We start from the raw sequence: 72089 nt of genomic DNA on the forward strand, positions 1-72089 counted from the left end.
GAACTGCAGTTAAAAAGTAACACAGGGCATTAAAATTTCCAGGTTTTAACAACGCTTTGTGGAAATCTCAAAATGTGGAGTAAAATTGAGTTCAATTTTCGTACGAGGTAGTTCATTCTTCCTATAAAATAGTTCACTTTTTTTGGTGTAGTAAGTTAATTTAATTTTTTTTTTTAATTTAATTTAATTCGTTATACTTTTATTATTGAAATCCATAGTTGTGCATGTTAATTTTCTGTTTTTTTTTTTTTATGAAATAAATATTTTTGTGTTATTTTTAACCAAAAAATATGTTTTATTTTAAATGCAAGTGCCGATTATGACGATTTTTTCTGAAAAAACTGAAAATTTTTCTTGAAATTTTATTGGCAGCCCTGATTATGGCTATATAATATTATGGGCTATATAATATTATGGTGGAGGGTATAAAAAATTTAAGCACCACATTTCAAACAAAATATTTTTTTAATAACTCAAGGGACATAGCATTACAGAACGAACGTGTTAAAGTGCTGGAAACCGCACGGAAACAATATACCATGTACCATGCCATCACCTGCCCATTACACAAGTGGAGTATAACAATGTACCGACAAAAAAAAATGTTGGAAACTTTTTGAGAAAAAATCATCCCCATTCGAGAGGAAAGTGTAGAAAGTACCGGCAAAAGTGCTCATTAGTGGAACACCCCGAGAGACAAGTAAATTACTCGAAAAATGTTGGCAAATTGCAGAGGTCACTAATAAGCATCCAACAAGCCAAACAAGTCATTCAATCCATGTACGGCCATGGTGCCACCATCCGACCGTATCTCTTCTGGTGAAGCTCAAAAAACCACATATTAACCACTCAAAGACAAGAGCCACCTATGAGATGGTGTTTCGTGGTGTGGAGAATGTAAAGTCGAAGGAAAAAGACAAAAGAGAAATTGAAATCCTTGAGGGCATCACGTAATGTGAAATCCCATAAACACCTCCACCTTTGGAGTTAGATTTAAAGCCAAAGGTATTTACTGTCATTTAGTGGCAATCATTTTGTATCCTCTTCATTTCATTGTAGGAGAACATTATGTGAAGCCTCCTCTACCAAGGGGGGAAAACAATAGAACGCTTTTATGGTTAAATTGTGAATGAAAAAAAAACTAGACGCCTCTCCCATGAATAAAGTTACTGTTTCTCTTTTCCTCTATAGAACAGCTTCCGTTGTAATGGACACTGAAGGAGTGTCTATTTCTCAAGAGCAACGTATGAAGACTTTATATACCCTAAATATTATTGGCCGTAATTGAAAAGTTCTCGAATCAAATCCATATGATTGGTTATCTCAAGCTCTATGGAAATGGATCAACCCGAAGACAGGTATAAGACTAGTCGTTTGTGTGCATGAACCTGTTGGAGTTCTGACCAAAACGTATGGAAGAAATCGGTCAAATACAGTACAGTATACGTCTGAACAGTCGCCTAAATTTTGACCACATTTGAGAAGTGTCCAGTTATGAGAGGTTAATTTTAATGTGATAAAATAACAAACGTCCCCAGACAACTGTCCTCTATTCAGAGTGTCCAAGTTTGAGATCGGATCGGAAGAAATTTTCTCCTTCAAGAAGCTCCGGTGGTCAAAACTGGATATCGGTTTATATGGATGCTATATATAATTGTGGACCGATATGGATCATTTTTATACCCTCCACCATAGGATGGGGGTATATTAACCTTGGCATTCCGTTTGTAACACATCGAAATATTGCTCTAAGACCCCATAAAGTATATATATTCTGGGTCGTGGTGAAATTCTGAGTCGATCTGAGCATGTCCGTCCGTCTGTTGAAATCACGCTAACTTCCGAACGAAATAAGCTAACGACTTGAAACTTGGCACAAGTAGTTGTTATTGATATAGGTCGGATAGTATTGCAAATGGGCCATATCGGACCACTTTTACGTATAGCCCCCATATAAACCGACGCTCAGATTTGGATTGCGGAGCCTCTTGGAGGAGCAAAATTCATACGATCCGGTTGAAATTGGTACATGGTGTTAGTATATGGTTTCTAACAACCACGCAAAAATTAGTCCATATCGGTCCATAATTACATATAGCCCCCATATAAATCGATCCTCCGATTTGGCTTGCAAAGCCTCTAAGAGATGCAAATTTCATCCGATCCGGCTGAAATTTGGTACATGGTGTTAGTATATGGTCTCTAATAACCACGCAGAAATTGGTCCACATCGGTCCATAATTATATAGCCCCCATATAAACCGATCCCCAGATTTGACCTCCGTAGCCTCATGGATGAGCAAAATTCATCCGATTCGTTTGAAATTTGGTACGTGGTGTTAGTTTATGGTCTCTAACAACCATGAAGGAATTGGTCCATATCGGTCCATAATTATATGTAGCCCCCATATAAACCGATCCCAAGATTTGACCTCCGAAGCCCCTTGGAAGAGCAAAATTCACCTGATCCGGTTGAAATTTGGTACGTGGTGTATATGGTCACTAACAACCATGCAAAAATTGGTCCATACCGGTCTTAATTATATATAACCCCCATTGAAACCGATCGCCAGATTTGACCTCCGTAGCTCTTGGAGGAGCAAAATTCATCCGATCCGGTTGAAATTTGGTACGTGGTGAAATTTGGTACATTGCGTTAGTATATGGCCGCTAACAACCATGCCAAAATTGGTCCATATCGGTCTATAGTTATATATAGCCGATCCCCAAAAATAATCTACCAAAATTTTATTTCTATAGAAAATTTTGTCAACATTTTATTACTATACCAAATTTTTTCAAGATTTTATTTCTATAGAAAATTTTGTCAAAATGTTATTTCAATAGAAAATTTTGTCAAAATTTTATTTCTATAGAAAATTTTGTCAAAATTTTATTTCTATAGAAAATTTTGTCAAAATGTTATTTCTATAGAAAATTTTGTCAAAAAGTTATTTCTGTAGAAAATTTTGTCAAAATTTTATTGATATAGAAAATTTTGTTAAAATTTTTATTCTATCGAAAATTTTGTCAAAATTTTATTTCTATAGAAAATTTTTTCAAATTTTTATATCTATAGAAAATTTTGTCAAAATTTTATTTCTATAGAAAATTTTGTCAAAATTTTATTTCTATAGAAAATTTTGTCAAAATTGTATTTCTATAGAAAATTTTGTCAAAATTTTATTTCTATAGAAAATTTTGTCAAAATGTTATTTCTATAGAAAATTTTGTCAAAAAGTTATTTCTATAGAAAATTTTGTCAAAATTTTATTGATATAGAAAATTTTGTTAAAATTTTTATTCTATCGAAAATTTTGTCAAAATTTTATTTCTATAGAAAATTTTTTCAAAATTTTATTTCTATAGAAAATTTTGTCAAAATTTTATTGATATAGAAAATTTTGTTAAAATTTTATTGATATAGAAAATTTTGTTAAAATTTTATTTCTATCGAAAATTTTGTCAAAATTTTATTTCTATAGAAAATTTTTTCAAAATTTTATTTCTATAGAAAATTTTGAATTATATTCGTACTTAATCGGCCTTTTTTTGAGAAGACGGTGTTAGGAAGTTTTAAGATACCTTGCCATCGGCAAGTGTTACCGCATCCCAAGTAATTCGATTGTGGATGACAGCCTGTAGTACAAGTTTCTATGCAATCCATGGTGGAGGGTACATAAGATTCGGCCTGGCCGAACTTACGGCCGTATGTACTTGTTTGTATTTGTTAAATGGCACCACGTTCCCGTTTAGATGAAATTTGATCGCCCAGGAAGCTCCGTAAGTCAAATCTGGGGGTCTTACATATGGGGGCTCAAAAAAACGTGAACCCTCTATTTCACTAAAGCAAATTTTACTTTATTTAAGTTCATGGAATTATTATGTTTGGAGAAAGTTTCCTTTACTCTAATAATATTTCGCGTACGTTCGTTAAATGAACTAAAAGTCGGGAAAAAATTATACACAAATGAAGCATAATGATTTACTAAATTCGTATCTCCCACATAAAAAATTGTTCAGACTTTCTTCAAATTTGTAAATTTTACTTAAAATGTGCCCATTTTAAACTTCGTATGGCACTAGAGATATTCATGTAATTTTTAACTCCAATTTTTTCCTTCAAAGTACAAAATTTTCTTTAAGAAATGAAAAAAATTAATTATGTCTAAAAAATTTTCTTGAATTTGTCTAAAGATATTTACTTATTTTTGTGATATTTTAGTACTGCTTAGTTAAAATTTTCTAAAAATAATATAAATTTTCAAAAATTCTTCCTGGTGGGTTCACTGTTTTTTCAGTGTAATTATGGACCTACATACCCAGCAAAAAAAGCGTCGTCAAAAAAGTAGTGAAAATTTCCTTTTTGGGATCCAGAAGTGGTGCCAAATTGACGCAGAAGCGATGAATTTAACATGCGCTTGTCATAGGACGGACGTCCACCATTTCAACAGCCGCTGCACGGAATTTGCATCACTTCTTAAGGTGTGAGGCGATCAACTTTGGGAGAGCATTTTTGGAAGTTATTTTAAAGTTGTGCCTTGAGAAGATCCAATGTTTTTTTGCTGGGTACATATATGGACCAATTTTTGCATGATTGTTAGAAAGCAGAGACTAAGATCGCGTACCAATTTGCAACCGTATCGGATGAAATTTGCTCTTGCCCGAGCCTCAATATGTTAAGTGTGGGAGTTGGTTTATATGCACGCAAAGAAAAAAAACGTTTGGAAAACGTGTACCGAAAACGTTTTTCTTTTGTTAGAGTTTTTTGAATTGCTTCGAAAATTTTAAACTTTTATCACCAAAAAAAATCGTTTGTTACAAAGTTTTTATTTTTTCAATAAAAAAAGTTATTTTTGAAACAACAACAGAGTCCATTTCGTTTATATGAAACACTGTTCTTTTCTGACTTTTGGTCTTTAATAAAACACATTTTACAGTTCAAAATTTAATATAGTACAATGTAATGTTGAACATTTTGTCGGAATCTTCCGAACATATGTGGAATGTATGTAAAAAAAAAAAAAAACACTTTGGTCGAAGCAGGAATCGAACCCACGACCCTTGGCATGAGAGTCAGACGTAGCAACCACTGCTCCACGGTGCCAAACTAAATGTTTGTTTCTGTTAAATAAACTTTGTTTATTCGGTTCGTGGGCGCCGCAAGCTATGCTATATAAATATAACTTATATGGATAATTATCTATTGATGACCATAACAGGTACATAGCTCAGTGGTTAGTGTGTTGGCTTACAAAGTGCGTGGTCCGCGGTTCGATTCTCCGTCCAGGCGAAAGGTAAAAAAAATTTAAAAATTTATAAATTCGTATAATTTCTTCTACATCGTTGGTATTACAGGAAAAGGTGTTAAGAACTAAAAAACTCGTGGATGTGAGAAAGATGTGAGGGAAAATGCAATTAGCAAGAAAAAAAATTTTTTTAGTTAGTCTTTATGAAATTGTTGTTACATCCTGGAAAAGAATAAACGTTTATCACAAAAAGTATATACTTTTCTTCCAAATACACTTCCTTACAGCGAAAAGCAAATAAGAAACGAACTTTGTTTGTCTAAAATTTCGTTTGGGAGGAAAGAATTATTTTTTTGCGTGTGGGGATTATACTTAAAAGTGGTCCGATATGACCCATTTACCTTATGTCCTCTGATACCAATATTTCCATGTGTTACAAACGGAATGACAAAGTTTGTATACCCCCATCAGAGATGGTCTGTATCAAACTTTTTTAGGTTGGCGATTGTCGCAAAGTTGTAAACGTCACACACGCGTCGTAAATGTTAAAAAGTAACAAAAGTCGCAAACTGAAAATACTTTAGTCGCGTCAGCTAGGCAGCGAATTCGAGGATATCCAAGACGATGGTATGTGCGAAGAAGTTTCAATTCTTAGGAATGTTCACAATTTTCGGTTCTAGTCCCCACATTTTCCCTAATGCACAGGTTACCGTGGATTTTCTCGTCCTTTCTTAGCTTTAGGTTCAGTCTCCTGTCCAATATAACCCCAAGGTATTTTGCACACTCACCAACGGGAATTTCGATACCACCTAGGAAAATAGGCTTGACCATGGGAAAACTTTCACAAATTTCTGCAGAAACTCACAGCGAATGCTGTCAAACTAAATTAAAAAATGTTGAGGTTTACGACTTTTGCGACACACGTATTATACCGTCGCAAATGTATGTCGCAAAAGTCACAGTTTGTGACAGGCCAACCCTGACGCCCATCGTATGGTGGAGAGTATTATTCGTGAAATATAGCACTTTACTTTGTTGCATTACATATTGGACACTCTGTATTTGTACGTTATGGGATCGCAAATCGATATGTCTATGTGTTACAAACGGAACGGATGTGTCACAAGTGGTAAGGCAAATTTATTACACCCACCCCAGTACTATGGGTCGTCGGTGGCCATCTTCATGGTGCTTCATCTGTTCCATCTTTCTATTCATATGGATCCTTTCATTTACAACGAGAGACTTAAAAAAATTATTTTTATCTAAATAGAATCGCAAGTGTTTTTTTTCTCGTTCTCTATTCATTTTTATTTTGACCCAAAAATATTTCATGAAATGAATAATGAATAATTAAAGTCGTTTAATTCCCAATATCCTGGGGCGTTTTTAATTTGTTTCTCTCCTTGGAACAAGAAATTTGAATATGAATTCATGGTGAGTGGATGACAGCTTAAGACCGCGGGTAGCCAATTTGTTGTATTTTACAATTAAAATAATTTCTCTTCTGTTTATTTGTCCTATGTACCACAGAAGCAGCAGCTCAGTGCCCTATTGTATGGATGAGGATTTGAGTGTTGACGTTGAAATAGGATGAATAAAAAGCAAATGACATCATTGTCCTAAGCATTAATGGATTTTTTATTAATTGTGACAATGGAAATATTAGCAAACATAGTAAGCTTTGTGGAAAACAAGTGGGTATGGGATTAGGGATTTGACTTGAATTCAAATTTTTTGATCATTGTTGAAGGATTTTCATATTATTTGGAACTCGATTTTTTTAACACTATATTTTTAAGTGCAAGCATATAATGTTCATAAATTAGCATAACATGTTTGGGACATATATGTTAATATGTTAGAACATATTATGTTTGAGACATAAAATGTTTGTAAATATAATATGTTTGGATGCAAACATATATTAATTTAGAAATAGCCTGTGTTTAGAAAGAGAAACCTAGAGAGTATGCTGCAAAGTAAATGGAAGTAACCAATTGGCGCCTTAAATATATATATACACAAAGAAAATTTGATTCAAATTTTTTCTACCAGTGCACAGTGGGTAAAATGACAGGTTTTTTGACGCATTAAATCAACGGAAGCACCTAGAGCTCTGAAATTTTGTACATTTACTACTGAGGATGCAAATAAAGTATGATAAACATTTTGGACCGATCCGCCCACTTTCAAATGATAGGCCTATTTCAACCCAAAGGAAGCGCCTAGAGCTCTGAAATTTTGTACATGTACCACTGGGGATGAGAATAAAGTATGATCAACATTTCGGACCGACTGCCACGCCCACTTTCTAATGGAGGATGTATTTCAACCACTTTTATCATACACCAAATTAAATGTATCAATATGTAGTAACATTGGAAACTGAAAATGGAGATTACAACCAGGGATCCGGAGCGGTCCATTTTTTTCGCTCCGCTCCGCTCCCGCTCCGGAGAAAAAAAAATCGCTCCGCTCCACGCTCCGCTCCGAGAAAAAAAAATCGCTCCGCTCCTCTTGGAGAAAATTATAGTACAAACATTGTATTATTTGTTCAATTGAGTTTTATTTTACGAAAACAAAAAAACTTACTTCAATAGTTGTATTATAAAAGAAAAACAAAAAAAAGCAAAAAGTATTTCTTGCAATACATAACAAATAGTAGTAAAAATTAATTATTTAGATTTTGCGTTTAGATTAATTAAAAGTATGTTTCCGTTAGGCGGCAGCGTAAGTGATTATATATATGTTTAAGAGCAGAAAAATTCCGCTCTACACTCACTTGTGTAGCTGGAACACCTAGAACTACACATGCCAGCTCATACAGAGGGTGTGCTCGACGTTCATCCCAAAATTGCAGAACACTGCTCTGTGCCGAAATGCGAGCTTGATAAAAGAAGTAATTTATTTTATTTATCTTTAATGTCATCATCATCTAAATTTGATCCGATTTCTTCCAAATTCAATAGCGTTCGTCCCTGTGCCCAAAAAACTCGCTGTACCAAATTTCATCAAAATCGGTTAATAATTGCGACCGGAATCCTGTGAACAACAAATACATGGACAGACGGACGGACGGACACCAAGCGCTAGATCGACTCAGGAGGTTATTCTGAGTCGATCGGTATATATTTTATGGGGTCTAAAATCAATATTTCTGGTAGGCACATTTTTGGCAGATCAAACTTATTTTACCCTAACCACTATGTGGTTTATGGTATAATGACTTTAAAACAATGTGTTGAAACATTTTATTAATTCTGAAGATTTTTTCAGAAATATTAAATCCATTTTGACTTCATTAAAACGAAATTTTCACTCATGTTAGGATACACATTTTTATGTCGAATCACTTAGCTATAAGGACAAACAGACTTCATTGAAAAGTTTAGAGACTTTTAGACAAGGAAAAAACTTTATTTCAGAGAAATACGTCTTCTATTCTAAGCAAAATTCGTATTAGTATTTTAAGCATGTGAAATATTTGGCCTCCCGACAATATTCTTTGCGGTGCACCATCTACTATTTAATATGTGATAGAAACCAAATTTATGAAAATGGACCAAAATGGACCAAATTATGTTTGGTCTGACAATCGGACCAAATTTAAAAATTAGAAATCTTTTGGACCAATTTTGGTCCGATCGGACCAAAACGGCAGCGCTGATTGGAATTGAAAGTCTATACACAGAGTAGAAGTAACAACTCTCCGAAAGTTTTTTTTTTTGTTTTGCAACAGACGTACACTGAAAAAAATATTGTCGTGAAGTCAAAGATTTCATGTATTTAAAATACGAATACAAATTTTGTTTAGCATAGAAGACGAATTTTTCTAAAATAAAGTTATTTTCCTTGTCGAAAAGTCGATAAACTTTTCAATGAAGTCGTATTGTCCTTATAATTAAGTGATTTGACTTAAAAATGGGTATCTTAACATGAAAGAAAAAATTTATAGGCTAAGGTCAACCTGACTTTAATAATTCAGAAAAATTCTTTAAATTTAATGAAATTGTCTTTAAATTTGTTGTCTTTTTGCATCTTGACTACAAACCAAAAAATCGTTCAAATATAGGACATGTTTTTCAAAACTTTATTTTAAACAAGTTTTTTACTTCAAACATAGCATAATTTCTACTGGAAGTCGAGTCCTAATTTGGAAAATAAAGTTGCCGTTAACTCGTTTTTAAAGGACTTTGATAGCATATGAAGAAAAAAGCTGAGAAAGCGAAAAATTAAAATTTGCTTCCTAGAAGCAAGTACACAAAACCTAAATTTAAAGGAGAGTTGTGTCTTAAAAGTATCCTAACTTGTATTCTCAGCTTCTTTGGCTCGGAATCAATACCAATTTTTTTAAAGTAAAGACAAAATCTTTGGAACCGAGTATGCTTTTTTTTCAGTGTAGAGAAGAGGTTTTGTTATATTTGTAATGTGTGTGTGTATGTTTATGTTTGCAACAACCTCCATCGAAATCAGTCCGTGGTATACCTACGAATATTCTTACTTAGATCTACTGTTTTTCGCTTTTTTCTCCTTTATTGTAAAAATACATTTTCGAACAGCGTTTTTAAGAAATGTTCGTTCTCAAAAAAAAGTAGATAACATGCAATAATACAAATCAAGTCATTAGCTTTCAATGTGAGAAAAAATTAAAATAAATGTATATGCTCACATTTTTCAACCAAAATTTAAACTATCCATAATTTTAATTAAATTTTCGAGAACTAATATCAGAAATAAGAGAATGCTAGGATATAGTACAATAGTAAAGCAAATATGAATGTCCTTACACTGAAAAAAAGCATGCCCGGTTCCAAAGATTTTGTCTTTACCTTAACAGTTTGGGTATTAATTCCGAGCCAAAGAAGCGGAGAATACAAGTAAGGATATTTTAAAAACGCAATTCTCTTTTAAATTTGGGGGTTATGTACTAGCTTCTAGGAAGCAAATGTTAATTTTTCATTTTTTTAAATTTTTTTCGCCATTTGTTATCAAAATCCTTTAAAAACGAGTTAATGACAATGTTATTTTCCATATTAAGACTCGACTTCCAGTAGAAATTATGCTATGTTTCAAGTAAAAAGCGTCTTTAAAATAAAGTGTTGAAAAACAAGTCTTATTTTTTAACGATTTTTTGCTTTGTAGGCAAGATGCAAAAAGGAAACAAATTTAAAGACAATTTTATTAATTTTAAAGAATTTTTCTTAATTATTAAAGTCACGTTGACCTTACCTCAAAAATTTTATCTTTCATGTTATGATACACATTTTTAAGTAAAATCACTTAATTATAAGGACATTACAACTTCATTCAAAAGTTTATTGACTTTTGGACAAGGAAAAAAACTTTATTTTAGAGAAATGCGTCTTCCATGTTAAGCAAAATTTGCATTCTTATTCTAAGGACATGAAATCTTTGACTTCACGACAATATTTTTTTCAGTGTAGAAAACTAAAAAATTAAATATAAATAAGACCGTTTAATTGCATTTATTTGACGTTCATTATAAACATCTTTGTAGTAATACGGGATGAAATTGATCGAAAGTACTGTTGTTACTTTTATAACACGTACTAGAGATATATTTTGACATTTGCCGTTTTTGAAAACAATTACCAAAAAAAAACACGTTGTGTTTTCCCCAATGTACGTACGTACAAAAATACATATCGTACATTTTAAACGTTTACTCACACTGCGCTAAGTACTAGCTATATTTGAAATTACCTACACAGTGTAATTTCAAAGTTACACGTTTCATTCAAGTAATATTTTATTCGGAGCGGAGCGGTTTTTCATTTGGAAACCGCTCCGCTCCCGCTCCGCTCCGGATTTTAGAAATGCCGCTCCCGCTCCGGCAAAAAAAGGGCTTGCTCCGCTCCGCTCCACGCTCCGCTCCGCTCCGCTCCTGATCCCTGATTACAACTGATGCTCACTGTTACTCCGTCTTGATCACTACCCAGCAAAAAAATTTTGAAGTTCTTCCAAAGGCACAACTTTAAAAGCACTTCCAGAAGATGCACTCCCAATGATGTTCTTTATTTTAACTACCCAGGAAGTTCTTCTAATCAATTTTTTTATAACTTGGTTTTTTCATACTTTTAATGGGTAATTTTAACTTTTTTTGGTTTCAAAGAGGTTAAAAACAGAGTAAGAATTCATAAAATGGTACAAATCATTTAAATTTTGTCGAAAACTATGCTAAATCCAATCTGTGAAAATTATGAATTTTTGAAAATATTTGAGGTCTAACGTTTCCCACAAGCGTTAGAATCTATTAAAAATTATAAAAAATTATAAAAATTATTTATTTGACAAAAAAAACATTGAATTCGGATCACACCTAAAGAAGTGATGCAAATTCAGTGCATCGGCTGTTGAAATGGAGGACTTCCGTCCTATGACAAGCCCATGTTAAATTCATCGCTTCTGCATCAATTTTGCACTACTTCCGGATCCAAAAAGAACATTTTCATTACTTTTTTGGCGACGCTTTTTTTGATGGGTACCTTAGAGTGTATATGATTTCAGCAATTTTAGTTCAGTTCAATCTCTTACACTCTCATTATACCCTGCGCCACACTGTGGACCAGGGTATTATAAGTTAGTGCATATGTTTGTAACACCCAGAAGGAGACGAGATAGACACATGGTGTCTTTGGCAATAATGCTCGAGGTGGTTCCCTAAGTCGATATAACCTTGTCCGTCTATCCGTCTGTCCGTCCGTCCGTCCGTACGTCTGTCTGTGAACACATTTTTGTGATCAAAGTCTAGGTCGCAGTTTAAGTCCAATCGACTTCAAATTTGGCACATGTTCCTGTTTTGGGTCAGAATAGAACCCTATTGATTTTGGAAGAAATCGGTTCAGATTTAGATATAGCTTCCATATATATCTTTCGCCCGATATGCACTTATATGGATCCAGAAGCCAGAGTTTTATCCCGATTTGCTTTAAATTTTGTACAAACATAACACTTAGTCGTATAGTCAAGTGTGCAAAATTTGATTGACATCGGTTCAGATTTGGATATAGCTCCCATATATATCTTTCGCCCGATATGGGCTTATATGGCCCCAGAAGCCAGATTTTTGGCCGAATTTGGTTGACATTTTGCACTAGGAGTACAATTAGTAGTATAGTCAAGTGTGCAAAATTTGATTGAAATCGGTTGAGATTTAGATATAGCTCCCATATGTATCTTTCGCCCGATATGGACTAATATGGTCCTAAAAGCCAGAGTTTTGGCCCAATTTGGTTGACATTTTGCACAGGGAGTAAAATTAGCATTGCAGCTATGCGTGCAAATTTGGTTGAAATCGATTCAGGTTTAGATATAGCTTACATATATATTTTTCGCCCGATATGCACTTATATGGACCCAGAGGTTTATCCCGATTAGCTTGAAATTATGCACAAGGAGTACAATTGGTAGTATAGTCATGTATGCCAAATTTAATTGAAATCGGTTCAGATTTAGATATAGCTTCCATATATAACTTTCGCCCGATATGGACTTATATTGCCCCAGAAGCCAGAGTTTTGGCCCAATTTGGTTGAAATTTTGCACTAGGAGTACAATTAGTAATATATTCATGTGTGCCAAATTTGATTGAAATCGGTTCAGATTTAGATATAGCTCCCATATATAACTTTCGCCCGATATGGACTTATATGGTCCTAGAAGCCAGAGTTTTGGCCCAATTTGGTTGAAATTTTGGACTAGGAGTACAATTAGTAGTGTAACCAAGTGTGCTACATTTTATTGAAATCGGTTCAAATTTAGATATAGCTCCCATATATATCTTTCGCCTGATATTGACTTATATGGCCCCAGAAGCCAGAATTTTGGGCCAATTTGGTTGAAATTTTGCACTAAGAGTACAACTAGTAGTGTAGTCAAGTGTACCAAGTTTGAAATCAGTTCAGATTTAGATATAGTTCGTCCGATTTATATATCGTTCGTCCGATTTACACTCAAATGACAAAAGTGACAAATCTTTTAAACCGATTTACTTGAAATTTTGCACAGGAAGTAGAATTAACATTCCAACTGTCTGTACCAAATTTGGTTGCAAATACCAACGTTTTCCTTGTAAAATCGCCTAAAAATTTTGCCCAGATCGGAAAATGTGGATCTACAAGGTGGTGCAGGGTATAATATAGTCGGTCCCGGCCGACTTTAGACTTTCCTTAGATTTGTAGATTTTGTAAATGTATGTATTTGGGACAAACCTTTATATATAGCACCCAACACATTTGACGGATGTGATATGGTATCGAAAATTTAGATCTACAAAGTGGTGCAGGTTATAATATAGTCGGCCTCGGAAAAAATTTTCTATAGAAATAACATTTGGATAAAATTTTATATAGAAATAAAATTTTGACAAAATTTTCTATAGAAATAAAATTTTGACAAAATGTTCTATAGAAATAAAATTTTGACAAAATTTTCTATAGAAATAAAATTTTGAAAAAATTTTCTATAGAAATAAAATTTTGAAAAAATTTTCTATAGAAATAAAATTTTGACAATGTTTTCTATAAAAATAAAATTTTGGTAGATTTTTTTTGGCTCGAGTGGCAACCATGATTATGAACCAATAAGGACCAATTTTTGTGTGATTAGGGATCGCCTATATATAACTATAGACCGAAAATCTGGGGATCGATTTGTATGGGGGCTATATATAATTATGGACCGATATGGACCAATTCTTGCATGGTTGTTAGAAACCATATACTAACACCACGTACCCAATTTCAACCGGATCGGATGAATTTTGCTCCTCTAAGAGGCTCCAGAGGTCAAATCTGGGGATCGGCTTATATGGGGGCTATATATAATTATGGACCGATATGGACCAATTTTGGCATGGTTGTTAGAGACAGTATACCAACACCATGTACCAAATTTCAGCCGGATCGGATGAAATTTGCTTCTCTTAGAGGCTCCGCAAGCCAAATCGGGGGATCGGTTTATATGGGGGCTATATATAATTATGGACCGATGTGAACCAATTTTTGCATGGTTGTTAGAGACCATATACTAACACCATGTACCAAATTTCAGCCGGATCGAATGAAATTTGCTTCTCTTAGAGCAATCGCAAGCCAAATTCCGGGGGTCCGTTTTATGGGGGCTATACGTAAAAATGGACCGATATGGCTCATTTTCAATACCGTCCGACCTACATCAAAAGCAACTACTTGTGCCAAGTTTCAAGTCGATAGCTTGTTTCGTTCGGAAATTAGCGTGATTTCAACAGACGGACGGACGGACATGCTCAGATCGACTCAGAATTTCACCACGACCCAGAATATATATACTTTATGGGGTCTTAGAGCAATATTTCGATTTGTTACAAACGGAATGACAAAGTTAATATACCCCCATCCTATGGTGGAGGGTATAAAAACATTTTTGCGTTCCCAGTCCAAAAATAACATTTTGTTCTTGTAAGGCGTTTAATGTGATCATATTACTTCTGTACGTGTCACTACTTTGACACTCTGCTATATAAGATATAATTGTATTTTTAAATATTAGCTTTATGATTTAGCAAATTTTGTAACGGAACCTGTGTCGATGAATCAGTTACAGTAAGACACCCAGGACGACATTTTATTTTATATATCTGTTATTAATGATATGGTAGATATTGCAGATTTACCCAAATTTTCGCATTCGTTACCATTGTTTTGTCCAGATGTTTCTACTAAGCAATGCTACTTCATTCTATTTCCCTGCACAATTATTTTATTTTTTCTTCAAGTTGTCATGATAGACTTCCCTTTTTTTAATGTTTTTGAATTATTCTTACAGCACTGGGAATTTTTTTTTCTATCCAATATTAATTAAATTCTGCGTTTTGATTGTAACAACATAATTATAATGGGGTACCTTCATTAGCACTTATAAGCAGACAAATTTATGTTTGCCAGAAAGCCAACATCTCAACCTTTATAACGCAGTATAGATCTCTACCAATACGTTCCAAGTTAGTAATTTCTATTCGCGACAACATGGGATATACATTAAATTAAGAAAAGAAACAAGTATATACGGCCGTAAGTTCGGTCAGGCCGAAGCTTATGTACCCTCCATCATGGATTGCGTAAAAACTTCATCTGCCATCCACAATCGAATTACTTAAGTTGCGGTAACGCTTGCCGATGGCAAGGTATCTTAAAACCTCCTAACACCATCTTCTAAATTGTATGTAAGTCCATACGTGGTATATATTAAATCAAAAAAGATCGATCCAATACGTATATAATTCAGTTTGACAAAGTAGACATAAAATTTTGACAAAATTTTCTACAGAAATAAAATGTTAACAAAATTTTCTATAGAAATAAACTTTTGACAAAATTTTCTATAGAAATAAAATCTTGGTAGATTATTTTTGGCTCGAGTGGCAACCATGATTATGAACCGAATAAAATTTGAACAAAATTTTCTATAGAAATAAAATTTTGACAATGATGAAAATTTTATTATGAACCGAATAAATTTTTAACAAAATTTTCTCTAGAAATAAAATAAAATTTTGGTAGATTATTTTTGGCCCTAGTGGCAACCATGATTATGAACCGATATGGACCAATTTTTGTGTGATTGGACCAATTTTGGTATGGTTGTTAGCGACCATATACTAACACCACGTGCCTAATTTGAACCGGATCGGATGAATTTTGCTCCTCCAAGAGGCTCCGGAGGTCAAATCTGGAGAATGTTTTATATGGGGGTTATATATAATTATGGACCGATATGGACCAATTCTGGCACGGTTGTTAAAGATCATATACTAACACCATGTTCAAATTACAACCGGATTGGATGAAATTTGCTTCTCTTGGAGACTTCGCAAGCCAAATCTGGGGTTCGGTTTATATGGGGGCTATATATAATTATGAACCGATGTGGACCAATTTTTGCATGGCTGTTAGAGACCATATACCAATATCATGTACCAAATTTCAGGCGGATCGGATGAAATTTGCTTCTCTTTGAGGCTCCGCAAGCCAAATCTGGGGATCGGTTTATATGGGGGCTATATATAATTATGGACCGATGTGGACTAATTTTTGCATGATTGTTAGAGACCATATAGTAACACCATGTACAAAATTTCAGCCGGATCGGATGAAATATGCTTCTCTTCGAGGCTCCACAAGCCAAATCTGGGGATCGGTTTATATGGGGGCTATATATAATTATGGACCGATATGGACCAATTTTTGCATGGTTGTTAGAGACCATATACCAACACCATGTACCAAATTTCAGCCGGATCGGATGAAATTTGCTCCTCTTTTAGGCTCCGCAAGCCAAATCTGGACCAAATTTCAGGCGGATCGGATGAAATTTGCTTCTCTTTGAGGCTCCGCAAGCCAAATCTGGGGATCGGTTTATATGGGGGCTATATATAATTATGGACCGATGTGGACTAATTTTTGCATGATTGTTAGAGACCATATACCAACACCATGTACAAAATTTCAGCCGGATCGGATGAAATATGCTTCTCTTCAAGGCTCCACAAGCCAAATCTGGGGATCGGTTTATATGGGGGCTATATATAATTAAGGACCGATATGGACCAATTTTTGCATGGTTGTTAGAGACCATATACCAACACCATGTACCAAATTTCAGCCGGATCGGATGAAATTTGCTCCTCTTTTAGGCTCCGCAAGCCAAATCTGGGGATCGGTTTATATGGGGGCTATATATAATTATGGACCGATGTGGGCCAATTTTTGCATGGTTGTTAGAGACCATATACCAACACCATATACCAAATTTCAGCCGGATCGGATGAAATATGCTTCTCTTAGGGGCTCCACAAGCCAAATCTGAGATCCCTTTATATGGTGGCTATACGTAAAAGTGGACCGATATGGCCCATTTTCAATACCATCCGACCTATATCGATAACAACTACTTGTGCCAAGTTTCAAGTCGATAGCTTGTTTAGCGTGATTTCAACAGACGGACGGACGGACATGCTTAGATCGACTCAGAATTTCACCACGACCCAGAATATATATACTTTATGGGGTCTTAGAGCAATATTTCGATGTGTTACAAACGGAATGACAAAGTTAATATACCCCCATCCTATGATGGAGGGTATAAAAAGAAATTTAATTTGATTTTTTAAATAATCCACTTTTACGTATAGCCCCCATATAAACGGACCCCCGTTTATATGGGTGTCTTACTGTAACTGATTCATCGACACAGGTTCCGTTACAAAATTTGCTAAATCATAAAGCTAATATTTAAAAAAAATACAATTATATCTTATATAGCAGAGTGTCAAAGTAGTGACACGTACAGAAGTAATATGATCACATTAAACGCCTTACAAGAACAAAATGTTATTTTTGGACTGGGAACGCAAAAATGTTTTTATACCCTCCACCATAGGATGGGGGTATATTAACTTTGTCATTCCGTTTGTAACAAATCGAAATATTGCTCTAAGACCCCATAAAGTGTATATATTCTGGGTCGTGGTGAAATTCTGAGTCGATCTGAGCATGTCCGTCCGTCCGTCTGTTGAAATCACGCTAATTTCCGAACGAAACAAGCTATTGAAACAAGTATTGAAACAAGTATTGAAAATGAGCCATATCGGTCCACTTTTACGTATAGCCCCCATAAAACGGACCCCCGGAATTTGGCTTGCGATTGCTCTAAGAGAAGCAAATTTCATCCGATCCGGCTGAAATTTGGTACATGGTGTTAGTATATGGTCTCTAACAACCATGCAAAAATTGGTCCACATCGGTCCATAATTATATATAGCCCCCATATAAACCGATCCCCCGATTTGGCTTGCGGAGCCTCTAAGAGAAGCAAATTTCATCCGATCCGGCTGAAATTTGGTACATGGTGTTAGTATGTGGTCTCTAACAACCATGCAAAAATTGATCCACATCGGCCCGTAATTATATATAGCCCCCATATAAACCGATCACCAGATTTGACCTCTAGAGCCTCTTGGAAGACCAAAATTCATCTGATTCAGTTGAAATTTGGTACGTGGTGTTAATATATGGCCTCAAACTCCCATGCAATAATTGGTCGAAATCGGTCCATAATTATATATAGCCCTCATATAAACCGATCACCGGATTTGACCTCCGGAGCCCCTTGGAAGAGCAAAATTCATCCGATTCGGTTGACATTTGGTACGTGATGTTAGTATATGGTATCCATAGCAGTTGGTTCATAGCAGTCCATAATTATATATAGCACCCATATAAACCGATCCCCAGATTTGACCTCTGGTGCATTTTGGAGAAGCAAAATTCATCCGATCTGGTTGAAATTTTGTACGTGGTGGTAGTATATGATATTTAACAACCATGCCAAAAGTGGTCCATATCAGTCCATAATCATATATAGCCCCCATATAAACCGATCCCGAGATTTGGTTTTGGAGCCTCTTGGAGGAGCAAATTTCATCCGTTAACAACCATGCCTAACTAGGTCCATATCGGTCTATAGTTATATATAGCCCTCAGATAAATCGATCCCCAATCACACAAAAATTTGTCTATATCAATAATTGTATATAGCCCCCATATATGCGACCCCCATATTTCAATTCTGGCTCCCTACGTTCCGTGCAAAAGTCCATATCGATTCGTAATTATTTGTAGACTTACCTACACATACGTTTTTTTTGTCTAATGTATACCACGTATGGACTAACTCACAATTTAGAAAACGATTTAAGATACCACAACCCAAGTAATTCGATTGTCTTTCGTAGAAGTTTCTACGCAATCCATGGTGGAGGGTACATAAGATTCGGCCTGGCCGAACTTACGGCCGTTTTTACTTGTTCAAGTTCAATTAGTATAAAATTCAGGAAAAATATTCAGTTAGGCTTTCGCTTTTCCAAATCCGAATTGCCGGGCCTCACGCTTGACACCTGCCATCAGATTTTGTACAGCCACCTTGTCCACCTTCTTCGCCGCAGAAAGCCAGTTTGCCTTGAACTGCTGCTCGTCCTTAGCAGTTTTTTTTTTGGTCTTCTTTAGGTTCCGCTTGACAATAGTCCAGTATTTCTCAATTGGGCGGAGCTCTGGCGTGTTGGGAGGGTTCTTGTCCTTGGGAACCACCTGCACGTTGTTGGCGGCGTACCACTCCATGGCCTTTTTACCGTAATGGCAAGATGCCAAATCCGGCCAAAACAGTACGGAACAACCGTGTTTCTTCAGGAAAGGCAGCAGACGTTTATTCAAACACTCTTTCACGTAAATTTCTTGGTTGACAGTCCCGGAAGCTATGAAAATGCTGCTTTTAAGCCACAGGTACAGATAGCTTGCCAAACCAGATATTTCTTTGCGAACTTTGACAGTCTTATGTGCTTGAAAATATCTGCTACCTTTCCCCTTCCTTTTGCCGTATAAAACTCCTGTCCCGGAAGCTGCTTGTAGTCGGCTTTGACGTAGGTCTCGTCGTCCATTACCACGCAGTCAAACTTTGTCAGCATCGTCGTGTACAGCCTCCGGGATCGCGCTTTGGCCATCGTATTTTGTTTATCATCGCGATTTGGAGTCACTAACTTCTTGTAAGTCGATAGTCCGGCTCGTTTTTTGGCTCGATGCACGGTTGTAGACGATACACCCAGCTTATTTGCGGCATCTCGGAGAGAGAGGTTACGGATTCGCTTGAAACTACCGGCAACTCTCTTTATCGTCTCAGCGGCTTCCGGTTTTCGATTTCCCCCCGATCCAGACTTCCTGGCTGTCGACAAACGTTCTCCAAACACATTAATTACATTTGTAATGGTTGATTTGGCAACTTTTAGCGATTTTGCCAGCTTTGCGTGCGAGTAGCTCGGATTTTCGCGATGCGCGAGCAAAATTTTGATACGCTGCTCTTCTTGCTTGGACGGCATTTTGACAACTGAAGAGTGAATTCCAAAATCAAAGAAGGAGCAACATTCTACACACACACACCTTCAAAATAAGGGGTGTTCAGGTTTTTTAAATGCAAAATTGAAAGAAATACGTCAAGTTTATGTTGACCAAATTTTGACCGTATCACCCTTTAAGTATAGGGTCTCTAGCAACCTTGCAAAAATTGGTCCATATCGGTCCATATTATATATAGGCCCCATATAAACCGATCCCTAGATTTGGTTTGCGGATCCTCTAAGAGAGCAAATTTCATCCGCTCCGGGTGAAATTTGGAACATGGTATTAGTATATTGTCTCTAACAACCATGCAAAAATTGGTCCATAGAGGTCATTATTTATAAATAGCCCCATATAAACCGATCCCCAGTTTTGACCTCCGGAGCCTCTTTGAGGAGCACAATTCATCCGATGCGGTTGAAATTTGGAACGTGGTGTAAGTATGTGGTCTCTAGCAACCGTGCAAAAATTTGTCTATATCGGTCCATAATTATATATAGCCCCCATATATACCGTTTCCCAGATTTGATCTCCGGAGCCTCTTGGAGGAGCAAAATTCATCGGATCCGGTTGAAATTTGGAAAGTGATGTTAGTATATGGCCGCTTATAACCATGCCAAAATTGCACCATATCGGTCTATAGTTATATATAGCCGATCCCCAATCACACAAAAATTGGTCCATATCGGTTCATAATCATGGTTGCCACTCGAGCCAAAAATAATCTACCAAAATTTTATTTTTATAGAAAACATTGTCAAAATGTTATTTCTATAGAAAATGTTGTCAAAATTTTATTTCTATAGAAAATTTTTTCCAAATTTTATTTCTATAGAAAATTTTGTCAAAATTTTACTTCTATAGAAAATGTTGTCAAAATTTTATTTTGTCAAAATTTTATTTCTATAGAAACTTTAAACTTAATTATATACGTAATTAATCGGCCTTTTTATACCCTTCACCACTACTGAGGTACAGGGTATAATAAGTTTGTGCATTTGTATGTAACGCCAAGAAGGAAAAGTCTGAGACCCATCGTTTAGTATACCGATCGTCTTAGAATTAAATTCTGAGTCGATTTAGCGATGTCCGTCTGTCTGTCTGTCTGTCTGTCCGTCTGTCTGTCCGTCTGTCTGTCTGTTGATGTATTTTTGTGTGCAAAGTATAGCTCGCAGTTTTAGTCCGATTGTCCTAAAATTTGGTATAGGGTCCTGTTTCGGCTCAAAGAGGGTCCCTATTGATTTTGGAAAAAATCGGTTCAGATTTAGATATAAGTGCCATATATATTTTTCACCGATCTGGTCATAATTGGCGTGTATATCAACCGATCTTCCTAAAACTCCGTACATCCGAATATTTTATGAGTCTCGAAAAACTTGCAAAATATCAGCCAAATCGGTTCAGATTTAGATATAGCTACCATATATAGCTTTCGCCCGATTTACACTCCTTTGTCCACAGAGGCCAATTTTTTGCTCCGATTTAGTTGAAATTTTGCACAGGGAGTAGAATTAGCATGCGTGTCAAATTTGGTGGAAATCGGTTCAGATTTAGATATAGCCGGATGTACACTCATATGACCACAGAGGCCAATCTTTTACTCCGATTTAATTGAAATTTTGCACAGGGAATAGAATGAGCATTGTAGTTTAAATCGGTTGGTTTAAATCGGTTCAGATTTAGATATAGCTCCCATATATAGCTTTCGCCAGATTTACACTCATATGACCACAGAGGCCAATTTTTTACTGCGATTTAGTTAAAATTTTGTACAGGGAGTATAATAAACATTATTGCTATGCGTGCCAAATTTGGTTGAAATCGTTTCAGATTGAGGTATAGCTCTCATGTATATGTTTTTCTGATTTCGACAAAAATGGTCAAAATACGAACATTTCCCTTTTAAAATCGCCTCTGTTTAGTCGAAAAGTTGTAAAAATTACTCTAATTTTCCTCTACTTCTAATACATATATATCGAGCGATAAATCATAAATAAAAGTTTGTGAAGTTTCCTTAAAATTGCTTCAGATTTAAATGTGTCCCATATTTATTTTTTACTAAAATTGTGTTCCACCCTAGTGCATTAGCCAACTTAAATTTTGAGTCTATAGACTTTGTAAAAGTCTATCAAATTCTGTCTAAATCGAGTGATATTTAAATGTATGTATTTGGGACAAACCTTATATATAGCCCCCAATATATTTGACGGATGTGATATGGTATCGAAAATTTTGATCTACAAAGTGGTGCAGGGTATAATATAGTCGGCTCCGCCCGACTTTAGACTTTCCTTACTTGTTTAGTTTAATATATACCACGTATGGACTATGTGGTATATATTATGGTGTTAGGAAGTTTTAAGATACCTTGCCATCAGCTTCATTAGAAGTTTCTACGCAATCCATGGTGGAGGGTACATAAGCTTCGGCCTGGCCGAACTTACGGCCATATATACTTGTTTTAATTAGAAGTTTTTTTTCTATGTTGTACAACACAAAGTTTGGCATTATTTTGTTTTATGCTAAAATTTTCCTAGTAGTTTGTGGGGTGTCGGTTTCAGAATACCATTGCATTATCGAATGCAGGAATAAAAAAGTTTTTATACACAGATGTTTTGCGGCGTTTTTGGCACTTTGCAATTGTCGTCCTTCCGAAAAGTTATGCCTTTCCTCTTCAGAATAAGCAAATGAATGGCTTGCAAGTCAGCGACACTTGTATTTAGGCATTCCTCGCAAATGTCACATTAATTGTTGTCATCTCATTTTATTTTTACTTGGTTAAGTGAATTTCAAACTACAATTCGGAAACAAATTTTGAGTTCATTTAAAAGTTTCTCTGCTTCTTAGAAAACAATTGACAAATCTGTAAATAGGATTACATGGTACATACACAAAAAAAGTAAGTAAAGTCTAGAGACGGGCGGGGCCGACTATTTTATACCCTTCACCACATCCTAGATCAACATTTTTGGTACCATCTCAAATCAAATTTATTGGGAAATATATAAAACTGTAAATTGGAATACACATGTATTTAAATCTGAAGCGATTTGGAAACATTTTTTACACTTCTACAAATTCTCTAAAATTAAAAATTAAATTGACTAAAGAAACGCCATGTTACTACAAACAACTAAATATATACAGCAGTAAGTTCGGCCGAGCCGAATCTTAAATACTCACCACCATGAACCAAATAATAGGGTTTCCTTTGAAATTTCAGGAGGGCTTGAGATGAGGACACTTCCCGAAGATAAATTTAAAGATTTGATCTATGAGGACTATATCAGATTCTGGATTTATAAGAACCATTTTTGTTTGAGTTTTTGAAAATTATAAAATAACGTCTTGATTTGAAATCTTAAATCTGTAGATTTTCACCCGAGAAGTAAAATCTGGAAATCTGGACATTGAGTTTCAAGCAATTTTCATGATCAGTGCGCCTTTTATATTTATTACCAAAAGGACCGATAAAAACTTAATCCGATACACGTTTTTGTGAGCCTAAAATACGAGAATGTTTACAATTTCAGGCAAATCGGATAAAAACTACGGTTTCTAGAAACCCAAGGAGTTAAATCGGGAGATCGTTCTTATGGGCGCTATACTAATATATGGACCGATACTCACCGTTTTCGGCACACCACTTTATGGCCCAAAAATACCTCTAGATTTCCAATTTCAGACAAATTGGATAAAAACTTCGGATTCTAGAAGCCCAAGAAGTAAAATCGGGATATCGGTCTATATGGGGGCTATACCAAAACATGGACCGATACTCACCGTTTTCGGCACACCACTTTATGGCCCGAAAATACCTCTAGATTTCCAATTTCAGACAAATTGTATATAAACTTCGGATTCTATAAACCCAAGATGTAAAATCGGGAGATCGATCTATATGGGGGCTATACCAAAACATGGAACGATACGGACCATTTTCGGCACACCTTTTGATGGTCCTCAAGTACCTCTAGATTTTCAATTTCAGGCAAATTGGATAAAATCTACGGTTTCTATAAGCCCAAGACCCCAAATCGGGAGGTCGGTTTATATGGGGACCATACCAAAACATGGACCGATGCTCACCATTTTTGGCACACCTCTTTACGGTTCTAAAGTACCTCTCGATTTCCAATTTCAGGTAAATTGGATAAAAACTGCGGTTTCTATAAGCCCAAGAAGTAAAATCGGGAGATCGGTCTATATGGGGGCTATACCAAAATATGGACCGATACTCACAATTTTTGGTCCTACAATACCTCTAGATTTCCAATTGCAGGTAAATTGAATAAAAACTGCGGTTTCTATAAGCCCAAGAAGTAAAATCGGGAGATCGGTCTATATGGGGGCTATACCAAAACATAGACCGATACTCACCATTTTTGACACACCTCTTTATGGCCATAAAATACCTCTAGATTTAAAATTTCAGGCAAATTGGATAAAAACTACGATTTCTATAAGCCCAAGACCCCAAATCGGGAGGTCGGTTTATATGGGGACTATATCAAAACCTTGACCGATATAGCCCATCTTCGAACTTGACCTGCCTGCAGACAAAAGACGAGTTTTTTGCAAAATTTCGGCACGATTGCTTCATTATTGAAGACTGTAGCGTGATTACAACAGACAGACAGCCAGACGGACAGACAGAGGAAGTTGGTCATATAGTCTTAGAATTTCTCCCTGATCAAGAATATATATACTTTATATAATCGGAAATCTATATTTCGATGTGTTACAAACGGAATGACAAACTTATTATACCCCGTCACCATTATATGGTGGTGGGTATAAAATGGGTTTTATGACCGCTCATTCTGGGCGTTGGATACAAAATGCACAAACTTATTATACCCTGTACCCCAGTAGTGTGGAAGGCCATAAAAAAATATTATAATAAACATACATATATCATGTCATCAAATGCGTTTTCAGCCTAACATAGAAGACAAATTTCTATGATACAACGATTATGTATTTGGCTACAAACTTTTCATGTTATGCGTATCAACTTAAAATTGGTATCTTTGAATAAAATGAAGTGAAATTTCACTCACGAGCACACCTCTATTGAATAGTCTAAGTGAGCCTTACATACACGGTCGAAAAAGACTGTTATTCATATGTTTGGGTGTAAAAAAAATAGCCTAACATTTTGGGACATATATATATATATATATATATATATATTATATATATATATATATATATATATATATATATATATATATATATATATATATATATATATATATATATATATATATATATATATATATATATATATATATATATATATATATATAATATATATATATATATATATATATATATATATATATATATATATATATATATATATATATATATATATATATATGTTAGAACATATTATGTTTGGGACAAACAATGTTTGTAAATATAATATGCTTGTATGCAAACATATATTTAGAAATAGCCTATAAACATATATGTGTTTTGAAAGAGAGACCTACAGAGTATGCTACAAGTAAAGAATGGAAGTAACCATTTGGCGCCTTAAAAATATATATTCACAAAGAAAATTTCATTAAAATTTGTTTCTTCCAGTGCATGCCTAATGTGAAACATAATATGTTTGAGCTTGAAGCAAAATGTGTTTGGAGCATATGTTACAGAAGCGATTTTTTTTAAGGGTGTATGACGAATAGAATTCTTCCGGTGCACTATACCTAACCTAACCTAACCCTCCTCCATATTTTGAAAAAAACATGTGTATCGAAAGTATTTTTCATAATGACACTGATAAAAGCAAAAACAGTGTAATGGCATATTCACCAACTCCACGCCCCCAAATAACCAATCAACCACAAATACTTGATAATATTGTAATTTATATTTTTGAAACGGAAAGGGATGCAAGGAAACACATATCGATTGTAAAGTTCTTGACACCAAAGACCACCCCATTCTTTGGCATTGGGTTACACTAGACAAACACCATAAGGATGGATAACAATCATGTTATTTTTCGGGCAATTTCTATTCACAAGGCACTCAACTTTATTGAAGAATCGTTAAGTGTTTGTCGCATCTATTTTTTCTCTCCTTAGAATATTGGGAGTGAGGGGGAGAGTTGTATGCTTCTGCCGCTATCGTCTCAATAAGTTTGTCCTTTGGTCCCAAGAGTCATATTTTATACATCCATATCGTACATTGACGCAACACTTTGACGTTCACATGTGTGCAATTTGGTGATAATGGCTTCCATGGTTTTATGAGAATGTGTATGCAAATATGTTCATTGATGTTGTGACATTCCTCAGGTCTTGGGGAAACCAGTAATTCATTAAATTTACAATAATGATGTGCTCTACGTGAGTGGGTGGTAGGTGGTGTGTGTGAGTGTGAACTCTCGCATATCTAATGGCTAAAAACCCCATATATGAGCGTATAAAGCAATCTCATAAAATATCCAGAGAATTTTTACGTTTAGTCTTTTAAATTTGAATAACGGTATCCCGCACTATAGTCGTTTTCAAGTAAGTCATCGATTGTGTGATTTTCTGTTTCATTATCGGATTCTTCTTATGGAAACGTGCAAGTGAGACACAAAGAAGCAGTGTAATCACAAAAAAAAAAAACAATGTGAACGACGTTGACAGTTCAAATTCATCCGCTCGTGAAAGCCATGAATCGACACGTATATATGAGGTCAAAGATTTAATAGATGTTGTCCATTTGACCACGTCAACATGACGGGCACTCGGAAGAAAAAGACTGGTTTTTATATGTTTCGGTGTAAATATTATATGTTTGGAAATCAATATTTTAAGTGCATGCATAAAATGTTCATAATCTAGCATAACACGTTTGCGACATATATGTTAATATATTAGAGGATGATAGACATGTATCTTAGAACTAGCGTGGATTCAAGTTTGCTCTCGAAACGACAGCATGCATACTCGAAGGGCAGGTCTACTGAGACCGCATTGCATGAACTAGTCAGCTTTATTGAAAGCTCACTATCTGTCAAAGAATACACAATCGTGGCGTTTCTAGACATCGAAGGGGCGTTCAATAATGTCTATCCGAGCTCGATATTAAATGGACTGACAACTTTGAATGTTGATCCAGGTATACTTAGGCTGTTAGACGAACTTCTAACAAAGAGACGTATTTCAGCCACACTAGGGCAAGCAAACATACAAAGGTATGTGAACAGAGGCACTCCCCAAGGACGAGTTCTATCACCTCTTCTTTGGAATGTTGCTATAAACAACCTTCTGGTTTCCCTAGAAAAAGAAAGGATAAAAGTGGTGGCATACGCAGATGATGTGGCGCTAGCAGTCAGGGGAAAATTCCCATCCACAATCAAAGATATTATACAGAGAGCTCTACGGATGACTGAGAAATGGCCGAAAGATAATGGTCTTGGGGTAAATCCAGCAAAGACAAAACTAGTCATGTACTGCAAAGATCGCAAAACTCCCACGGTTAGGCCCATTTCCTTAGGGGGTACTGAAATTCCCTTTGGTGAGTGTGCAAAATACCTTGGCGTTATTTTGGACAGGAAGCTGAATTTTAGGCTTAATATTGAAGAGAGGGCGAGAAAAGCCACGGTAGCTTTGTACTCGTGCAAAAAGGCAATAGGGAAAAAGTGGGGACTAAAACTAAAAATTGTGCATTGGCTATACACGGCAGTAGTTAGACCTTTAATGCTATATGGTGTTGTAGTCTGGTGGCCGGCACTTCAGAAACCGACTTGTTTAGATAAAGTTCAGCGTATGGCGAGCTTATGTATCTCAGGCGCATTTAGTAAGACTCCCTTAATGTCATGCTACATCTATTGCCTTTAGACATTTTGGCCAAACAGTCAGCTGCAACAACGGCTGTGCGGTTGCGCGAGCTATTGCTGTGGTCGAAAAAATGTAGGTCATAGTTCGGTCCTCAAAGTAATGCCCGATGTGCCTAACGTAGTGGATTACACCCTGGCAAAACCACTTTTCGACAAAAAGTTTGAAACTCTAATTCCCAACAGTGAGGCGTGGTGTACACAGTACCCGGGGAATAAAAGATATATAGATTTCTATACTGATGGCTCCAAATTGAATGGACAAGTGGGGTTCGGAGTATATTCTAAAGATCTGGAAATTCGAATAGCGAAAAGATTACCTAATCACTGTAGTGTTTTTCAGGCTGAGAAGTAATGTTCCAACAAATATTGGCATTAATATATACTCAGACAGTCAACCTGCAATAAAATCCTTGGACTCTGTGTTCCTTATCTCGAAAACGGCCATAGACTGCCGCAAATCTCTCAACGAGATGGCTGAGCAGTACAATATTCACCTAATATGGGTGCCTGGCCATAGGAACATACCGGGGAACTGCGAAGCGGATGAGTTGGCAAGGCTAGGGACTACCTTACATATTCCAGGGGAACTAGAATCTGTTGGTATGCCCCTGGCTACCTGCAAGCTCATGCTGCGTGAGAAGGCTGTTATGATGACAAATGTTCGATGGGAGAATTGCAAGGGCTGTAACGACACCAAGCAAATATGGCCCCATTTAAACTTAAACCGCACTCTAGATATGCTAGTGTTCTCGAGACGTCAGATATCGCTCCTGATATCTGCTATAACGCTGCCTGATAGGCGATTTTGCAAAAACTATAGGCGCGAAGTATAATGACTATTGTATGAGCCGTCATGATGCGGAGCAAAAGGAATCAATTATTTAAACACCTCTTGTGTGAGTGTCCTGCATTTTGTGTAAAGCGCAAGCTACTTTTAGGAGCATATAGCTTCATATTACTGGCGGATCTGGAAAACGTTAACCTAAGAAGTCTGCTAATGTTTTTGGAACAATCTGGTTGGTTCAACAAAGAAAAATAATCAAGAAGGTTCAGCGGTTAAAACTAGAAGTGCCCATATGTAATAGGTACTTTTAGTTAAGGTGGTATCATAATGGACTGAATAGTCTAAGTGAGCCATAATCTTAATCGGGCTGCCACTTTAACCTAACCTAACCTATGGGTTCTTAGAGCAATATTTCGATGTGTTACAAACGGAATGACAAAGTTAATATACCCCCCAATCCTATGGTGGAGGGTATAAAAATGGAACTTACCAATTGGCACCTTAAGAATATATACACACGAAGAAAATTTCATTTTCTGCCAGTGTATGCCTAAGGTGAAACATAATATGTTTGAACCATACAAACAATATTTTGTTTGGGCCAATCCTGAAAATATTTATACTTGAAGCAGAATGTGTTATGATGTTACAGAAGCGTTTTTATACCCTCCACCAAAGGGTGGAGGGAAAAATTTTGTCAAAATTTTATTTCTATAGAATTATATTATATACGTATTTAATCGGCCTTGTTTTTTTGTTTAATGGACTTACTTACAATTGAGAAGATGGTGTTAAGAAGTATTAAGATACCTTACTATCATCGGCATGTGTTACCGCAACCCAAGTAATTCGATTGTGGATGCTATCATCTTTAGTACAAGTTTCTATGCAATCCATGGTAGAGGGTACATAAGATTCGGCGCGGCAGAACTTACGACCGTATATACTTGTGCATGCAAGCAATCTTAATGAACACTAGGCTCTAAAAATAGTTTTAGATCTTCATTGAAGGGGAATATTTTGCAAAATATACCAAAATACCAAGAATTCATTTTTGGTAGAATATTTACTAACTGTGATAGGGACCCATAGGGATGCATGATAGTTAGAAGCCACACCCAGAGGAGAAATATGATCACCTTAAACATGTTTCAAGAGCTAACTGTTATGTTTTGGATGGGGAATTTGTACCTTTGTTTGTCGAAACCATGCCGATAGCATTGTCAACAAAAGGGATACACGTACTTTGTATTTGCTCCATAAAGAACGAACATTTTTTTGGGAAAGAAGCCAATATCACAAGAAAAATTCACATCTGGCTTAAGCCTAAATGTTATGTTGCTGGTGTCAATGGAGATTCGCCCGAGATCGACTCTGGCAAGTCAGTAAATTATATATTTTTCTTGAAGAAACACGAATTTTCTTATTTGTAATCACTGGAAATAAAATACTTGCACCACCACATCAAAAAACAAAACAATACTATCAGCTGGCCTGTTTCTTCAAACATAGAGCTGATAAAAAAACGATCAACAGCACAGATATATATCGATAAAATTAATTGGGAATTGCCAATCCTCTTGATGAATGCAGTTTATCTATAACTGCAGCATTTATTTTCCAAAATTATTGTGAATTAAGTAACTTGTAAGATTGATTGAATTTATTATTAACCTTAAGAATTATAGCGTGAATTGAAATCCCTAGTTTAAGATATCACCCATCAATGAATTAAAACCAGTATAATAAGTATATTAAGTGGCAACACTCCTTGAGAGAATTTTGGACTTTGCCCTGAGCCGAGGTTGCCTGCTAGCCTACCCAAGAATTATCTTTCTTCTTGCTGTATCGCCGTCTTAGTGTTCACATCACTCTCCATTCTTCTCAATAAATTTATAAGTCGTTACCGAGAATTCAAAGAGTGTTTTCATTTAATTGATGGTGTCAGGAGTAGCCGAACGGGTAACAAGAAATTGAATACCACTACTAACGCATTCCCTTTTTTATAATAGAGCCTAAGCTCATAACCAATTATAACCTCCATAGGAACCTAAGTTCCACTCTAAAACCAGAACCTAAGTTCTGTACTATAATTGTCAATATATTGGCACGAGGTTTAACATGGTCCTTCGAAAAAACTTAGTTTACCGCTGTGCAATAAATACAGCCCATTGTTTTGAGTTATTTGACTGAATTTTTGCAATAGTCAAGTAAAATAACTAATAAAAACTTTCTGGCAACATCTGATACGATTATTGTGAATTGTTCATGTATGTTGTCAAAATACAAAAATTATTTCAAGCTTATAGCAACAAACCTTAAACCAAAAGAGACGAAGAGAAGCCATTTTGAAAAATAAGTTACCAAAAAGAAAAGACAAAAGCGGAAAATTGATACTGTTGGCTGTGCGAAGTAGAAATCTGGAAAATTTAATAGCCTACAAAGCATCACTGTTTGTCCGACGTCTCGAAATCCATTGCTTCCTTAGGGGCTGTGGAGACATATCTACGCTGTGAGTTGGTCACATAGTACATGCTCCAATTGAGGTTAAAGGCGCGCCACCATGTGTATGTGTCTCGACGTTTAGATGTGAAAGACAAAATTATGGAGCGCAGACCAGTTGTAGTTGTAAACTGATTTAATGAAGACACGGAGACTTTAAGAGTCATCGGTGAGATACTGACAATAAGGTCGCATTATACAAAGTACGGAGACATTAAAACTCGGGAAATACACCAGCGCAGTGTCAGGTGGAACCTGCACAATATCTTAGTTGGCAAATATCATCAATCAAAAACCCTCTTATTCGAAAGAAGAAACCCCTTATTGGAAGCTGCACAATATTTGACTCCCGACATTGCCTCGAATAAGTTTCGTTTCATATGTACCACAGACTCTCTTCACAATAGCTCTCGTCACTCGTTTATACGCGTCATTGTCTCTTTGTTTACTGTGTGATTAGAGCTTTTTGGATTAAATTTTCCGATACCACCGTCGTGACGACTATTGTTATATAATCTATAGAGGGCTAAACTCTCAAGGATCACGCTCTCGCTGTGCTAGACTTGGGAGGAAATTGCTGGACACACAGAGTGCTTCTTTGTAGCAAGCGGGTGCAGGGAACAGTTCATCCAGGTTTCGTGGTTTGGTTTGTAAATTCCCTCCTGGGAAATTCGACAAATTATATTTCGTCTGGTATTGGTTCTGTATACCATAGGTTAGGTTAGGTTATGTGGCAGCCCGATGTATCAGGCTCACTTAGACTATTCAGTCCATTGTGATACCACAGTGGTGAACTTCTCTCTTATCACTGAGTGCTGCCCGATTCCATGTTAAACTCAATGACAAGGGACCTCCTTTTTATAGCCGAGTCCGAACGGCGTTCCACATTCTAGTGAAACCACTTAGAGAAGCTTTGAAACCCTCAGAAATGTCACCAGCATTACTGAGGTGGGATAATCCACCGCTGAAAAACTTTTTGGTGTTCGGTCGTAGCAGGAATCGAACCCACGACCTTGTGTATGCAAGGCGGGCATGCTAACCATTGCACCACGGTGGCTCCCTTCTGTATACCATGGAGGAAATCAAAAGGGAGTTTATTTTTCAATCGGACCACTTGGTTATGTTTTGTTCCAGATTTGAGGATATCCCTGCTGATTATACTGACTCATATCTGGAGGTCTTGAAGCAAGATTTAAAGGAAAGGTGGTCCACAGTTCAAGAGTGCTATAGGAAGGTTTTTTTGATACCCGATGGGGAAATTGAAAAGAACTTTAAAGAATCAGCTCTTGAAAAATATGGGACGTGTGTGTGCAGTTATCACCGACTTTTGTCAAAGATTTTGGACTTGCAAAAGACTCTCGTTGCACCATCTGATTCGTCGAAGCTACTGTCGGCCCTGGAGAATTCGGATTCGAGTTTCAGTTGTATTAAAGTCCCTCCCTGTGACACTGAGAATTTCCAAGGCGGATATGAAGAATGGCCTTCATTCCGCGATATGTTCACGGCAGTGTATATTAATCATCCGAAGTTGTCGCCGGTGCAAAAACTCTACCATCTACGTTTAAAGGTGAAAGGCCAAGCAGCCGTAATAGTTCGGAAATACACTTTGTGCGGGGACAACTTTGCCTTAGCTTGGGAGGCGCTGAGAACTAGATATGAGAACAAAAGGATTTTGGTTGACAATCAGTTAAGGATACTATTGAATATGAAAAATGTCACAGTGGAAAGCAGTGAGTCGTTGCAGAAAATTCAGACGACGATAAACGATTGTCTAGCGGCACTGAAGGCCCAGAATATACCAACTTCCGACTGGGATCCTATAATAGTGTATTTGTGTTCTACGAGATTACCTCATGAAACTTTATCGCTTTGGGAGCAATCATTAAAGTCTCACAAGGATTTGCCAAAATGGGCTGAAATGGATAGATTCTTGTCCGATAGATATGAAGTGGTGGAAAGATTGGACAGTATTCACGGTACTAGATTAGGGAGTAGGAAATCACCAGAGATCAATAGCTTTGTTACTGAAAGTGTCCCTGAGGTGGTATGCAAACTTTGCACTCAAAATCATGCGTTGAGGGATTGTAAGCAATTCAAAGCCCTTTCTCCAGCTGATCGTTCTCAGTTCGTTTCGGATAATCAAATGTGCCTTAACTGTCTCTCGGACACGCATGTAAGAAAGGTCTGTAAAGGTAAATTTGGTTGCACTATATGCAGGAGGAATCACCATACATTGTTGCACTTTCCGAGAACGAAATCGAAGGACAATACAGGGAGCCAAAATTTTAGGTACCAATCCAATATCAGTTCCCAAAATTCCACTGAGAGCCAAGGGGCATTCAGGGAGATGCCATCTACCTCGGATCAAGTAGAACCCTCTCACGTATTGCAGACCTCATCCCATTTTTCTTCGCAAGGAAATGAGGACTGCGAAAGTACCCTTCTACCCACCGCAGTTGTCGTAATAAGGCATAAGGGTGATTCATTTAAGGCGAGGGCTTTTCTTGACCAAGGGTCCGAAAAGTCATTTATCTCCAGGAATTTACAACAAAGGTTAATGTTGCCTACTGAATCGAAAAGGTTTCAGATAAGAGGCCTGGGCGGTCAGGTGGTGGCCAACTCGAATTCGATATGTAGTTTCTCTCTGTACTCAGATTCTTACGATAAGGATGTGGAGGTAAAGGCTATAGTGGTTCCGAAGATAACCCGTCTTTTACCGGATTTTTTCATACCGAGACCATGCACTCCGGCAGAAATGGATGACTTGGAGTTGGCCGACCCAAATTTTTATTCCCCTGGACACGTTGATTTACTCCTGGGAAGTAATATAATTCCCCATTTGTTGTTGCAAGGTGTTAGGAAAGTGTATGGGTCCTTAATGGCGCAATCTACTATATTTGGCTGGGTGATAAGTGGCCCGGTGGTGCGTTCAGTTTCGTCTTTCTCGATTCAGACTACGGAGGTCTCCAATGACGTACTTAGTCAACAGTTGAGGCAATTTTGGGAGCAGGAGGAGATCCCCACCGAACATTTGGCTACCCCTGAGAATGATTACTGTGAGACTCTCTATAGGAAAACCACTTTTCGGAATGCGGAGGGACGATATGTGGTTCGGCTGCCTTTTAAAGAAGGTTACCAATCTCATTCCCCATTAGGCTCATCCAGATCTCAGGCATTAAGTCAGTATCTACGGATGGAGAAATGTACTGCGAGAAATCCAGAAGTAGCAGATGCCTACAAGGATGTGCTACATGAATATTTGACCCTGAGTCACATGTCGAGCGTGACATCCCAAGAGAGGTACTCGGACGGCTCATATCTCTCATGTTATCTGCCCCACCATGCTGTTATTAGACCCGAGAGCCGCAGCACGAAAGTTAGGGTTGTTTTTAACGCTTCTAAGCGCACTGATTCTGGAGTATCTCTTAACGATGTGTTACATATTGGCCCGGCTCTTCAGTCAGATTTGACTACCATTGTTCTCCGATGGCGACTTTATAAATATGTTTACTGCGGGGACATTGAGAAAATGTACCGCCAAATTCTCATTCACAAGGATGATGTCAATTTTCAAAGAATCTTATTTAGACCATCTCCAGGATTTCCTATAAGAGATTATGCGCTCAGCACTGTGACTTTCGGCGTTAACTGTGCTCCTTATTTGGCTATAAGGACGCTAATGCAGCTGGCGCACGATTCTCAAAATGAATTTCCATACGCCTCAAAAGTAATACTGAATGAGACGTACGTCGACGATATTTTATCTGGAGGCCATGAAATTTCATCCGCCATAGAGTCTATTTCACAACTGATTTCGATGTTGAATACAGCAGGGTTTCCGTTGAAGAAAATTGCCTCTAACTGTCCTCAAGTTTTAAGTTCTGTTCCCAGGGACAACATATTAGATACGGACATTTTAAGGGTTTATGAGTCTAGCGAGATGAAGACCTTAGGCTTTAAATGGAATGCTATGCGAGACGAATTCACATATGAGTTTCACATACCCCCAGAAACAGGTGTCGCGACCAAGAGACAAATCCTTTCAACCGTCTCTAGATTATTTGATCCCGTAGGATGGGTTTCACCTATTATAATACAGGCAAAGATTTTGCTACAGCAGTTATGGATGGAAGGGACTCAATGGGATGAAGTTGTCAGACCGTCCACGTTACAGAAGTGGACTACTTTCTTGAGGAATATGGAAGAAATTTCGCTTATACGAATTCCCCGCTGGGTCAAGTTTTCACCTGTTTATGTTTCTCAATTACATGGTTTCTGTGATGCCTCGGAGAAGGCGTACTGCGCAGTTTTATATCTTAGAATTCATAGTGGTGAAACCGTTCATTCTCATTTATTGATATCCAAGACGAAAGTTGCCCCACTCGATCCCATAAGCCTTCCAAGACTTGAGTTATGTGGAGCGCTATTGTTGTCTAGGTTAGCGAAGCACGTGCTTTTGAATTTACGTTTGGATGGATGCGACCTATTCCTATGGAGTGATTCATCCATCACTCTTGCTTGGTTGGGGAAACCTCCTATAACTTGGAAAACTTACGTGGCGAATCGTGTTGCTAAAATAATTCGGAATGTTGGAAACTGTCCTTGGAGACATGTGCGCTCTGCCGATAACCCGGCAGATTTAGGGTCTAGAGGGTGTAGTCCAGAGGAACTTGCGAACAATTCCCTTTGGTGGCATGGGCCAACTTGGCTTCTAAGTCCTCCGGAAGATTGGCCAGATCCCACAATCGATTCGGCGAACCCACCCGAAGTTCGTCGTGTTGAAACCTTTCATGCATGTGAAGGGGATGAGGTATTGAGCAGGTTTTCCAAGTGGGATAGAGCGGTAAGGATACTGGCATATGTATTTCGGTTTTATACTCTTACCCGAAAACTTCGAAGGTACAGGTCTCTGTCCATCACACATGAGGAATTTAAGTATGTCAAGGAGAGATTAATTGTACTGACGCAACAAACGTATTTTCAACGAGAGTACACCCTATTGCGAAACGCAAAAACCCTTTCAAGGAAAAGTTCCCTTTTTCCTTTAAATCCATTTCTGGATGGAAAAGGGATAATACGGGCTAGTGGAAGACTTACGAACGGTGATCTCAGTTACAATGAACGTCACCCTATAATTATCCCGGTTCAGTCGTGTTACGCGAAATTATTGATCGAATTCACGCATGCTCTATTATTACATGCGGAGAACAATTTGTTGATGCGATCTCTTCGGGAGGAGTATTACATTTCTAGGCTACGGTCAGCAATAAGGAAATGCATTCGTGAGTGTAAAGTTTGTACGATCTACAAACACAAGATTCAGACTCAACTAATGGCAGCCCTGCCACGTGAACGAAGCTCCTTTTCTCTACCCTTCACTTATACTGGGTTGGATTTTGCTGGCCCATTTTCTGTAAAAATATCGAATGTAAGAAACGCTGTTTTCCAGAAGAGCTATGTGTGCGTATTTGTATGTTTTAGCACAAAAGCCCTTCATTTGGAACTTTGCTCCGACCTTTCAACGGATTCATTCATGGCCGCATTCACAAGGTTCGTAAGTCGTAGGGGTCTTCCAAACAAGATTATGTCGGACAACGGTACGAATTTCGTAGGAGCTGACAAACGGCTTCAATATGAATTTCAACAGTTTCTCAGAGAAGTATCCGGAGATATCTCGAGTAAACATGTATTTCAGAATTTCCGTTGGGAGTTTATTCCCCCAAATGCTCCCCATATTGGTGGGTTATGGGAGGCGGGAGTCAAATCCTTCAAGACACATTTTAAGAAGGTTGCTCAAAACTATAGATACACTTTCGAAGAATTCGGAACCTTGCTGGCTCGAATCGAAGCTGTGTTAAATTCCCGACCTTTGTCCCCAATGACAGATGATCCCCTAGAACTGAATGCGTTGACACCTGGTCATTTCTTGAGAGGTGCCCCTTTGATTGCTATGCCTGAAGCGCCATCTGAAACCCTAACATTCACCGATCGTTGGGAAAAGCTAAAGGCTTTGCAACATCATTTCGCAAGACGTTGGAAGGATGAGTATTTAAAGGAGCTGCAACGAAGGTACAAATGGCAGTCTCCTAAAAGAAATGTCCCAATAGGTCAGATGGTTGTGATAAGAGACGACCAGCTTCCACCTTGCGAGTGGAAGCTAGGAAGAATTACGAAAACGTTCCCCGGGCTTGACGGACATGTCCGAGTGGTTGAAATCAAGACATCGAATGGTATCATGAGAAGGGATATCACTCGAGTGTGTCCCCTATTCACTGATCGAAAGGAATCCCTTTCTACTCCCTTATAAACGACGCATATTATTAAGCTCTCTTATCTCGTTTTCTCAAACTCTCGAATGTCCCATCACCTTACTAAAAGAATCCGTAGTAATGTTTTTTTTCTTTTTCTTTCTTTTTTTTTTTTTTCTTTCTTTGTTTGTTTTTGCTCTGTTTCCCTTTACTTCTATAGGGCGCCTAGAAACCCAAAAATTCATCAATGCCTCATTTGCCTCCGATTCCATGCTTTACGGTTTTGCCGACGATTTCTTAATATGGATATTGGAGCCAGACGACGGGAGGCTAGGCGCCTCGGGTATTGCATGAATTGCCTTGCCCGGTCACATAAATCATACGAGTGTCATTCCGAGATAGCCTGCAAAGACTGCGGTGGAGAACACCATACACTCCTTCATCTCCATCCTGTTGAAAAGCTTACCTTGGAGCAGATGGAAGGCGGTCGTATACCATCTGATATGAGGCACTTCCTTTCCAGGGTTACATCCGAAGAAGGGGTTGCCCAAAATAGTGCTCCAGTAGGCAGAAGACGGTCGGTAGCAAGAGATTCACTTGGCAGAAGAAACAAAACAGGTCGTCGATCTCTCCTTCCACGAAAGCCGACACCGGAAATTACTGGCACGACTGACTGTCGGCGTCGCCATCGCTCACCACAACACATCCTTGCCGAAGGAAGAATTTCGTCAAGTCGTATCAATTTAGACCATCAACGGAAAATGCTTGAAATCGCCCTTAAAGCTTTACAACATCTCAACCGTGCTCTAGCAGATTAGACCTTTCGGCCAAGGTGGGGGAGGATGATGAATGCAGTTTATCTATAACTGCAGCATTTATTTTCCAAAATTATTGTGAATTAAGTAACTTGTAAGATTGATTGAATTTATTATTAACCTTAAGAATTATAGCGTGAATTGAAATCCCTAGTTTAAGATATCACCCATCAATGAATTAAAACCAGTATAATAAGTATATTAAGTGGCAACACTCCTTGAGAGAATTTTGGACTTTGCCCTGAGCCGAGGTTGCCTGCTAGCCTACCCAAGAATTATCTTTCTTCTTGCTGTATCGCCGTCTTAGTGTTCACATCACTCTCCATTCTTCTCAATAAATTTATAAGTCGTTACCGAGAATTCAAAGAGTGTTTTCATTTAATTGATGGTGTCAGGAGTAGCCGAACGGGTAACAAGAAATTGAATACCACTACTAACGCATTCCCTTTTTTATAATAGAGCCTAAGCTCATAACCAATTATAACCTCCATAGGAACCTAAGTTCCACTCTAAAACCAGAACCTAAGTTCTGTACTATAATTGTCAATATATTGGCACGAGGTTTAACACCTCTTTTTTTGTGTCTTACCAATCCGAACAAGATATAAAAGCTATCGCCTCAAAGTATGCACCATAATTCCCCAAACATTCCTTCAGCCTCCCAACAAACAATTTTAAGTCAGGTATCGAAACGCAACAGATTAGAAATATCTCCCGACACGGAAAGCTCAGTCTCAACTTGCGAAATGAATATCCCACCTCATGATCTGATCAACTTAATCAAAAGTACAATAAACACGAATTTAGATGATAAATTAAAAACGTTGTCTACTAAAGAGGATATAGAGGAATTAAAAACCGAAATCGGATCAATAAACTTCGAAATTAACCATCTTAGAGAAGAAAATAAAGAACTTAAACAGGAACTGGAAAAAGTAAAAAAGGAATGCAGCGAACATAAGAAAGATATTCTGTGGATGCAACAGCAAATTAAAAGCAATAAAATTTTTATACATGGACTTAATTTTTCACGTGATCCGAAAACAGAAGTAGAAAATGTTTTCAAACACAAATTGGACCTGTCACCAGATGTCAGGTCTGTACGTAAAATTTTTGACAGAAATGGAAAAATGGGCGTCATAGTAGAACTTGCATCAAACCAAAGCGTAGAAAATGTGCTCCGAAGCACCAAAAAACTTGTAGGAAGTTCTATATATATTGAGCGCGATTTAGTTCCAACAAAACAACAATTAAGGAAAGTTTCTCTTCTCTTGAAATCGAAGATACTTGGTATAAGTAAGCAGCACAAAATTATTATGAGAGAGGATAGAATCAAAATTAAAGATTCGTGGTTTTATTGGAATGGGGAGCGAAAACTTACCTGTGGAAAAATTGATGCAAGCTCTGAACTAATTAAACTCTACGGAGAAGAAATAAAAACCATAAATATAACTTTCGAAGCTCTCGAGCAGGAAATAACCTCAAAAAACTAACTAAAACCTGCTCTAAACCTCCTTATACTTTATCTATTCTTTCTTTTAATGTCAATGGAATCGAAAATAAATATCTCTTTCCACCATTCTTTAACTTTATAAATAATTACGATATATTCTACCTTTCTGAAACACATCTATTAACTAACAAAGCTGAGAATGTTCGAAAATATTTCCCTGGTTTCGAAATACAAATCATTCCTGCAACGAGAAATTTCAGTCATGGAAGAGGAATTGGGGGATCTATTTTTGGAGTGAGCAATAAACTAGCCCCAATGGGAATAACGTTTAAAAAATCAGAAAAAGAGAACATATGTTATTATGAATTCAATACACGAACAAATATACATTTTTCTTTATTTCCATTATACCTCAGACCTGGTTCATGGGCAAATGATTTTCGTGTTATAAGTACACATTTTCAACAGAAATTGGTCCCAAATCCAATAATTATTGGGGATCTAAATGCAAGAATTGCGGAGCAAAGTCAATATATAAATGAATTATACAAAGAAATCTTTAAAGCGGGATCAGACACCCGTAAATCCAAAGACCAAGTAGTAAATAGTAATGGAAGAAAATTATTGGAATTCTGCACCGATAACAACTTACTGATATTAAATGGAGTAACCAGAGGAGATGAAGATGGATCAATTACCTTTATAGGACATACTGGTGAATCTGTAAACGATATATGTGCTATCTCTCAAGAACTATTGAACCTTGTGACGGAATTTAGAGTGGAGGACAAAACTTGGTCAGATCACCTGCCAATTACATTATTACTTAGTATATCTACTGAACACGGAATTGAGAATAATCTAAAACTATTACCAAAACTTTATTGGAAAGATGCGGATAAAGAAAGCTATCAAATAAAACTTAATGAGAATATGTCGAACATGTTATCTGAAAGACTGGAAGCCACCCTGGACGATCTTGCTAAGGTTATTACAGACTCGTCTAAGAAACAAAAGTTATACAAAACGCCTTTTCAACCTAAACAGAAATGGTATACTTTACAATGCTTTAACGCTAGAAATAAAATGTTTGAATTACTGAAAAAATATAAACTGGATAACACAACAGACTCGAAAGAAGAGTATATAAACGCTTTCAAAAATTACAAAGCGATTTGTAGGTCTAACAAAAAAGAATACCAAGATCGGCTTCTCGAGAAAATAAATAACGTGTGTGATTCCAAGCAGTGGTGGAAAGTTGCGAAAGAAATAAGAAACCAAACATTCCAAATTAGCTCCAACATATCATCTACCGACTTCAAAAATTATTTCGAACGCCTTCTAAACCCTACAAGGAGAATAGTAGAAATCAGTTATGCACCTAACTTTCGGACTGACCCTTTACTGGATTGCGATATAAGCCTTTCGGAATTGATAAATGTTCTAAACAAATTAAAAATGAATAAAGCACCAGGCGAAGATCGCATACCATACGAGCATATAGTCTATGGCACCGCCAGTTTTCACGCACAACTGGTAAAGCGGTACAACACAATCTTAAATACTGGAGAAATGGACAATAAATTCGACAAAACTATTATATTTCCTATACACAAGAAAGGAGACATTTCACAGCCACAAAATTATAGAGGTATAGCTTTCATGAACTGTTTAGCTAAAATTATGATGGGAATTTTAAATGAGAGAATATCGCACTGGGCAGAGTACCACAAAATTATAACAGAATGTCAAGCGGGTTTTCGGAAAGGTTACTCAACGGTTGATAACATATACAATTTAGCATCAATCGTGAACCTGAGATTCAAACAACGAAAGAAAACATATGCTTTCTTCGTAGATTTCAAAGCAGCTTTTGACAATATCTGCAGAAAATCACTTTTTTATAAATTATATCAAATTGGAATATCGAATAAGCTCGTAAAGCTCATAGAAAATATGTACAGCTCGACGGAATACGCAATCTGGACTGGTGAAGATCTCTCTGACTATTTTCAATCAGACTCTGGAGTTAAACAGGGTTGTTTACTGTCCCCAATCCTTTTTGCCTTGTACATCAATGACCTCGAAGAACACATACAAGGTGGCATTAATGTACATGACATAAATATTCGACTACTTCTCTATGCCGATGATATTGTAATACTGGCAGAAGACCCTGTTACAATGCGGTTTATGATATCAAGACTAGAAAGTTATTGCGATATGTGGAATTTACAAGTTAACATGGAAAAGTCAGAAATAATGATATTCCGTAATGGAGGACGACTGAGTAGGGAGGATGTCTGGCATTATAAAGGGAAAACGATCAAAATTACAAATGAATACAAATATCTTGGCGTTACCATCACCCCCAAAATGTCATTTGGAAAACATGTAGTAAAAAGGACTATTCAATCGAAAACGGCGCTAAACAGTACGTGGGCTAACCTAGTCGGCAATAAGGAAATTAGTCTTCACAAAAAATGGAATGTGTATCAAGCAGTTTGTCGGGCAATACAGTCTTACGCAGCCCAGGTTTGGGGATTTTCCTCTTTTGAAGAAGTTGACAATCTGGAGCGTTATTTCTTAAAAAAAATCCTTAAATTACCAAGCTTTACACCAAATTATGTCTTGATGCTAGAAACTGGTCTAGAAAACAGTCACCTTTATACTTTAGGTCTTCACTTGGAATACATTAAAAAAATCATGTTCGAATATAACGATCAACGTATGCCAAAAATGTTAACTACGCTCGTGTTGCAGGAGGAGGTATTTTGGGTTTCGAATCTCAAAACAATTACCCAAAATCTAAGTTTATCCTGGCCGGCAACAAATAGAAATGAATGGGAGCTGTTTAATGCAGAAGTTTTACGATGCAAAAAAATAGAAGTTCTCCAATATTATCTTGATCGAAAATCGCAAAGTATTTCCAGGGCTTACAAATATTTAAATAGTGCAAGAGGAAAATATTACTTTACTGATTTCTCCAACATAAATCAAATAGGCTTAATATTTAAGGCACGATGTGACTTACTAAATCTGAATTCATGCAAATTTAATGCCGAGGAAAATGAGAAATTCTGCACGCTGTGTAACCAGAATGAGAACGAAACATTGTTTCACTTCCTTGGATCTTGCCCTGCTCTACGAGAGTTTAGGATTCGTTGCTTCCAAAGGCAGTACTTATCACAAAGAGAAATTATAGATATTTTGGATGGCGTAGCTGAAGGTTATTGGTATAAATTAATTGCTTTTTTGGAACCAGCATTAAAATACCGACAATTCCTTATAAACGAATACAATTAGAGTATCCTTATATATATGAACTTATTATGACAAACGTTTGTATAGCAAACCACTGTCATCACTCGATTTCTCATTTCTTTTTTTACACTGTAGAAATACAATTAAGAAAAATATGAACTTTGAATGATGTATACTATATTTTTGTAAATAAAGAAAACATACATACATACATACCATGTTATTTTCTCGGAAATTATGTACCTGATATCAGAAAGCATGTATATGTTTGCCGAGAGGTGAGATTTGAGGCTGTAGAAACTTCCCGCATACGATGTTCGTCAATATCTGTATTTTGGTATCTCCATCCATTTCGTAATATCTGACTCAGACATTTCGGAATCCTTTGGCTGGTAGCTTTTGTGTACCTTCATTTAGATCAGAGCTTCCCAACCCAATTTGCTTCGCGCCCACCAGAAAAATGTATCAATTTCGTTGCGCCATTGTTTTAACAAATTTAATGATACAAAACCTGCTCAACAAAAAATGACGCTGCGACCCCCCCCCCCCCCTCAGGAATCTCGTGGTGCCCCCCTAGGGGGGCGCGCCCCCATTTGGGAAGCTCTGATTTAGATATAATGAATGCCATAACATACAAGTCCTTGGCTCTTGGCTAGATAAGGGAAAGACTCAATGTACAATACAAGCACCGCATGTCGTCTTGGTCCATTCACCTCTTCCATTCGGCGGTTGAAAGATCTTGGTTACGTTCCTTTATTCTGTTTAATATAGACTCAGTGTCAGGAGGGTATGTCCTTCTTCTCGAGTAACTCCAAAGCGGCTCCTTCCCCAATTAGCATCATCCCAGTTTTAAAGCTATACACAGACCTAAGTGATCCCCTTTGGAAAATGCCATCTCATCCGGCGATCGTTCCCTTTTGTCAGCTTCAAGAAAAATTACTTTGCTTTGCTGACAACGTGCTGGCGTTGACTTATCCTAAGTTCTTTAGGAAAAACAAACCATTTCTCCGTTCCTTGAATCCCCTTCTTGAGGGATTACCACCTTTTAATGTCTTTACCTAAGGAGAGGTTCGACTTGCCAGAGAGGCCTCGCAACCTGTCGACCCGTCTACAGGTCTACTAATATGGCCTAACTCTTAGTCAATGTCCATATTGATAATTTCAGTCGTAACCCGTCCACTGGGCTCTGAAGTTGGTAGCCCAGTGGATGACGTTGGATTTCGTTTCGAATTTGGCCTGATCTACCCCCACACTTGAAATTCGTAATAAGTACTTATAATGGTAAATTTAATTAATCCTATTTATGAATATCATATCTGTCCAGTTCGACGGTTGTTTAAGGAAGCTCAAGAAATGAAATTTGGGGATTGTATATATACATTTATGGGCCAATTTGTGCAAGGATGTACCACATCACGAATGACATTTCAACGGGATAGAATGAAATTTGCAGTTCAAATGGGGGTTGTGCCGAAACATGACTCCATATATACCAAATTTGATATATTTCTTTACGAATTCAAATAACCCTAGGAAACATATCCCTCAGGTATGGTACAAGTAGTTGTTATTGATGTAGGTGGGATGGCAGTACAATTAGGCGATATCGGACCATTTTTAGGTATAGCCTCCATATAAAACTATCGCCAGATTTAACTTGTGGGTCCTCTTGGAGGAGCAAATTTCGTCCGATCCTGTTGAATATATCTCTTTATTAAAATAACTCTAGATTTTCAATTTCAGTAAAATCGGTATTTTTATGCTCAAGAAATCAATACGAGCGGAACTTGCATTAAAAAAAGCGTATCAGGGACACTCCGAAATTAAAATAATTACGCATATCATTTAATTGATGGAATTTGTCATGACGTAGATATATTACTCGATTCGGAGCAACATAAACAAAATTTCAAAAAATTAGTACAACGATTGTTGCTGTATATGTTAATCACTTAAATAAAATTTTCAAATTTCTTGACTCTAACAGTAAAAGTATTATGACCACTCATGAACTCACCATATGTCAATAAATGGATATTCAAGTTCACTGATTAACTTCCTTATCACAGGAATCTGATTTAAGGCATTGCAACCACTATAACCTTTGTTATTTCGAATGAATCAATAAAAATTCTCTTGTCACCAATGTCAGCATAAATGCATGATATCCATTTAACCTTTGTGTATCCACTTGTTTTATTCGTTTCAAAAAAAGAGACAATGAAATAAAACACGAAAATATGGCGTATCCTTGGTTAAAATTGAAAGTGCTACACGTCCATAGCTATAACGATTGTGGTTCCATAAAAACAGCAGAAATCATCTACGTTACATGCGATGTGGTTACAACCATAACATGTGTGTTTCCACACTGATCTGAGGACTCCAGCAAAAACTTATTATCGTTGAATCGTGTATCATGGAGCATAATGAAAAAGGATGCTCCACGATAGGTTAAGCCATGGTAGTTCAGGTAATGTCATCTGTTCGAAGGTGTCACGTTGAGTGTTTTATGCATGAACTTTTATCCCAAACTAACACGCACCAATAAATTACATCCGAAAAACTCACCCCTACATTCATATATACACCAGAAATGACATTACTTTCTGCTGCTATGTTTATTAGGGTCCAGCGTAGAATACAAGGGCGATAATTTGACCGAACCGAAACGCTAATACATTCCACCAGGGACTGTACAAAATAAGTTTGGGTGTAGGAGGGTTGCTGTTTATATTTCGGGATAAGGCAACTCTAGTGTTCGAGAGTCACAGTTGTGCAATGGTTAGCATGCCCGCCTTGCTTACAAAGGGTCATGGGTTCAATTCCACTTTCGACCAAAGAATAAAAAGTTTTTATACCCTCCATCATAGGATGGGGGTATATTAACTTTGTTATTCCGTTTGTAACACATCGAAATATTGCTCTAAGACCCCATAAAGTATATATTCTGGGTCGTGGCTGAGTCGATCTAAGCATGTCCGTCCGTCCGTCCGTCTGTTGAAATCACGCTAACTTCCGAACGAAACAAGCTATCGACTTGAAACTTGGCACAAGTAGTTGTTATCGATGTAGGTCGGATGGTATTGAAAATGGGCCATATCGGTCCACTTTTACGTATAGCCCCCATATAAAGGGACCCTCTGATTTGGGTTGTGGAGCCTCTAACAGAAGCATATTTCATCCGATCCGGCTGAAATTTGGTACATGTTGTTGGTATATGGTCTCTAACAACCATGCAAAAATTGGTCCACATCGGTCCATAATTATATATAGCCCCCATATAAACCGATCCCCACATTTGGTTTGCGGAGCCTCAAAGAGAAGCAAATTTCATCCGATCCGGCTGAAATTTGGTACATGATGTTGGTATATGGTCTCTAACAACCATGCAAAAATTGGTCCACATCGTTCCATAATTATATATAGACCCCATATCAACCGATCTCCAGATTTGGCTTGCGAAGCCTCAAAGAGGAGCAAATTGCATCCGATCCGGCTGAAATTTGGTACATGGTATTGGTATATGGTCTCTAACAACCGTGCAAAAATTCGTCCACATCGGTCCATAATTATATATGCCGCCCATATAAACCTATCCCCAGATTTGGGTTGCGGAGCCTCAAAGAGAAGCAAATTTCATCCAATCCGGTTGTAATTTGGAACATGGTGTTAGTATATGATATTTAACAACCGTGCCAGAATTGGTCCATATCGGTCCATAATTATATATAGCCCCCATATAAAACATTCTCCAGATTTGACCTCCGGAGCCTCGTGGAGGAGCAAAATTCATCCGATCCGGTTCAAATTAGGCACGTGGTGTTAGTATATGGTCGCTAACAACCATACCAATATTGGTCCAATCACACAAAAATTGGTCCATATCGGTTCATAATCATGGTTGCCACTAGAGCCAAAAATAATCTACCAAAATTTTATTTCTATAGAAAATTTTGTCAAAATGTTATTTCTATAGAAAATTTTGTCAAAATTTTATTTCTATCGAAAATTTTGTCAAAATTTTATTTCTATAGAAAATTTTGTTCAAATTTTATTCGGTTCATAATCATGGTTGCCACTCGAGCCAAAAATAATCTACCAAAATTTTATTTTTATAGAAAACATTGTCAAAATGTTATTTCTATAGAAAATTTTGTCAAAATTTTATTTCTATAGAAAATTTTGTCAAAATTTTTATTTCTATAGAACATTTTGTGAAATTTTTATTTCTATAGAAAATTTTGTTAAAATTTTATTTCTGTAGAAAATTTTGTCAAAATTTTATGTCTACTTTGTCAAACTGAATTATATACGTATTGGATCGATCTTTTTATACCCACCACCATAGAATGGTGACGGGGGTATAATAAGTTTGTCATTCCGTTTGTAACACATCGAAATATCGGTTTCCGACTATATAAAGTATATATATTCTTGATCAGGGAGAAATTCTAAGACGATATAACGATGTCCGTCTGTCCGTCTGTCTGTCTGTCTGTCTGTCTGTCTGTTGTAATCACGCTACAGTCTTCAATAATGAAGCAATCGTGCTGAAATTTTGCACAAACTCGTCTTTTGTCTGCAGGCAGGTCAAGTTCGAAGATGGGCTATATCGGTCCAGGTTTTGATATAGTCCCCATATAAACCGACCTCGCGATTTGGGGTCTTGGGCTTATAGAAATCGTAGTTTTTATCCAATTTGCCTGAAATTTGAAATCTAGAGGTATTTTATGACCATAAAGAGGTGTACCAAAAATGGTGAGTATCGGTCCATGTTTTGGTATAGCCCCCATATAGACCGATCTCCCGATTTTACTTCTTGGGCTTATAGAAACCGCAGTTTTTATTCAATTTACCTGAAATTAGAAATCTAGAGGTACTGTAGGACCACAAATACGTGTGCCAAAAATTGTGAGTATCGGTCCATATTTTGGTATAGCCCCCATATAGAACCATCTCCCGATTTTACTTCTTGGGCTTATAGAAACCGCAGTTTTTATTCAATTTACCTGAAATTGGAAATCTAGAGGTACTGTAGGACCACAAATATGTGTGCCAAAAATTGTTAGTATCGGTCCATATTTTGGTATATCCCCCATATAGACCCATCTCCCGATTTTACTTCTTGGGCTTATAGAAACCGCAGTTTTTATTCAATTTACCTGAAATTGGAAATCTAGAGGTATTGTAGGACTACAAATATGTGTGCCAAAAATTGTTAGTATCGGTCCATGTTTTGGTATGGTCCCCATATAAAAAGACGTCCCGATTTGGGGTCTTGAGCTTATAGAAACCGTAGCTTTTATCCAAATTGTCTGAAATTGGAAATCTAGAGGTATTTTAGGACCATAAAGAGGTGTGCCGAAAATGGTCAGTATCGGTCCATATTTTGGTATAGCCACCATATAGACCGATTTCCCGATTTTACTTCTTGAGCTTCTAGAATCCGAAGTTTTTATCCTATTTGCCTGAAATTGGAAATCTAGAGGTATTTTCGGGTCATAAAGAGGTGTGCCGAAAACGGTGAGTATCGGTCCATATTTTAGTATAGCCCCCATAAGAACGATCTCCCGATTTAACTCCTTGGTTTTCTAGAAACCGTAGTTTTTATCTGATTTGCCTGAAATTGTAAATATTCTGGTATTTTAGGCTCACAAAAACGTGTATCGGATTAAGTTTTTATCGGTCCATTTGGTAATGCCTCCATATAGACCGACTTCACTTCTTGAGGGTGTAGAAGGCGCACTGATCATGAAAATTGCTTGAAACTCTATGTAAAATTTACTTCTACAGATTTAAGATTTCAAATCAAGACGTTATTTTATAATTTTCTTGCACACTTACAAGAGATGTTAACGATTCCTCTAAAACTCGAACAAAAATGGTTCTTATAAATCCAGAATCTGATATAGTCCTCATAGGTGAAATCCTTAAATTTATCTTCGGGAAGTGTCCTCAAGTCCTCAATCCCTCCTGACATTTCAAAGGAAACCCTAATATTTGGTTCATGGTGGTGGGTATTTAAGATTCGGCCCGGCCGAACTTACTGCTGTATATACTTGTTTGATTTAATATATACCACGTATGGACTTACATACAATTTAGAAGGTTTTAAGATACCTTGCCATCGGCAAGCGTTACCGCAACTTAAGTAATTCGATTGTGTATGGCAGTGTTTAGATGAAGTTTCTACGCAATCCATGATGGAGGGTACATAAACTTCGGCCTGGCCGAACTTACGGCCGTATATACTTGTTTCTCTTAGTAATGCTGATAACATTTCTGAGTGTTTAAAAACTAAGAGGTTTCACCGCAATTTGAGACGCCGTTCGAACTCGGCTATAAAAAGGATGTCCCTTATCATTGAGATAGACGTAGAATTACAGCATTTGATTACAGCATTTCATCTCGCTTACGACGTTTCGACGTGGATTAACTCAACACCAGTGCAATGATGAACTTGGCGCTGAAGCTTTGTCCAAATTTTATTTTTATAGAAAGTTTATCAAAATTTTATTTCTATAGAAAATTTTTTCAAGATTTTATTTCTATAGAAAATTTTGTCAAAATTTTATTTCTATAGAATATTTTTTCAAAATTTTATTTCTATAGAAAATTGTGTCAAACTTTTATTTCAATTGAAAAGTTTGTCAACATTTTTTTTTATAGAATATTTTGTTAAAATTTTATTTCTATAGAATATTTTGTCAAAATTTTATTTCTATAGAAAATTTTGTCAAACTTTTATTTCAATAGAAAAGTTTGTCAACAGTTTTTTTTTCTATAGAATATTTTGTTAAAATTTTATTTCTATAGAATATTCTGTCAAAATTTTATTTCTATAGAAAATTTTGCCAAAATTTTATTATACCCTCCACCATAGGATGGATAAACGGACCCTCAGATTTGGTTTGCGGAGCCTCAAAGAGAAGCAAATTTAATCCGATCCGGCTGAAATTTGGTACATGGTGTTGATATATGGTATCTAATAACCATGCTAAAATTGGTCCACATTGGTCCATAATTATATATAGCCCCATATAAACCGATCCCAATATTTGGCTTGCGGAGCCTCTAAGAGAAGCAAATTTCATCCGATCTGGTTGAAATTTGAAACATGGTGTTAGTATATGGTCTCTAACAACCGTGCCAGAATTGGTCCATAATTATATATAGCCTCTATATAAACCGTTCTCCAGATTTGATCTCCGGAGCCTCTTGGAGGAGCAAAATTCATCCGATCCGATTCAAATTTGGAACGTGGTGTTAGTATATGGCCGCTAACAACCATTCCAAAATTGGTCCATATCTGTCTATAGTTATATATAGCCGATCCCCAATCACACAAAAATTGGTCTATATCGGTTCATTATCGTGGTTGCCACTCGAGCCAAAAATAATCTACCAAATTTTATTTCTATAGAAAATTTTGTCAAAATTTTATTTCAATAGAAAATTTTGTCAAAATTTTATTTCGATAGAAAATGTTGTCAAAATTTTATTTCTATAGAAAAATTTGTTAAAATTTTATTTTTATAGAAAATTTTATCAACATTGTATTTCTATAGAAAATTTTGTCAAAACTTTATTTCTATAGAAAATTTTGTCAAAATTTTATTTCTATAGAAAATGTTGTCAAACTGAATTATATACGTACTTAATCGGTCTTTTTTAATTTAATATATACCACATATAGACTTACTTATAATTTAGAAAACGGTGTTAGGAGGTTTTAAGATACCTTGCCATCGGCAATCGTTACCGCAACCCAAGTAATTCGATTGTGGATGACAGTGTTTAGAAGAATTTTCTATGCAATCCATGGTGGAGGGTACATAAGCTTCGGCCTGGCCGAACTTAGGGCCGTATATACTTGTTTTTTTTTATAGATAATTTTGTCAATATTTTATTGCAATAGAATATTTTGTCAAAATTTTATTTCTATAGAAAATTGGTGAATCTAAAAAATCTACAGGTTTTGGTATAATTCTTCCAACTGTAGCAACCCTAAGTTTACTTCAAGACGAATTTCGCGAAGGTTTTCCAAAATCAGTTATAATGCAAGATCTTGAGACCTATCGTGAGATTGAGACAACCTTAGCCATTAGTGGGACCAACATACATTTAACATTTGACAGTCAAAATGAAATTATTTGCGTTGGATATCGATCGCGCCAATCGCTCAAAAAACGACTCGTGTCGCTTGACCGAAAGAAATGTTCTAAAAATTCGAAAGCGGTGTTTCGAAACACGTCTATGACATCGTGTCTGGAAATGAATCTTGGATTTATGCGTATTAGTCCGAAGGTAAACAGCAGTCGACTGTATGTGTGTTTCGAAGTCCAACAAAAGTTGGTCGGGCACGAAGCACTTCCAAGTAAATTATAGCCTGTTTTTTCGGAAAAACTGGATATGTCGAAATCGTACCACTAGAACAACACAGAACAGCCAATTCGGAGTGGTACACAACCATTTACTTTTGTCAGCTGTCTTCTAAGAAACCAAGAAAACCAACCGCCAAAGACGGATCACTTTTCACTACGCCAATGTGATCTCACAGCTCAGACAACTGCATTTTGGAGCATTCAAAGTATCGATTTGATGCAACATCCGCCGTAAAGCCCTGACTGGGCTATACGGCGTACGTAAAAAATAAAATTAAAGGTCAACGTTTTTCGACACCTGAAGAAACGGTTGGTGCGTGCAGAATGCATCAGAGAGACAAAACTGCTTCGACAATAGGTTCAAACCCATGCAAAATGTTATCTTATGCGGGACACTCTTATACATACAGGGAACATCGAAATGAGGACACGACAGAAGGAAATTGAAAATAAAATTAGTATTGAGTCAAAAAGAAGAGATTACATTTAGAACTCACACAAGATTGAATTTTCTTTGAAAAGGAGAACAAAAGAACAGTTATTTTTTGTCTTCATTGTTGGTTGGTTACAGCATTAGATTTTCGTGAATAATTATTAGCAAAAATTTGCTTTAACTTAATCACGAATGTAAGGTTTTCTCCCTCTCAGTTGTGCTTTAGACTGACGGCCATTTGGCTTAATGCCTGAACTGAAACGATGTTCTCTCCAATGCAGGGTTGAGACATGTCACCATGAAATCCTTGCAAATGGACATTGAACATTAATTCACATTTTAAGCTTTATTTACAAATCATGTAAAGGCAAACAGTCACGTGGCATTCATAATTCTTAAGTAGAGATCGGAAATGTGCACCCTTCTCCCCACAACTCAATGGTGTCCTTCTTCGATTAACTACAAAAAATATAGGAAAATCTTTATACTTTTTTAGGAAATATTAACATTGGGGTGTTGAGTTACCGGGTTTTTTTCCATTCACCAAGCCAGAAAAATCTAATGGAAAAAATCTTTAAGTCTTTGGAACAAAAAAAAAAAAAGAACAAGAAAATCAAAGAAGAGGGCGAAAGCTGAACGTGACCAGCATGGCTATGGTACGTCAAATATTTAAGAATTATGAATAAACAAGAAATACATCGCAACTTTTTTCCCCACTTTCAGTGGATTATAAATCAATGTCCTCTATCATGATGTAGCCAAATCCAGGACATTTTACTTTTATTTGGGGATACGGAAATAAAAAGAAACCACCACAAGTAGTACTTCCCACACTCGTAGCTAAAAACATTTCACAATATTGACATATCCAATAAGGTGATACGAAACGATGAGGAAAACCTAATTTGAGGAAATAGGAGCCTGCCTTTTTGTATTTGTTTCAGATTTAGATACTGTTTCCTTATAAACCCGACTTGGACAAATATGGCAAGATAGGTTAGGTTAGGTTAGGTGGCAGCTCGACGTATCAGGCTCACTTAGACTATTCAGTCCATTTTGATACAACATTGGTGAACTTCTCTCTTATCACTGAGTGCTGCCCGATTCCATGTTAAGCTCTATGACAAGGCAGCTCCTTTTTATAGCCGAGTCCGAACGGCGTTCCACATTGCAATTAAACCACTTAGAGAAGCTTTGAAACCCTCAGAAATGTCACAAGCATTACTGAGGTGGGATAATCCACCGCTGAAAAATTTTTTGGTGTTCGGTCGAAGCAGGAATCGAACCCACGACCTTGTGTATGCAAGGCGGGCATGCTAACCATTGCACCACAGTGGCTCCCAAAATTGTAAGTTAGTCCATACGGGATATATATTAAACAAAACAAGTCCATACGGCCGTAAGTTCGGCCAGGCCGAATCTTATGCACCCTCCACCATGGATTGCGTAGAAACATCTACGAAAGAATGTCATCCACAATCGAATTACTTGGGTTGTGGTATCTTAAAACTTCTTAACATCGTTTTATAAATTGTGAGTGAGTCCATACGTGGTATATATTAGACAAAAAAGGTATGTGTAGGTAAGTCTACAAATAATTACGAATCGATATGGACTTTTTGCACGGTACGTAGAGAGCCAGAATTGAAATATGGGAGTTGCTTATGTGGGGGCTATATACAATTATGAAATTGTTATGAACCAATTTTTGTGTGATTGGGGATCGATTTAACTGAGGGCTATATATAACTATAGACCGATATGGACCTAGTTACACATGGTTGTTAACGACCATATACTAGCACAATGTACCAACATTTCAACTGACTCGGATAAAATTTGCTCCTCCAATCTCGGGATCGGTTTATATAGGGGCTATATATGATTATGGACTGATAGGGACCACTTTTAGCATGGTTGTTAAATATCATATACTACCACCACGTACCAAATTTCAACCAGATCGGATGAATTTTGCTTCTCCATAAGGCAAATCTGGGGATCGGATTATATGGCAGCTATACATAATTATTGACTGATATGAACCAATTCCTGCATGGTTGTTGAATACAATATACTAACATCACGTACAAATTTCAACCGAATCGGATGAATTTTGCTCTTCCAAGGGGCTCCGGAGGTCAAATTTGGGGATCGGTTTATATGGGGCCTATATATAATTATGGACCGATTACGACCAATTTTTGCATGGGAGTTTGAGGCCATATATTAACACCACGTACCAAATTTGAAATGAATCAGATGAATTTTGATCTTCCAAGAGGCTCCGGAGGTCAAATCTGGTGATCGGTTTATATGGCGGCTATATACAATTATGGCGATGTTGACCAATTTTTGCATGGTAATTAGAGACCATATACTTACATCATGTACCAAATTTCAGCCGGATTGGATGAAATTTGCTTCTCTTAGAGGATTCGCAAGCCAAATTTGGGGGCTCATTTATATGGGGGCTATACGTAAAAGTGGGGGCTATACGTAAAAGTGGGGGCTATACGTAAAAGTGGCCCATTTGCAATACCATCCGACCTACATCAATAACAACTACTTGTGCCAAGTTTCAAGTCGATAGCTTGTTTCGTTCGGAAGTTAGCGTGATTTCAACAGACGGACGGACATGCTCAGATCGACTCAGAATTTCACAACGACCTAGAATATATATACTTTATGGGGTCTTAGAGCAATATTTCGATGTGCTACAAACGGAATGACAAAGTTAATATACCCCCCATCCTATGGTGGAGGATATAAAAGTTAATAAAACATCAGACGCAGTGAATCGGCCCAGGTACGGCTAGTATAAGTATATATATTATGGGAACTGAGACCAATATTTCGATGCATTAAAAATGGAATAAACATCACTACAATTTTTTAATCACAAACTTAATTGAACTTTTAATTTAATTGATTCAATTAAAATTTGAATTGAATCAAATCTTTTTGTAAATCGACACCGATTTATATGATCGCTTCCATGACAAAAGAAATTTCAAGTAAAAATTGATTGCATATACCAATTTAGTGATTGAATATTGTTTTCTGTGCTGTTTAAATTTTGTTGTCATTAGTACTTTATATTTGTTGTCGTCCATACACTTTCATTGTCCACTGTGGATAGTAAATATCAATTTTGTGGACATATGATACGAATTTTTAAAAAGGTTTTAATCACTATGACCACATTTTAAATTCAATAATGACCTTAAAATGGTTTTGTATGCTCCGCCATAGTGTAAGGATATACAAATTTTGTTATTTCATGTATAAATCCTAAAAACAAAAGAAGATATAAGAGGCAACAATACGGATTTATGTTGTCACTACTTTGGATGAAATTATTATTAAACAAGTGAGTAAAGTAGACTATATCATACCCTAAACCATCCCTACCGAATTAGTAAACATACTCGTAGTTGATATTGAACATACGGAGTTAGTATGCCACTAATATTGAGCCCATTATTAGAAAAGAGGAAATCGGTCAATTAGTTGTGGGTAATAAATCCAAATTTGTAAAAATCGGGCAACATTGTTATGTAAGAGCTACATGTAAGTCTAAATACGATCAGCTAGTACATCAAAATTTTAAATTTGAATAACATAGGTTAAGAGTATTATATGTAAAATATGGGAAAATCGAGCGATGCATATATATGGGACCTATATCTAAATCTTAACCAATTTGTATAATATTTTGCAGGTACGATTGATACCACAGAAGGTTACCTTGTGTAAAATCTGAGTACGATCAGTTAATAAATGAAGCCTCTATGGTAAAAATAAGGTTATTAGGGGCAAATTGTTCAAAATCGGACTATACATATATGGGAGCTATATCTAAATTTGAACGGATTTTGATGAAATTTTGCACATACAGTTAGTGCTATAGAAGATTACACATAGCCAACCTTGGTTACGATCGGTTGATAAATAAGGGTTTTACGGCCAAATTTGGCAAAATCGGGCGATACCCATATATGGGAGCTAAAATCTAAATCTGAACCGATTTCGACGATATAAAAGATTAGAGTAAGCCAAGATTGAGTAAGAACGCTTAATAAATAAAGTTTTTATAGCCAAATTTGGGAAAATCGGGCGATACATATATATGGGAACTATATCTAAATCTGAACCGATTTCTATGAAATTTTGCAAATTTTTTTGATCTCCGTAGGTTTGTAAAAAAGCGCAACGTGACTCCATTTGTCGAAATCGGGCGATACATATATATGGGAGCTATATCTAAATTTGATCCATTTTTTTTTCCAAATTCAATAGCGTTCGTCCATGTACCAAAAAAAAAACGCCACGCACCAAATTTCATCAAAATCCGTTAATAATTGCGAATGGAATCCTGCGAGCAACAAATACATGGACGGACACCAAGCGCTAGATCGACTCAAGAGGTGATTCTGAGTCAATCGGCATGTCGTATTTTATGTGGTCTAAAATTAATATTTCTGGGAGGCAAACTTTTTGCTGGTCAAAGTTATTATACCCTGACCACTATGTGGTTTAGGGTATAAACAGCCGAAAAAAAACACTGCTTTACCAACCATATAGAATACAAAAAGTCTCTCCCCAGTGTTCTGGTTTACGAACTCTCAAAACACAAAATTTTGGATTGTCAATAACTTCTGAGCCATTCCATCTTTTGTCAAAAAATTTCTCCCAATAAATTTCCTTATCCATAAGAACAGTCTGTAAAAATTTCGTGTTATATACCTTTGTATTTCGGATAATAGAGGTTACGATTAAAATCGAGAGTGTTATTAAACTCCTAACATCCCAGGTGTCACTAAAATTGTAAATGAATTCAACTCGTAAGCGTTTTATGTCCGTGGGCGGGATTATTTTCGTGACTCACACATGAGTCACGCAAATTTTCATGAGTCACGACAATTTCTTGTCACGTGTACACCTCTATATGTAACACATCGAAATATTGGTCTAAGACCAATATTCTTGGTCGTGGTGAAATTCTGAGCCGATATAACGATGACCATCCGTCCGTCTTTTGAAATTACGCTAAATTCCGCACGAAACAAGTTATCGACTTGAAACTAGTTGGCACAACTAGTTGCTATCGATGTAGGTAGGTTGGTATTGCAAATGGGCCATATCGGTCCACTTTTACGCATAGCACCCATATAAACGGACCTCCAGATATTGGTCGATCCTCAGGATTTGACCTCCTGAGACCTTGGAGGAGCAAATTTTATACGATTCGATTAAAATTTTGTACGTTGAATTAGTATTTGGCCTGCATAAATTGCTCCATATCGGTCCATAATTATATATAGCACCCCATATAAACCGATCCTCAAATTTGATTTTCGGAGCATCTTGGAAGAGCAAATTTCAACCGATCAGGTTGACATTTCGCACGATGTGTTAGTATACGGCCTCAAACAATCATGCATAAATTGGTCTATATCGGTTCATAGTTATATATATGCCACATATAAACCGATGCCCAGATTTGACTTCCGGAGCCTCTTGAAAGAGTAACAGACTGACTGATAATCCCCGGTCAAAATTCGTTTTTATTATTCAACATAGTTCCCTTCAAGAGCGATACAACGATTATAACGACCTTCCAATTTTTTGATACCATTTTGGTAGTACTCCTTCGGTTTTGCCTCAAAATAGGCCTCAGTTTCGGCGATCACCTCTTCATTGCAGCCAATTTTTTTCCCTGTGAGCATCCTTTTGAGGTCTGAGAACAAGAATAAGTCGCTGGGGGCTAGATCTGGAGAATACGGTGGGTGCGGAAGCAATTCGAAGTCCAATTCATGAATTTTTGCCATCGTTCTCAATGACTTGTGGCACGGTGCGTTGTCTTGGTGGAACAACACTTTTTTATTCTTCATATGGGGCCGTTTTGCCGCGATTTCGACCTTCAAACGCTCCAATAATGGTTTTTCCCTTCTCAAGATAATCGATAAAAATTATTCCATGCGCATCCCAAAAACAGAAGCCATTACCTTGCCAGCGGACTTTTGAGTCTTTCCACGCTTCGGAGACGGTCCACCGGTCGCTGTCCACTCAGCCGACTGTCGATTGGACTCAGGAGTGTAGTGATGGAGCCATGTTTCATCCATTGTCACATATCGATGGAAAAACTTAACTTACGAGTTAACAGCTGCAAACACCGCTCAGAGTCATCAACACGTTGTTGTTTTTGGTCAAATGTGAGCTCGCGCGGCACCCATTTTGCACAGAGCTTCCGCATATCCAAATATTGATGAATGATATGACTTTGCGGATTTGATTTAGTGGATTTTTTGATGTTTTCGTCGGTATCCACCTCTTTCGGGCGTCCACTGCGTTCACCGTCCGCCGTGCTCATTTCACCACGCTTGTATTTAGCATACCAATCAATTATTGTTGATTACCCTGGGGCAGAGTCCGGAAACTCATTATCAAGCCAAGTTTTTGCTTCCACCGTATTTTTTCCCTTCAGAAAACAGTATTTTATTAAAACACGAAATTCCTTTTTTCCCATTTTTTTCACAATAACAAAAGTTGCTTCACAAAAGACGCTCTATCTCACAAACTAATTGACTTACAGACGTCAAATTTTGACACGAATCATTTGAAGGTTGGTACTATATAAAAATAATATGCATTTAATACCGGGGATTTATCAGCCAACCTGTTAAATTTCATCCGATTCTATTAAAATGTTGTACGTTGAGTTAGTATATGGCTTCTATATCTACCTTGTTTGTCTAACATATACCCCATATGGACTAACTTACAATTTAGAAGACAACGTTAAGGATATTAAAGACAACTTGTCATCGGCCAGTGTTACCACAACCCAAGTAATTTGATTGTGGATTTCAGATTTAGTAGAAGTTTCTACGCAATATATGGTGGAAGGTACATAAGATTTGGACCGGCAGAACTTATGGCCGTATATACTTCTTTTGTTTTGTTTTGTTTGTTTTTATACCCTCCATCATAGGATGGGGGTATATTAACTTTGTCATTCCGTTTGTAACACATCGAAATATTGCTCTAAGACCCCATAAAGTATATATATATTCTTGGTCGTGGTGAAATTCTGAGTCGATCTAAGCATGTCCGTCCGTCCGTCCGTCTGTTGAAATCACGCTAACTTCCGAACGAAACAATCTATCGACTTGAAACTTGGCACAAGTAGTTGTTATCGATGTAGGTCGGATGGTATTGAAAATGGGCCATATCGGTCCACTTTTACGTATAGCCCCCATATAAAGGGACTCTCAGATTTGGCTTGTGGAGCCTCTAACAGAAGCATATTTCATCCGATCCGGCTGAAATTTGGTATATGGTGTTTGTATATGGTCTCTAACAATCATGCAAAAATTGGTCCACATCGGTCCATAATTATATATAGCCCCCATATAAACCGATCTCCAGATTTGGCTTGCGGAGCCTAAAAGAGAAGCAAATTTCATCCGATCCGCCTGAAATTTGGTACATGGTGTTGGTATATGGTCTCTAATAACCACGCAAAAATTGGTTCACATCGGTTCATAATTATATATAGCCCCTATATAAACCGATCCCCAGATTTGGCTTGCGGAGCCTCAAAGAGAAGAAAATTTCATCCGATCCGGCTGAAATTTGGTACATGATATTGGTATATGGTCTCTAACAACCATGCAAAAATTGGTCCACATCGGTCCATAATTATATTTAGACACCATATAAACCGATCTCCAGATTTGGCTTGCGAAGCCTCAAAGACAAGCAAATTGCATCCGATCCGGCTGAAATTTGGTACATGGTATTGGTATATGGTCTCTAACAACCGTGCAAAAATTGGTCCACATCGGTCCATAATTATATATGGCGCCCATATAACACGATCCCCAGATTTGGGTTGCGGAGCCTCAAAGAGAAGCAAATTTCATCCGATCCGCCTGAAATTTGGTACATGATATTGGTATATGGCCTCTAACAACCATGCAAAAATTGGTCCACATCGGTTCATAATTATATATAGCCCCCATATAAACCGATCCCCAGATTTGGCTTGCGAAGTCTCCAAGAGAAGCAAATTTCATCCAATCCGGTTGTAATTTGGAACATGGTGTTAGTATATGATCTTTAACAACCGTGCCAGAATTGGTCCATATTGGTCCATAATTACATATAGCCCCCATATAAAACATTCTCCAGATTTGACCTCCGGAGCCTCTTGGAGTAGCAAAATTCATCCGATCCGGTCACTAACAACCATACCAAAATTGGTCCAATCACACAAAAATTGGTCAATATCGGTTCATAATCATGGTTGCCACTAGATCCAAAAATAATGTACCAAAATTTTATTTCTATAGAAAATTTTGTCAAAATTTTATTTCTATAGAAAACTTTGTTCAAATTTTATTCGGTTCATAATCATGGTTGCCACTCGAGCCAAAAATAATCTACCAAGATTTTATTTCTATAGAAAATTTTGTCAAAAGTTTATTTCTATAGAAAATTTTGTTAAAATTTTATTTCTGTAGAAATTTTTGTCAAAATTGTCTTTCTATAGAAAATTTTGTCAAAAGTTTTATTTCTATAGAAAATTTTGTGAAAATTTTATTTCTATAGAAAATTTTGTTAAAATTTTATTTCTGTAGAAAATTTTGTCAAAATTTTATGTCTACTTTGTCAAACTGAATTATATACGTATTGGATCGATCTTTTTTGATTTAATATATACCACGTATGGACTTACATACAATTTAGAAGATGGTATTAGGAGGTTTTAAGATACGTTGCCATCGGCAAGCGGTACCGCAACTTAAGTAATTCGATTGTGTATGGCAGTGTTTAGATGAAGTTTCTACGCAATCCATGATGGAGGGTACATAAGCTTCGGCCTGGCCGAACTTACGGCCGTATATACTTGTTTTTTTACATTTTTTCTAAAACTCTCAAACAACACATTTTTAAGGGATATCTTTTTGTTGAGTTTTAGATATTTAACCGTCAATTGTTGGATAAATTTTAATGACGAAAATTCTTTAGCAAAGTGCTGAATGGGAGCAGACAATAGTGAAGTGTATAGGAGATTCGGCTTAGTCCAACCTAATGAAGTTTGCTTTCGATTTGTCTATTGTTGTCTCGTAATTGCAGTTCTATTCTATTAATTTAGTATTTATAGAGTTCCAACGAAAAATCAAAACATACAGACAAACAATGGTACCACCGTTCACATAGACTGTTTCAAATATCCTGAATATATAATCCACATACAAAGGACTGCCCACAGAGGATGAACAATTGAGAGTAATTGTTGAAGTTTGCAATTGCATTGAGTTATTAAAGCATTTTATATGTTAGTGGATAGGGGGATTTATTTAAGGGAATAAAGTACTGCAATTTTATTAGATATAGTTCAATGAAACTTCTATCAAGTAATAATGACAACAAAATTCGGTCGAATCGGTGATTCTAAGCAGTAGAAAATGATAAATTCATCACCACACCCTTAAAAATCACTTCTCTAACATATGTCTCAAACATATTTTGCAGGAAGTATATATATTTTTGGATATTGCCGAAACGTTATGATTTTTGTTTTAAGTAAACAAATAACATGTTTGGAACCACATTGATTCAAAAAACATACTGACCCTACTTTGTTAAATTAAAAAAAAAAAAAAAAACAAGTATATACGGCCGTAAGTTCGGCCAGGCCGAAACTTATGCACCCTCCACCATTGACTGCGTAGAACTTCTACTGAAGACTGTCATCCACAATCGAATTACTTGGGTTGCGGTAACACTTGCCGATGGCAAGGTATCTTAAAACTTCCTAACAACGTCTTCTAAATTGCAAGGTAGTGCATATGTGGTATATATTAAACTAAAAAAGGCCTATTAAATACTTATATACCTAAGTTTGACAAAATTTTCTATAGAAATTAAATTTTGATAAAAAAAAAATTCTATAGAAATAAAATTTTGACAAAATTTTCTATAGAAGTAAATTTTAGAGAAAATTTTCTATAGAAATAAAATTTTAACAAAATTTTCTATAGAAATAAAATTTTGTCAAAATTTTCTATAGAAATAAAATTTTTACAAAATTTTCTATAGAAATAATATTTTGAAAAAATTTTCTATAGAAATAAAATTTTGACAAAATTTTCAATAGAATTAAAATTTTGACAGCATTCTCTATAGAAATAAAATGTTGACAAAAAAAAATTGGATAAAATTTTCTATAGAAATAAAATTTTACCAAAAATTTTCTATAGAAATAAAATTTTGACAAAATTTTCTATAGAGATAAAATTTTGACAAAATTTTCAATAGAATTAAAATGTTGACAACATTCTCTATAGAATTAAAATGTTGACATTTTCTATAGTAATAAAATTTTGCCAAAATTTTTTATAGAAATAAAATTTTGGTAGATTATGTTTGGCTCGAGTGGCAATCATGATTATGACCCGATATGAACCAATTTTTGTGTGATTGGCACTATAGACCTATATGGACCAATTTCGGCATGGATACTAGCGGCCATATACTAACACCACGTTACAAATTTCAACTGAATCAGATGAATTGTGGTCTTCCAAGAGGCTCCGGAGTTCAAATCTGGTGATCGGTTTATATGGGGGCTATATATAATTATGGACCGATGTGGACAAATCTTTGCATGGTTGTTAGAGATCATATACTAACACCATGTACGAAATTTCAGCCGGAGCGGATGAAATTTGCTTCTCTTAGAGGCCTCGCAAGCCAAATCGGGGGATCGGTTTATATGGGGGCTATATATGATTATGGACCGATGTGGACAAATTTTTGCATGGTTGTTAGAGACCATATACTAACACCATGTACCAAATTTCAGCCGAATCGGATGAAATTTGCTTCTCTTAGAGGCCTCGCAAGCCAAATTTTGGGGTTCGTTTATATGGGGGCTATACGTAAAAGTGGACCGATATGGCCCATTTTCAATACTATCCGACCTACATCAATAACAACTACTTGTGCCAAGTTTCAAGTCGATAGCTTGTTTCGTTCGGAAGTTAGCGTGATTTCAACAGACGGACGGACGGACGGACATGCTCAGATCGACTCAGAATTTCACCACGACCCAGAATATATATACTTTATGGGGTCTTAGAGCAATATTTCGATGTGTTACAAACGGAATGACAAAGTTAATATACCCCCCATCCTATGGTGGAGGGTATAAAAAACAAGTAAGGAAAGTCTAAGGTCGGGTGGGGCCGACTATATTATACCCTTCGCCACTCTGTATACCATCTTAACACCTTCAAATTTGTTGGGAGCTATATAAAGGTTTATATTCCCATATACAAATATTTAAATATGAAGCGATTCGAACAAATTTTTTTAAACTTACAAAATCTCTAGACTCAAAATTTAAATTGGTTAATGACCGGGATGGGCCACAATGTTAGTAAAAATAAGTAAGGAAAGTTTAAAGTCGGGCCGGGCCGACTATATTATACCCTGCACCACTTCGTAGATCTAAATTTTCGATACCATATCACATCCGTCAAATGTAGTGGGGGCTATATATAAAGGTTTGTACATATATTTAAATATCACTCGATTTGGACAGAATTTGATAGACTTCTACAAAATGTATAGACTCAATGCACTAGTAAAATAATATGGGAAAATATTTAAATCTGAAGCAATTTTAAGGAAACTTCATAAAAGTTTCTTTTTGATTTATCACTCGATATATATGTATTGGAAACTTGGGAAAATTAGAGTCAGTTTTACAACTTTTCGACTAAGCAGTGGCGATTTTACAAGGAAAATGTTGGTATTTTGACCATTTTTGTCGAAATCAGAAAAACATGTATATGGGAGCTATATCTACATCTGAACCGATTTCAACCAAATTTGGCACTCATAGCTACAATGCTAATTCTACTCCCTGTGCAAAATTTCAACTAAATCGGAGTTAAAAATTGGCCTCTGTGGTCATATGAGTGTAAATCGGCCGAAAGCTATTAATGGGAGCTATATATAAATCAGAACCGATTTCAATCAAATTTGGCACGCATAGTAACAATGCTAAATCTACTCTCTGTGCAAAATTTCAACCAAATTGGGCGAAAACTCAGGCCATTAGAACCATATTAGTCCATATCGGGCGAAAGATATATATGGGAGCTATATCTAAATCTGAACCGATTTCAATAAAATTTTGCACACTTGACTATACTACTAATTGTACTCCTAGTGCAAAATTTCAACCAAATTCGGCCAAAAATCTGGCTTCTGGGGCCATATAAGTCCATATTGGGCGAAAGATATATATGGAAGCTATATCTAAATCTGAACCGATTTCAATCAAATTTGGCACATATGACTATACTACCAATTGTACTCCTTGTGCAAAATTTCAAGCTAATCGGGATAAAACTTTGGCTTCTGGGTCCATATAAGTGCATATCGGGCGCAAGATGTATATGGGAGCTATATCTAAATCTGAATCGATTTCAACTAAATTTAGCACGCATAGCTACAATGCTAAATCTACTCCCTATGCAAAATTTCAACAAAGTTGGGCCAAAACTCTGGCTTTTAGGACCATATTAGTCCATATCGGGCGAAAGATATATATGGGAGCTATATCTAAATATGAACCGATTTCAATCAAATTTTGCACACTTGACTATACTACTAATTGTACTCCTAGTGCAAAATTTCAACCAAATTCGGCCAAAACTCTGGCTTCTGGGGCCATATAAGTCCATATCGGGCGAAATATATATATGAGAGCTATATCTAAATCTGAACAAATTTCTGCCAAAATCAATAGGGTTCTATTCTGACCCAAATTAGGAACATGTGCCAAATTTGAAGGCGATTGGACTTAAATTGCGACCTAGACTTTGATCACAAAAATGTGTTCACTGACAGACGGACGGACGGACAGACGGACATGGTTATATCGACTCAGGGACCCACCCTGAGCATTATTGCCAAAGACACCATGTGTCTATCTCGTCTCCTTCTGGGTGTTGCAAACATATGCACTAACTTATAATACCCTGTTCCAGTGTGGCGCAGGGTATAAATATTGGAAATATTTAAATTGCATAAGATTTCTCAAGCCTGGATATATGATTTATCGTTTGATTCATACGAATTAGAGTATGGGTAAATTTGAATCATTTTTGCGAGTTTTCCACATAGCAGTGACGATTTTACAAGGAAAATGTTGGAATTTTGGTATTATTTGCTAAAGTTCTGTTAAAATTTTAATTGCACTATCAGTGAAAAACTTCAAAATTTTCGAAATGGTCCCTGTGGTCATGTGAATGTAAATCGGGCGGAAAATATATATGGGAGTTATATCTAAATCTGAACCGATTTTGATCAAATTTGGCATACCTAGCAAGAATGTTAGTCCTAACATACTCTCTGTACAAAACTTCAAGTAAATCGGAGTGAAATTTTGACCTCTGGGGCCATATAAGTGCGTATCGGACGAAAGCTATATATGGGAGCTATTTCTAAATCTGAACCGATTGCAACCAAATTCGGTGTGCATATTATAATGTTAATTCTACTACATGTGCAAAATTTCACGTAAATCGGAACAAAACATTGGCCTCTGGGGCCAAAGGAGTGCAAATCGGGCGAAAGCTATATATGAGAGCTATATCCGAATCTGAACCGATTTGCCTGATATTTTGCAAAATTTACGAGAAAACACTCGATTTTACGAAATTAGAAGCTGATCGGTTGATAAATACGTCATTTATTACCACATCGGTTATAAATATATATGACTGCTATATCTAAATCTGAAGCGATATTTTTCAAAATCAATACACGCAAAGAAAAAAAACGTTTTTCTTTTGTTAGAGTTTTTTGAATTGCTTCGAAAAGTATACACTTTTATCACCAAAAAAATTCGTTTGTACAAGATTTTTATTTTTTCGATAAAAAAAGTTATTTTGGAACCAACAACACAGTTCATTTCGTTTATATCAAACACTGTTCCTTTCTCACTTTAGATTTTTAATAAGACACATTTTACAGTTCATAGTAATAATTTTATATAGTAGAATGTAATGTTGATCATTTTTACGGAATCTTCCGACCATATCTGGAATATATGTAAAAAAAACACTGTGGTCGAAGCAGGGATCGAACCCACAACCCTTGGCATGCAAGTCGGACGTAGCAACCACTGCTCCACGGTGCCCAACTAAATGTATTTTTCTGTTAAATAAACTTTGTTTAATCGGCTCGTGGGCGCCGCAAGCTATGCTATATAAATATAACTTATATGGGTAATTGTCTATTGATGACAATAACGGCTACATAGCTCAGTGGATAGTGTGTTGGCTTACAAATTGCATGGTCCGCGGTTCGATTATCCCTCCAGGCGAAAGGTAAAATTTAAACAAATATATAAAATCCAATAATTTCTTCTACATTGTTTGTATTACAGAAAAAGGTGCTAAGAACTAAAAAACTTCGTGGAAGTGAGAAAGATGTGAGGGAAAATGCAATTAGCCAGAAAAAAAAATTTTTTTGAGTTAGTCTTTATGAAATTGTTTTTACATCATGGAAAAAAATAAACGTTTATCACATAAAGTATATACTTTTCTTCCAAATGCACTTCCTTTCAACGAAAAGCAAATGCGAAACGAACTTTGTTTGGCTGAAATTTCGTTTGGGAGGAAAGAATTATTTTTTTGCGTGTAGGGATCGTCTTTGAACCGAACAAATATATACAGTAGTATGTTCTGCCGGGCCGAATCTTACATACCCACCACCATAAATCATTCTAGAAGACCAAGAAATAAAGTCGGGAGATGGGTCTATATGGGGGCTATACCAAAACATGGACCGATAGGCACCATTTGCGACACAACTATTTTTTATCTTAAAATACCTTTAGATTTTTAATTTCATGCAAATGGGCTAGAAAATATAGTCTATAGACGCCCAAGAGGTAAAATCTTGAGATTGGTCTATATGGTGGTTATACCAAAAAATGGACCGATACTCCTCAATTTCGGCATACCTATATGTGGTCCCAAAATTCCTCTAGATTTCCAATTTCAGGCAAATCGGATAGTAAATACAGTTTATAGAAGCCAAAGAATTAAGATCGGGAGATCGGTCTATGTGGAGGCTATACCAAAAAATGGACCGATACGGACCACACCTCTTTACGGTCCTAAAATACTTCTTCCAATTTCAGGCAAATCGGATAGTAAATACAGTTTCTAGAAGCCCAAGAAGTAAAATCGGGAGATCGGTCATTTGGAGGCTATACCAAAACATGGACCGATGGGCACCAGTTTCGGCCCACCTTTTTTGGTCCTAAAATACTCTAGATTTCCAATTTCAGGCAAATTGGATAAAAACTACAAACCGTAGCCCAAGACCCCAAATCGGGAAGTCGGTTTATATGGGGACTATATCAAAACTTGGACCGATATAGCCCATCTTCGAACTTGACCTGTCTGCAAAAAAAAGCGAATCTGTGCCAAATTTCAGGACGATAGCGCCGTCTGTCTACGACGGACATGCTTATATTGTCTTAGAATTTCTCCCTGATCAAGAATATATATATGCTTTTATATAGTCGGAATGACAAATTTATTATACCCCCATCCATCACAATTCTATGGTGGTGGGTATAAAATAGACCCGTTGCAAAATAAATTGTTGGGCCCATATCTCTCAAACTATAAGAAGACAAGTTCTAACCAGCAAAGAAAAATCATCGAAATTGGTTTATAATTGCTGATTTAACAGCTAAAACAAAATTTCATACCCCCGAGGTGTTTCTTACAAACTACGAAAAATTTGGAAGAACTTTTCTTCATAAAATGAACGAAATATTTCGTACTTTTAATGAAAAGTTTCTTTGGTTGTAAAACAATGACAAATTTCGTACTTTTAACGAAATTTTTCGTTCTTTTTACAAAAAAAATTCTTTCGATGTAGACGGTTTTAGCTCTTTGACACCTGTTCAATCCTGCAAATTCCTGTGCAATTTCAATGAAATTCATTGCAGCAACAAAAACGTGTTCCAAAGCCACCAAAAAGACATCGAGAGCAATAGGAAAGATTAAATTTAAATATTTACTGTCTACTTTAGTCATTCCACAGTTTCATTTCTATTTTATAACCACACTGAACCCGGATTACCATATAATTTGCTCATCAAGACTCTCAACAGATACCACAATAACAAAAATAAAACAGCAAATACTAAGGATGAAGGGATAGTATCCTCCCGGCCAGTATAGCACTATAGCCATAGTTTGTGGTCCCAAACCAAAACGGGGAAAAAAACTCAAAACTTTACTGATTACTTTTGCACATTGCTTTGTACAATCACTTGAGTGAATGGTAAGAACCAACAGAAGACGGACGGACAAAGAAACTGTCGGAACATATAATGAACATGAAACAGTGAAGGAATAGCAAAGCATGCCTTCTCATGCAGCTGTAACAAAGGTCTATTACAAATGTATTTAAGTGTACATTAGCCAACATCCAGCGGGAACCGAAGAACTCCTCACAACTCACAAACTAACTCTGACAATCCCAGAGGGTAAAATTTGTAGCACGTTTGTCTTTTAATTTTCACAGTTGCAACATTGCTGAACTGTGATGTTGTAGTGGAAAGCTTTAATACAGATACAAGAGCAATGTGTACACCAGGCGACGAAACCGAAGACCCAGGTGAGGGTTGGATTAAATTGCAAAGGAGATCCAGGTTTCCCTGTCTCGTGTAGGCTGATATACGAGTACATCTAAGTCCGTATTTAGCTTGTTGTACACTCTCGCACTCGTTCTTTCGGTATAATTCTGTCTCTGTACACACAAAAAAAAAAATTTTCTGATTCAATCACGAAATTAATTGATACAATTAATTTTTTAATTGAAATGTCTTCAATCACAGAAATGATAGTATCAATTAAAAAATTAATTGACAGTCAATTAAAAAAATAATTGATCCAATTAAAAAATTAATTGATACTATTAATTTGCGTGATTGATTTTTATTTCAATTAAAACATTTGTTGATTCAATTAAATTTTTAACTGAATATTTTTTTAAAACTCAAGACTTTAATTGGAAAAATTTTCGTGAAATTTTTTTCTGTGTAAAGAACTCCTTTATTTATTTACCGGTAAACCAGGTCTTAATTAGGAATTTTAATGAGAACCAAAAAGTCGACATATTGATTTATTCAAAATTTGAAGAAGTTTAATTTTCGACTTTTAATACCCTCCACCATATGATGGGGGGTATATTAACTTTGTCATTCCGCTTGTAACACATCGAAATATTGCTCTAAGACCCCATAACAAATTTTTTCGAAAAATTTTCCAATTAAAATTTTACTTGAGTTTTTAAAAGTATTCAATTAAAAATTTAATTGAATCAACAAATTTTTTAATTGAAACAAAAATCAATCACAAAAATTAATAGTATCAATTAATTTATTAATCGGATCAATTAATTTTTTAATTGACCTTCAATTAATTTTTTAATTGATACTATCATTTCTGTGATTGAAGACATTTCAATTAAAAAATTAATTGGATAAATTAATTTCGTGATTAAATCAGGAAAAAAAATTTGTGTGAAAGTATATATATTCTGGGTCGTGGTGAAATTCAAGTCGATCTAAGCATGTCCGTCCGTCCGTCCGTCTGTTGAAATCACGCTAACTTCCGAACGAAACAAGACTTCAAACTTGGCACAAGCAGTTTTTATTGATGTAGGTCGGATGGTATTGCAAATGGGCTATATCGGTCCACTTTTACGTATAGCCCCCATATAATCGGACCCCCAGATTTGGCTTGCGGAGCCTATAAGTGTAGCATATTTCACCCGAACTGGCTGAAATTTGGTACATGCTGTAAGTATATGGTCTTTAACAACCATGCAAAAATTGGTCCATATCGGTCCATAATTATATATAGCCCCCATATAAACCGATCCCCAGATTTGGTTTGCGGATCCTCTAAGAGCAGCAAATTTCATCCGATTCGGCTGAAATTTAATACATGGTATTAGTATATGGTATCCAACAACCATGCAAAAATTGGTCCATATCGGTCCATTGTTATATATAGTCCCATATAAACCGATCCCCAGATTTGACCTACGGAGCCTCTTAGAGGAGCATAATTCACCTGATCCGGTTGAAATTAGGTACGTGGTGTTAGTATATGGTCTCTAACAACCATGCAAAAATTGGTCCATATCGGTCCATAATTATATATAGTCCCCATATAAATCAATCCCCAGATTTGACCTCCGGAACCTCTTGGAGGAGCAAAATTCATCCAATTCGGTTGAAATATGGTACGTGGTGTAATATGATTTCTAACAACCATGCAAAAATTGGTCAATATCGGTCCATAATTATATATAGCCCTCATATAAACCGTTCCCCAGATTTGATATCCGGAGCCTCTTGGAGAAGCAAAATTCAGCCGATCCGGTTGAAATTTGCAACGTGGTGTTAGTATATGACCGCTAATAACCATGCCAAAATTGGTCCATATAGGTCTATAGTTATATATAGCCGATCCCCAATCACACAAAAATTGGTCCATATCGGTTCATAATCATGGTTGCCACTCGAGCCAAAAATAATCTACCAAAATTTTGTTTCTATAGAAAATTTTGTCAAAATTTTATTTTTATGGAAGATTTTGTCAAATTTTATTTTTATAGAAAATTGCCAAAATTTTCTATAAAAATAAAATTTGACAAAATTTTCTATAGGAATAAAATTTTATTTCTATAGAAAATGTTGTCAAAATTTTAATTCTATAGAAAATGTTGTCAAAATGTTATTTGTATAGAAAATTTTGTCAAAATTTTATTTCTATAGAAAATTTTGTCAAAATTTTATTTCTATAGAAATTTTTGACAAAATTTTATTTCTATAGAAAATTTTGTTAAAATTTTGTTTTCTCCACTTTTCTCCAAATTTTACTTCTATGGAAAATGTTGTCAAAATTTTATTTTGTCAAAATTTTATTTCTATAGAAACTTTTATCAACATTTTATTTCTATAGAAAATTTTGTCAAAGGCCGCTTAAATACGTATATAATGTATTTAAGCGGCCTTTTTAGTTTAATTTATACCACATATTGACTACCTTGCAATTTAGAAGACGGTGTTAGGAAGTTTAAGATACCTTGCCATCGGCAAGTGAAACCGAAGAAATTGATGACAGTGTTCAGTAGAAGTTTCTTCGCAATCCATGGCGGAGGGTACATAAGCTTCGGCCTGGCCGAACTTACGGCCGTATATACTTGTATAAAATTAGTAAAGGTAAATTTTTCGACTTTAAAAAATTTCGAAAAATTAAAATTATGACTTTACTACAACAATTGAAAAGACAACTTTTGACTTTTTTATAAGATGTCAGTACACAATAAATACACTGAAAAACAGCAGGCCCGCTTCCAAATATTTTATCTTTACACTAATGATTTTGATATTGATTCCGAGCCAAAGAAAAGGAGAATTGAAGTAAGGACAAATTTAAGACACAATTCTCTTTTAAATTTAAGTTTGATTCTAGGAAACAAAGTTTAATTTATTCATTTTTTTAGAGTTTTTTCTTCATGAACTAAGACAACTTAAATTTCCAAATTCGACTTTATGCTTTGTTTCAAGTTAAAAAGTCTTTAAAATAAAGTATTGAAAAAATCTCCTATATTTAAATGCTTTTTTGCTTTGTAGTTAAGATGCAAAAATTCAACAAATTTAAACACCATTTCATTAATATTGAAGGATTATTCAGAGTTATTAAGCCCCAATTGACCTTAGTCAAACGAAATTTTCTTTCATTTTAGGATACCCGATTTTAATTTTAATCACTTAAATATAAAAACAAAACGACTTTATTGTTCGGACTATTCGGACTCAGTACACATAGTTGTGAAAAATTTGAAATCGATTGGTCTAAAATTGATTTCAAAAATGTGTTTATAGACAGACTGGTGCACGCACTGAAAAAAACATGCCCGATTCCAAAGATTTGGTCTTTACCCTAATGATTTTGGTACTGAATCCGAGCCAAAGAAGCGAAGAATTGATGTAAGGACAAATTTAGACACAGTTCCCCTTTAAATGTA

At 36.3% G+C, this 72089-nt stretch overlaps 1 protein-coding gene across 1 annotated transcript; it reads left to right on the forward strand.

The window, feature by feature from the left end:
* Nucleotides 1-32449: 32449 nt before the first annotated feature.
* LOC142235702 (uncharacterized) lies at nt 32450-37636 on the forward strand. The gene has a single exon (XM_075306962.1). The coding sequence runs from the start codon at nt 32450-32452 to the stop codon at nt 37634-37636; it is 5187 nt and encodes a 1728-aa protein (XP_075163077.1).
* The last annotated feature ends 34453 nt before the right edge of the window (nt 37637-72089 follow it).

Source organism: Haematobia irritans, chromosome 4 (assembly GCF_050003625.1).
Source record: "Haematobia irritans isolate KBUSLIRL chromosome 4, ASM5000362v1, whole genome shotgun sequence".
Lineage (NCBI taxonomy): Eukaryota > Metazoa > Arthropoda > Insecta > Diptera > Muscidae > Haematobia > Haematobia irritans.

Bases quoted from the DNA above. Each gene is read 5' to 3' on its own strand.
- LOC142235702 (XM_075306962.1), top strand. From the start codon at position 32,450: ATGTTTTGTTCCAGATTTGAGGATATCCCTGCTGATTATACTGACTCA.